We start from the raw sequence: 72089 nt of genomic DNA, 5'->3' as shown, positions 1-72089 counted from the left end.
TCCTTTTAAAAACACTTCCCTCCTGAACCTTATTTAACCCTTTAGCATATTTAAATGTTTCGATCATGTCCCGCCTTTCCCTTCTGTCCTCCAGGCTATACAGATTGAGTTCATGAAGTCTTTCCTGATAAGTTTTATGCTTAAGGCCTTCCACCATTTTTGTAGCCCGTCTTTGGACCCGTTCAATTTTATCAATAACTTTTTGTAGGTGAGGTCTCCAGAACTGAACACAGTATTCCAAATGTGGTCTCACTTTCACAAGAATTTTGTGTCAAGTCCCCTTCTTGCAGAATCCTTTTTCTTAGGGTAATTGCCCAGAACTGGACACAGTACTGAACTAGAGTCAACAAGAACTTTTCCTGCAGCTGGATTTAACAGATTTGGAAGGGACCTTGCAGATCATCTAGTCCAATTCCCTGCCCAAGCAGGAGACCCTACATCTGCCTTTACCTAGGATTGAACTCACAACCTCCTGATTGTGAGGCAAGAGTTCCACCTCTAGGCCACAGGAGATGATTATTTAAGTGCAACCCATCCAGAAAGTTAATAACTGGCGTGCATTATGAAGAATATTTTTGGACTCCAACATGGACCTGAGGGATTCTTAGGAAAAGCAGATGTTAGGCACTGCAGCTCAATGTTTTCTTTGGCAATCTTCCTGTTGGATAAACAAACATTTATTAGGTATTTCTTGGGACGTTTCTCCACCTGATAATAAGCATTTTCTGAGCACCGATAACATGGTCTTAAAATTCCATCTAGGCCTGGGTGACCTCCAAGCTTGGAAACCTGCTGTATTTAATAAAAATGGTATAATTGATTGAGGCAAAACTCAAACCTTAAAACAGTGTTTCCCAACCTTGGCAACTTGAAGAGATCTGGACTTCAACTCCCAGAATTCCCCAGCCAGCATTCGCTGGCTGGGGAATTCTGGGAGTTGAAGTCCAGATCTCTTCAAGTTGCCAAGGTTGAGAAACACTGCCTTAAAACATCCCGCTCAATAATATCTGACTTCATTTTGATGAAGCACTAATGATAAGACACTGACTATAATTTCCAAGGGTGCTAATTGCGATCCCATCCAACCCATAACTGGCTAATTAGAATGATAGAGAACGAGCTGTTGATTTACGGCTGTTAACCTTGAACATTGAGAGAGAGAGAGAGAGAAGAGAGTTCCTGATAGATATAACACCCCTTTCTGTTAGTTACCGCATCAAGTTTCACTTGTCTGTCTTGTGGTTCTTGTAATCATATGGTTGCTGCAATTGCTTTTAACTCTCACAGTACCCAGCTGCAAGGTCTTCGGCTGAGGTTTCGAGCAGTGAAATTCAATGCATCTTGAAAACACCAGACTAGGAGGGCTGCTGAATGCACACATACTTCAGAAGAAACTCAGTAAAGCTTACTAGCAAAAGATTGGGCTGTAAAACGGAAATTAACATTACAATAGCAATAGCACTTAGACTTGTATACAGCTTCATAGCACTTATAAAGCCCACTCTAAGCTCTTTATAAAGTCAGCATATTGCCCTCAACAACCTGAGTCCTCCTTTTACTGATGATAATAATAATAATAATAATAATAATAATAATAATAATAATAATAATTTATTAGATTTGTATGCCGCCCCTCTCCGGAGACTCGGGGCGGCTCACAACAACAATAAAACAATATAAGTACAATAATAATAATAATAATAATAATAATAATAATAATAATAATAATTTATTATATTTGTATGCTGCCCCTCTCCGGAGACTTGGAGCCATTAAAACTATGGCTAAAACCCATTATCTTAAAAAATAAGCAATAGTACACAATCAACAATCAATATTACAATCATAACCACGCATAACTTTTAATGGTCAGAAGAGGGGGGCATGTGTTAGTTTCCCCATGCCTGGCGACATAGATAGGTCTTAAGGCTCTTGTGAAAGGTGGGGAGGATGGGGGCAGTCTGAATCTCCAGAGGGAGCTGGTTCCAGAGGGCCGGGGCCGCCACAGAGAAGGCTCTTCCCCTAGGCCCCACCAGACGACATTGTCTGGTCGATGGGACCTGGAGAAGGCCAACTCTGTGGGACCTGATCGGCCGCTGGGATTTATGCGGCAGATGGCAGTCCCGTAAGTAGTCTGGTCCGATGCCATGTAGGGCTTTATAGGTCATCACCAACACTTTGAATTGTGGCTGGAAACCAATCGGCAACCAATGCAGGCCGCAGAGTGTTGACCTGGAAGGCTCGTTCAATCTTGGGCAAGTCAGGACCGAACTACGGGCAGTTGGCAGAATTAGCGTGCAATATCACATTCTAACTTCTCTGCCATCATGGCTCTTTGCAAAGGATATGTACTCTTGAAGAGGTGGGATTTATTCCTCTTACAAAGTAACGGAGCTTCAATGCATTGAGCAAGCTGCTTTTTTGGTTCAGCAGCAGAGTATTAAGCAGCATTTTTCCTGTAAGGAAGACACAAATCCCTGATTTTTAAGGCAAGCGCTGTTTTTTTTTAAAGGGGGGGGTAATTCCCAATCCACAATAAATATTGTAGCATATCCTGAAAGTATTGCAGCAGCATTTGAATTTTGAGAATTTCAAAAGTGTTGAGAGTTGGGGCACTCACTCAATCTGCTGTCCTTCATAGCCTTGCTTGATGATGCTTGACACACAAACGTTAGCAGGTGTTGTTAGTGCTCTAAAAAAAACCTTTTCCCACCAGCTGGTTTTTGTTTATTTATTTATTTTTATTTTATTTATTACTTAGATTTGTATGCCGCCCCTCTCCGAAGAGTTACTCAGTTCCTGGTCTGAACCCTTTTTTTTTAAACCAGCTAGGAATAAATATAAATATAAGTATATAATATAAATATAAATATTGACCCCAGAAAAGCTTTACTGCTCTGAAAGCCACCTGTTTATGGAACTTCTTACTTGAAGATTTGCATAAAAGAACAAAGTTGTCAGATGAAATTTGTTTGTATGTAGACCACATCCAGTGAAGGGCTCCAAACATTTTTACTGTGGGCGTGGCTTATTTTGTGGGTGTGGGTTGCTGACCATGTGACCAGGTGGGAGTGGCTTGATGATCATGTGACCGGGGGTAGCTTAAAGGTCATGTGACTGGCTTAAAGGTGGCCAACTTGACGTCACTCACATCAAGTGTTTGGGTTAGGGTGCCAGGCCTCTCCTCGCCTCAGAGAGATACCATTTCCATTTACCATATCTATTTACTATTCCTGAACATCCGAAATATACTATTTAATTCTATGTATATATGCCATATGTGTACATAGATATTACAGTGGAACCCCGACATAAGAGCTGCTCTACTTAAGAGCAACTCGAGATAAGAGCTGGGAGGGGAGAGATATTTTTGTTCTACTTACAAGCCCAAATTCGAGATACAAGCGCCAAGGAGCTGTCTCCTGAAGCCAAACGCTAACTTCCGCGTTCGGCTTCAGGAGACAGCTGTGAAGCGGCGCGCGTGTTTTAAAAGGTTGCAGCCGGCCTGGGGGGCTCGGGGGGGTGCTTGCAGCTTTCTTTCTTGCTCTTTTTCTTTCTCTCTTTTACCTTCCCTCCCTCTATTTCTTCTTTTCTTTCTCCTTCCCACCTTCTTCCCTCCCTCCCTCCCTTCACTCATTCCTCTCTTACTCTCCCCTTTCATAAGTTTCCTTGCTTCCTTCCTCTGTTCCTGTCCCTTCCCCCTTTCTTTCTTTCTTTCTTTCTTTCTTTCTTTCTTTCTTTCTTTCTTTCTTGCTCTTTTTCTTTCTCTCTTTTACCTTCCCTTCCTCTATTTCTTCTTTTCTTTCTCCTTCCCACCTTCTTCCCTCCCTCCCTCCCTCCACTCATTCCTCTCTTACTCTCCCCTTTCATAAGTTTCCTTGCTTCCTTCCTCTGTTCCTGTCCCTTCCCTCTTTCCTTCCTTCCTTCCCACCCTCCGTCCATTCATTCACCCATTCCTCTCTTGATCGCTTAAAGCCGGTCCCTGGTGCAAAAAGGGTTGGGGACCTCTGTCCTACAGGATTGGGTGGCAGAGAAGTTGAACATATGTAAATTTAAAAATTTAAGAAAGTTTACAAGTTAAGTGAAAGAAACTTCATTATTCATTTATATGTACATGTACATTTCTTCATTAAAAACATGTCTTTCTGCATAATTTAGACTAACTTTGTGAGTTTTTTGAGGGCTGGAACCAATTAAAATTATTTACATTAATTCCTATGGGGAAAAGTCGTTCGAGATAAGAGCTGCTCGACTTAAGAGCCCAGGTCCGGAACGAATTAAACTCGTATCTCGAGGTACCACTGTACACACAAAAATGCACACAAAAATGTACATTATCTATACTATACAAAGTGTATGTACACACACGCACGCAAACCTCTTCTAAAATTATACACGTTTAACCTCATTTACTGCAATAAAAAAAAACATACCCAGAAATCAGAAGGAAAGAAAAGGGGGGGAAAAAAATCATTTTTTTTCCCTACTGGTTCTACCCTGTTTCCCCGAAAATAAGACGTACCCCAAAAGTAAGGCATGTCAGAGGTTTTGCAGAATTTGCTAATATAAGGCACCCCCCCCCCAAAAAATAAGGCGTAGTCAAGTTTACATACGGTACGGTGGAAAAACATACGGTACCATTCAAAGCTGTTCATAGCGGTACCGTAATAATGTGGCGTCCCCTGCTGGCCCCTTCCAATGCTTTGTACCGTCCAGTAGAGCAGACACAGTCTGCTGCTGTCTCACCGCCATTATAGTCTCCACTACAGTGCGTAGACTGTAGTTCGTAGTTCCTCTGGTGGCCGGAAGCTGCAATAGCGGGAGTGTACTGTTGTACCATATAAGTGCCGTCGTTTGTGTGTGTGGGTGCCATACTGACAGGTACCGTACCGTAATCAGTGTACCATACGGTATACTTCCTTTGGGGGTGTCAGCTTTTCTGCCTGTGAATTTGTCTTATTTGAGAAATATAAGGCACCCCCCGAAAATAAGACGTAGCACAACTTTTGGAGCAAAAATTAATATAAGACAGTGTCTTATTTTCAGGGAAACACGGTACGTACCTGACCAAAATTTTTCTACCGGTTCTGCGTACCTGACCGTACCCGTAAGAGCCCATCACTGACCACATCCATCTAATGGTATTTTCTTGAACTGTGCATGTTGTAGAACAGAGATGTTCAACCTTAGCATTTTTAAAGACTTGTGGATTTTCGCTGCCAGAATTCCCCAGTCAGTCTTAAAAGTTGCCAAGGTTGGACTCCCTGGCTGCAGAACTATTAGCATTCTTTCCAACTATTGATTATGCTGCACTTTTTATTTGGAAAAATGTCAGCCCTGTCCTACACCAAGTACTTACTCAGATTACCTGTCAGAATATATTGAAAGGGTGGAAGAAAGCATCCTGCTCCTGCTTATTAAATTATGCTCTGCTTGTTAAAACAATAAGATGGGTTGAAAGGTATTATGAAGTAATTAGCCCGCTCTAATTAAATGACTTTGAATATATATTGCAAGGCTGGATTAGCTACATCGTAGCTGGGATTACCTTAGGTGACCTCCTGGTGTGCTTGTGTGGCTTTGACTTTTGAATAACAAGCACCTCTAAGCTTGTTTTACTTTATTTATTTATTATTTATTTATTTGTTGGATTTCTATTAAAATACAAACACAAAACATGAAAATACAATGGCAAATCCAATTAATTAATTAGATATTTATTTATTTGTTTGTTTGTTTGTTTGTTTATTTATTAGATTTGTATGCCGCCCCTCTCTGAAGACTCGGGGCGGCTAACTAGCCTAAAATCCCTAATATTTTAAAAATCAATCGTACACATCCAGACCTCAGCCATACATAACATTAATCAGCCAGGGGGCCTAAGATCTAATGGCCCCAAGCCTGGTGACATAAATGAGTCTTAAGACTCTTACAAGGCGAGGAGGGTGGGGGCAGTGCGAATCTCTGGGGGGGAAGCTGATTCCAAAGGGCCGGTGCCCACACAGAGAAGGCTCTTCCCCTTGACCCCACCAAGCAACATTGTCTGGTTGACAGGACCTGGAGAAGGCCAACTCTATGGGACCTAACCGGTCGCTGAGAGTCCTATGGGAGAACTACACAGATGTAAGGCTTCATTAATTAATCTGAATAACAAGATTTAGGTAAGACTTTGTATTATGCAGAGATAATTTTTTTACAATGGCTTTGCAAGCAGCCAATCTACAATTTCTGCATTTCTCCCAACAACAACAACATGCAGAAGATATTACCATGGAATAAATTTAGGCTTGCTCATGAAAATAGAGGCATTTTCAAAGGTCATCTCTGTCTGTAAACTACCATAGGTACTATACAGTAGTTTTCAAAAAAGGATCATCAGTGGAGTTTGCTAGACATATGTAGGAAAGCAAAGCTTGTTGAAACCCCTGGCATAATTGCAAAGTTGGGTGTGTGTGTGGCCTTTAATGATTCTCAGAGACTGCCTGGATTAATCCCTGCAGTTTTATTAACAAGGTTTTGCCGAAGTGGTGTGCCCTTGTCTCCTTCCTAGGGCTGAGAGACAATGACTGGCCTAAAGCCCTCCAGCTGGCTTTGTGCTTAATTAAGGTGAGATTAGAATTCACAGTCTCCAGGCTTCTAACCCAGCACCTTAATTACTAGACCAAACTGAACAGTTGACTACCCTTAGACTACATAGACTATCAATTAGATTAGCTGTTCTGAGCAACTGGCATCAAATTAATGACAAGGATTTTCTCAAATTGTTAAATATTGCAGTAATGTTGCACTGATACAGGAGGCGTGTTTTGGTTTGGGATACTGGGTGAGCTTTTAGAAACATTAAAAAAACCAAAACCCTACCACGCAGTAAATAACCACTCTTTATGCATGTACAAACTCCAATCAATTCTGCAACTTCTACATATAATACAATTGTTTTCTCCTTCGGCGCTACAGGATTTCTGCCCATCATTCAGGAATCCTGGGTTCAACACAAATGCTATTTAATGGTTGTTTACTAGCACAACAGGAAGAGAGCAGGAATTATGATTCCCTCCACAGCAGGGGTACACAACCTTTGAAATTTTAAGACTTGGCTGCAGAATTCTGGGAGTAGAAGTCTGCAAGCCTTAAAGTTGCCAAGGTTGGTCATCCCTCCTCTATAGCTTTGCAAGCATCTCCAAGGAGTTTCTGGAAGGTTGGAGAACCTTTCTGAGGAGAATGAGGTGTGTGTGTGTGTGTGTGTGAGAGAGAGAGAGAGAGAGAGAGGTGGGGAGGGAGGGATGGAGATAATGAGGCATATGTGTGTGAGAGAGAATTAAGGTTTGTGTGTGTGTGTGTGTGAGAGAGAGAGAGAGAGAATTAGGCTTGTGTGTATGTGTGTGCAAGAGAGAGAAAGAGAGAATTAGGCTTGTGTATGTGGGAGAGAGGCGTTTGTGTGTGTGTGTGTGTGAGTGTCAGTGAGAGAGAGAGAGAGAGAATTAGGCTTGTGTATGTGTGAGAGAGGTGTTTGTGTGTATGTGTGTGTGAGAGAGAATTAGGCTTGTGTGTGTGCAAGAGAGGTGTTTGTGTGTGTGTGTGAGTGAGTGTGTGTGTGAGAGAATTAGGCTTGTGTGTGTGTAATAGAGGTGTTTGTGTGTGTGTGTGAGTATGAGTGTGTGTGAGAGAATTAGGCTTGTGTGTGTGAGAGAGAGGTGTTTGTGTGTGTGTGTGTGTGAGTGTGAGTGTGTGTGAGAGAGAATTAGGCTTGTGTGTGAGAGAGAGAGGCATTGTGTGTGTGTGTGTGTGAGAGAGAGAGAGAGAGAGAATTAGGCTTGTGTGTGTGAGAGAGGGGCATTTGTGTGTGTGTGTGTATGTGTGAGAGAGAGAGAGAGAGAATTAGGTTTGTGTGAGAGAGAGGCGTTTGTGTGTGTGTGTGAGAGAGAGAGAGAGAAAGAGAGAGAATTAGGCGTGTGTGTGTGAGAGAGAGGCGTTTGTGTGTGTGAGAGAGAGAGAGAAAGAGAGAGAATTAGGGGTGTGTGTGTGAGAGAGAGGCGTTTGTGTGTGTGTGTGTGTGTGAGAGAGAGAGAGAGAGAGAATTAGGCTTGTGTGTGTGAGAGAGAGGCGTTTGTGTGTGTGTGTGTGTGAGAGAGAGAGAATTAGGCTTGTGTGTGAGAGAGAGAGGCGTTTGTGTGTGTGTGTGTGAGAGAGAGAGAATTAGGCTTGTGTGAGAGAGAGAGAGGCGTTTGTGTGTGTGTGAAAGAGAGAGAAAGAGAGAGAATTAGGCGTGTGTGAGAGAGAGAGGCGTTTGTGTGTGTGTGAGAGAGAGAGAAAGAGAGAGAATTAGGCGTGTGTGTGTGTGAGAGAGAGGTGTTTGTGTGTGTGTGTGTGTGTGTGTGAGAGAGAGAGAGAGAGAATTAGGCTTGTGTGTGTGAGAGAGAGGCGTTTGTGTGTGTGTGTGTGTGAGAGAGAGAGAGAGAGAGAATTAGGCTTGTGTGTGAGAGAGAGAGGCGTTTGTGTGTGTGTGTGAGAGAGAGAGAGAGAATTAGGCTTGTGTGTGAGAGAGAGAGGCGTTTGTGTGTGTGTGAGAGAGAGAGAAAGAGAGAGAATTAGGCGTGTGTGTGAGAGAGAGAGGCGTTTGTGTGTGTGTGAGAGAGAGAGAAAGAGAGAGAATTAGGCGTGTGTGTGTGTGTGTGAGAGAGAGGTGTTCGTGTGTGTGTGTGTGTGTGTGTGTGTGTGTGAGAGAGAGAGAGAGAATTAGGCTTGTGTGTGTGAGAGAGAGGCGTTTGTGTGTGTGTGTGAGAGAGAGAGAGAGAGAGAGAATTAGGCTTGTGTGTGAGAGAGAGAGGCGTTTGTGTGTGTGTGTGTGAGAGAGAGAGAGAGAGAGAGAGAGAGAATTAGGCGTGTGTGTGCGCAAGAGAGGCGTTTGTGTGTGTGTGTGTGTGTGAGAGAGAGAGAGAAAGAGAGATGAAGCAAAAGGTAAAATTGCCAGAAAATCAGCTCCTACTCTTCCACCAGCAGGTTTTCATCTCATCACTAATGGACTGACCTTCACCGGATGTCCCATGATCATATAGTGCCAAATTTATCCACCTTCTGACATTACTGATGCAAATGAAACTTTCACATCATCTTCCTGGTAAAAGGACGCAGGGGCATAATATTTGTGCTGAGGAAATAAAATGAGAGTCCACCTTAGGTCGTGCCCTAATGGCTGGCCGCTTAATAGCCAACGCCACACGGCAAGTCTCTAATGCAACACTCGAGCGGAATTAGGTAAAATTAATGGGGCAGAATTTAAAGAAAAAAGCACAGGAGGATCAATTTCCTCAGGCGTAGCCAGATGTAGATGTCACTTAGTTATAGTGAGTTTTGTGTGTGTGTGTGTAGGTGTGTGTGTGTGTGTGTGTGTGTGCCTATGAAACAGTTTTTGAGCCCTGGAGATTGCCTAGATTAGTCCTTTCAGTTTTCATGATAAAGTTTTTCAGAAGTGACTTGCCATTTATTTATTATTTTATTTTATTTTATTTTATTTTATTTTATTTTATTTTATTTTATTTTATTTTATTTTATTTTATTTTATTTTATTTTATTTTATTTTATTTTATTTTATTTTATTTTATTTTATTTTATTTTATTTTATTTTATTTTATTTTATTTTATTTTATTTTATTTATTTTATTTTATTTTATTTTATTTTATTTTATTTTATTTTATTTTATTTTATTTTATTTTATTTTATTTTATTTTATTTTATTTTATTTTATTTTATTTTATTATTTTATTTGTATGCCGCCCCTCTCCGTAGACTCGGGGCGGCTAACAACAGTAATAAAAACAGCATGTAACAATCCAATACTAAAACAACTAAAAAACCCCTCATTATAAAACCAAACATACATACAAACAAACATACCATGCATAAAATTGTAAAGGCCTAGGGGGAAAAGAATATCTCAGTTTCCCCATGCCTGATGACAGAGGTGGGTTTTAAGAAGCTTACGAAAGGCAAGGAGGGTGGGGGCAATTCTAATCTCTGGGGTGAGTTGGTTCCAGAGGGCCGGGGCCGCCACAGAGAAGGCTCTTTCCCTGGGTCCCACCAAACGACATTGTTTAGTTGACGGAATCCGAAGAAGACCCACTATGTGGGACCTAACTGGTCACTGGGATTTGTGAAGCAGAAGGCGGTCCCTGAGATAATCTGGTCTGGTACCATGAAGGGCTTTATAGGTCATAACCAACACTTTGAATTGTGACCGGAAACTGATCGGCAACCTAGGGCTGAGAGAAAGTGACTGGCCCAAGGTCAACCATCTGGCTTTGTGCTTAAGGTGCAGAGATGGGTTCCTGCCAGTTTGGGCTGATTCTATAGAACAGTGTTTCCCAACCTTGGCAACTTGAAGATATTTGGACTTCAACTCCAAGAATTCCCCAGCCAGCGAAGTCCAGATATCTTCAAGTTGCCAAGGTTGGGAAACACTGCTATAGAACAGATAGTAGGAATCCCCCCCTCCCGCTCACCAAAACCAGCAGTGGTGGCTGGCAGGACACAACTCCCTCAGCGGCATCTACGGTGCCGCCATCTTGTTTTTTTGTTCTGCATTTGCACAGAAGCTGGGTTTTTATTTATATTTATTTATTTGGTTAGGTTTATAAGCCGCCCAACTCCAAAATGGTGGGTGCACTGCGCATGCACATGAAGCGCTCGCACCTTTGTGCAACAGGCTAGGAAGTGAACCGTCAGTGAGGTAAATCAGAAGCGACTCCTGCTAAAGTGGAACTAGAACTCATCGTCTTCTGGTTTGTGGCCTGCCTTAACCTGTGCACCAGACTGACTCTGCTATACTACATTATCACAGGTAGTCCTCAATTTACTGCCATAATTGATCCCAAAAATCAATTGTGTAGTTGTTAAATGAGTAACATGGTTGTTAAGTGAATCTCTCTTCCCCATTGACTTTGCTTGTCAGAAGGTCACAAAAGGGGATCCCATAAATCTGGGATACTACAAAGGTCATTAATAGAAACATAGAAATATAGAAGACTGAGGGCAGAAAAAGACCTCATGGTCCATCTAGTCTGCCCTTATACTATTTCCTGTATTTTATCTTAGGATGGATATATGTTTATCCCAGGCATGTTTAAATTCAGTTAACTGTGGATTTACCAACCACGTCTGCTGGAAGTTTGTTCCAAGGATCTACTACTCTTTCAGTAAAACAATATTTTCTCATGTTGTTTTTCATCTTTTCCCCAACTAACTTCAGATTGTGTCCCCTTGTTCTTGTGTTCACTTTCCTATTAAAAACACTTTCCTCCTGAACCTTATTTAACCCTTTAACATATTTAAATGTCTTGATCATGTCCCCCCTTTTCCTTCTGTTCTCCAGACTATACAGATTTATTTATTTATTTATTTATTTTATTTATTTTGTCCAACACACAATGAGAGTTTTAGTGGGCATATATATATACACATAGTAAAATACATGATGAAGGTTATAGAGGATATTCTCATAGTAAAATATATCTATGAAAGAATAGAAAAGAAGATATAGTAATAGAACATATCAATGAAAGAATAGAAGAAGAGATATAGGAATAGAAGAAAGGTATAGGAGATATAGGAGAGCAATAGGACAGGGGACGGAAGGCACTCTAGTGCACTTGTACTCGCCCCTTACTGACCTCTTAGGAATCTGGATAGGTCCACTGTAGATAATCTAAGGGTAAAGTGTTGGGGGTTTGGGGATGAGTTCATTAAGTCTTTCCTGATAAGTTTTATGCTTATTATGACCTTCCACCATTTTCGTAGCCCATCTTTGGACCCGTTCAATTTTGTCAATGTCATTTTGTAGGTGAGGTCTCCAGAACTGAACCCAGTATTCCAAATGTGCTCTATGGAGCGGGATCACAATCTCCCTCTTCCTGCTTGTTATACCTCTAGCTACGTGAGTAAGTTGCCAGGCAACTGAGTCACGTGACCATGGGGATGCTGCAATGGTCATAAGCAGCATCGGGTTCCTAACAGTACATTTGAGGACGGCGCACTGGTAGTAAAAATAGAGCTGCAGCTCTGGGTGTCCGGCAGGTGCATGCATGCGTCCCAGCGAGATTTTGCTTCTGTGCATGCACAGAAACAAAACATTGTCCAAATCTCGGCCACACCTGCATCTCCTTGCAAGCTTTTGCTTCCTGAGCATGCGCAGAAGCAAAATCTCCCTGGGACACATGTGCCAGTAGCAGCGGCAGCTCCTGCCTGGTCATAAGTGTGAAAAATAAAGGGAACAGTTAAAAAACAGAATATAACTCCAAGTGAATCAAACTTCTGTGAAATCAAACTGTCCACTTAGGAAGCAACACTGATTGACAGTCAATTTCACATGCTGTTGTGCAAATGGGATAGTTGTGCAAATGAAATATTCAATGAGAATGTTTCCTTCATTCAGATCTAGGATGTGTTATTTAAGTGTTCCCTTTATTTTATTTTTTTAGCAGTGTATATATACTGTAGTAACTAGTTTTATCACCCATCTCCTCCCACTTATGACTGTACGACTGTAACTCGTTGCTTGTATCCTTACGATTTATATTAATATTGATTGTTTCCTGATTGCTTATTTGTACCCTATGACAATCATTAGGTGTTGTACCTCGTGATTCTTGACAAATGTTTATTTTTCTTTATGTACACTGAGAGCACATGCACCAAAGACAAATTCCTTGTGTGTTCAATCACATTTGGCCAATAAAGTATTCTATTCTATTCTATTCTATTCATCTCTGCAGTTTCTCCAAAAATCAAGGTGATCAAAATGTTACAGAACTGTTAAAGAGCCCTTCATGGCATCGGATCAGAATATCTCCGGGACCGCCTTCAGCTGCACAAATCCCAGCGACCAGTTAGGTCCCACAGAGTTGGCCTTCTCCAGGTCTCGTCGACTAAACAATGTCGTCTGGTGGGACCCAGGGGAAGAGCCTTCTCTGTGGTGGCCCTGACCCTCTGGAACCAGCTCCCCCCAGAGATTAGAACTGCCCCCACCCTCCTTGCCTTTCATAAACTCCTTAAAACCCACCTCTGCCGTCAGGCATGGGGGAATTGAAACATCTCCCCTGGGCCTATACAGTTTATGTATGGTATGTTTGTGTGTATGTTTGCTTTTAATAATGGGGTTTTAGTGTTTTTAAATTATTAGATTTGTTGTACATTGTTTTATTGTTGCTGTGAGCCGCCCCGAGTCTACGGTGAGGGGCGGCATACAAATCTAATAAATAATAATAATAATAATAATAATAATAATAATAATAATAATAATAATAATAGTGGTACTTGGCACGCTGGGCACAGTACCAAAGGATCTCAGCGGACATTTGAAAACCATCGGAATTGACAAAATCTCCATCTGTCAATTGCAAAAGGCCACGTTACTGGATCGGCAAACATAATACGCCGCTACATCATGCAGTCCTAAGTGCTTGGGAAGCGCCCGACTGGTGATGAAATACGAAATCCAGCATAGTGATCTCGTTTGCTGTGTTGTACTGACATAATAATAATAATAATAATAATAATAATAATAATAATAATAATAATAATAATAATAATAAAAGCACTAAGTCATTGACTCCTTTTAAAAGGAAGCCATGGTGTTAATCAAAATTACATTCATGCTGCCTGAATGATGTGGAAGGGAATCCTTACTCAAAAAGCGGAGGAGGGAAAGAATTCCCGGTGAAATGAAAAATTGGCATTCTTGAAGTGGTGGTAGTGGTGAATCTGACTTGGATTCACTACTACTCTAGTGCCATCTGGTGGACAATGTTTTGAACATTCAATTTTTTTTAAAAAAAAATGTCATACAAATATAGTATTGTATTGTAGTACTGTATGTTTAACTCCAAACTTGGCAACTTTAAGACTTGTGGACTTCAACTCCCAGAATTCTGGCTGGCTGGAGAATTCTGGGAGTTGAAGTCCACAAGTCTTAAAGTTGCCAAGTTTGAGGACCGCTGCTTTTAACATACTTTTATATCTTTTCTTTATATATAATACTTCATGTCTATCCTCTTCAATATGTATTGTGTATTGGACAAAATAAATAAATAAATAAATAAATAAAATAAATAATCTAAGTATAAAGTAGAGATAGAAAAGATAAAAAGACATTAGGAAACTCCCCCTTGGTTTTTAAGTGAGTTTCTTTTGGTTGTTAAACAAAAGACATGATTGTCATTTGTGATTTGATTTCTGCATTCTCCATTAACTCTGCTTGCTGCAAGCTGTGTGGGAAGCACGCAACAGCAACCACAAGTCATAAGCCACTTTTTTCAGTGCAGTTGTAATATCGAACCGTCACTAAATGAACTGTTGTAAGTCAAGGACTACCTGGGTGGGGTGCAGAAAAAAAGCCCTCCTCTGCATTATATTAAGAATTACTGTTGTTGGGGCACCCTTTGTTTTGTAAAATTTAAAAGGCTACCAAGAGTTTACTGAGAAATCGTGAAAGAGCAAATTATATATACTGTATATTTAGAATGGAACTCTCAGTCCTAGTACAATGAATAGTCACGCTTATAAAAGTTATCAACATGGAGCCTGTTAATAGTTATTTTCATGGTTTCTTGCATGGAAAGGAGACAAGACTTTCCCAGGGCGGAGTTTGGTCATAAAAGGAAAAGCCAAAGGCTCTCAATAAAGTAAAGGAAATGATGCCTGGTCTTCTTCAGCCTAGTTTCTGAGGAGCATCTGAGGTTTCTGCTATTCTCTTTTATTGCAGTTCATCACCTGAAGGCAGACGTGAACTAGATAGTCAAAGAAGTGATGCCTTCATATAGGATAATGGTGGTGGTGGTGGGTGCCTCAGCTAAGTAGGGCACATCACAACCACATGCCGCACTGAAAGCTATAGGATTTGCTTACATTCTTCATTTTTTACTAGTTGCATTTATTTGAATATTATTATTTCTAATACAGTGGTACCTCTACTTAAGAATGCCTCTACTTAAGAACTTTTCTAGATAAATAACCAAGAAGAATCAGAATTTTATGACATTTGGCAGAGGGTATATATTTGGTGGGAAACAAAGAAAAAGAAATAAATGGGATGTTGTATTATTTTGAATGTTTGAATTTAGTAGTTAAATCGCATTAGTTGGTGATTATCTATAATATAAATGTAATCTCTTCTTCTCTTAAAAATTTTTATATAGATTTTTATAAACTTTTATATACGTTGATAACTGGGTGTTTCAAGATTTTTTGTCTCTACTTAAGAACCATTTTCTTCTTAAGAACCCAAGCCTGGGAAAATTTCCCAGGAAATTTGAGAGCAGCACGAAGGCCCAGCCAGTTTCCTGCCATTCCCCTTTAATCCGGGCCATCTGGGCTGCCAGAGGAGCCTTTTGGTGGCGTTTAAGGAGGCTTTGGCAGTCCAGAGCGAACAAAAGCATTTTCCTTTCTTTGGGTGCTTGGACAGGGAATAAACCTCTGCCAGTGCCCAGAGAAAAGAAATGCTCCCTTCGCTCTGGGCAGCCAAGGAGTCACCACAGCGAAGGAAAGGCGCCGGCTACAAAGTGAGCAAGCGAGAGGAGAGGGGAACCCTTCAGCATGAAAGGAAGAGGCAGCAGGTAACAGCAGTAGCAGCCAGTGTATGGGAGGCAGTGTATGGGAGGCAGCCTCGCGCCGGGTGTATTGAAAACGCGTGCTCCTCCTCTCCCCCTCAGAGTGCCTCTTTTTTTTTAAGCCTTAAAGTTTTGGATTTTTTTTATTCCCCTCACCTCACCTTCCTTCGGCAGCAACTGTCCTTCTCCTCTTCTTCCTCCTCCTCCTCTCACCCAAAATCTGAGCTTTTATTTCTTTCCTAATGGATTTGCACACATTATTTGCTTTTACATTGATTCCTATGGGAAAAATTGCTTCTACTTAAGAACTTTTCTACTTAAGAACCTGGTCACGGAACGAATTAAGTTCTTAAGTAGAGGTACCACTGTACTCTTTTTCAAATTTTTGACTTTTACTAGTATCATATATCTTAATATTATCATATTTTCACTCGACAAAACAAACAAACAAACAAACAAATAAATAAACATGCGCAAAAGCAAAATATCGCTGAAATCTCTCTCATGCGCAACTCCTCGTGAGATTTTGCTTTTGTGCACGCACGTTGGGACGTGTGTGCACACACAAGATAACTGAAGCTGCTTGCGTGGTGTAGCGGAAGTGATGTACCAGTGAGTGGAGGCTGTTGGGGTCTGAATGGGTGTCAACAAGCTCAAACTCAACCCAGACAAGATGGAGTGGCTGTGGGTTTTGCCTCGCAAGGACAATTCCATCTGTCTGTCCATTACCCTGGGGGGGGAATTATTGACCCCCCTCAGAGAGAGTTCGCAACTTGGGCGTCCTCCTCGATCCACAGCTAACATTGGAACACCATCTTTCGGCTGTGGCGAGGAGGGCGTTTGCCCAGGTTCGCCTGGTGCACCAGTTGCGGCCCTATTTGGACAGGGAGTCATTGCTCACAGTCACTCATGCCCTTATCACCTTGAGGTTCGATTACTGCAATGCTCTCTACATGGGGCTACCTTTGAAAAGTGTTCAGAAACTTCAGATCGTGAAGAATGCGGCCACAAGAGCTATCGTGGGGCTTCCTAGATTTGCCCACATTTCTACAACACTCTGTGGCCTGCATTGGCTGCCGATCAGTTTCCGGTCATAATTCAAAGTGTTGGTAATGACCTTTAAAGCCCTTCATGGCATTGGACCAGAATACCTCCAGAACCGCCTTTTACCGCACAAATCCCAGCGGCCGATAAGGTCCCACAGAGTTGGCCTTCTCCGGGTCCCGTCGACCAAAACAATGTCAGTTGGCGGGCCCCAGGGGAAGAGCCTTCTCTGTGGCGGCACTGGCCCTCTGGAATCAACTCCCCCCAAAGATTAGAACGGCCCCCACCGGAGAGGGGTGGCATACAAATCTAATAAATTGAATTGAATTGATTGCTACTGGTGAGGTGTCCTTTACCATACCCGTAGCAACCCGCTACTATCCCAGGATCACGTGATCACCTTTTTGTAACTTTCTGACAAGCAAAGTCAACGAGGTTCACTTAAACAACCATGTTACTAGCTTAAACAACTGCAGTGATTCACTTAAAAATTGCAGCAAGAAAGGTCGTAAAACAGGGCAAGACTTACTTAACAAGCGTCTCACCTAGCAACGGAAAAGTTGGGCTCAACTGTGGTCGTAATTTGAGAACTATCTGCATTTTTCTCTTCCTCAATCTTTCTCAGTCCCAACATGGCAATAGGAACAGTTTGACGAAGTTCCTTTTATATACCTGCCTTTGCTAATCTCATGTTAATGTTTCTAGATTTCTTTCTTGAGAAAATAACAAGTAAATGAATCTTTTGGCTATTGGAAGGAAAATACTCTGCGCATGCACAAGAGCCCTAAGTTCTTTCCGGAGAAATGAGATTCCTATAAATGAGAGCGATCAACCTGCAGATGTTGTGAAAGCTCCAACACTTGAGACTTAGTGGAGGTGGGGTTGAGCATAGTGGAGGTGGGGTTGGACTAGATCAGTGTTTCCCAACCTTGGCAACTTGAAGATATTTGGACTTCAACTCCCAGAATTCCCCAGCCAGCGAATGCTGGCTGGGGAATTCTGGGAGTTGAAGTCCAGATATCTTCAAGTTGCCAAGGTTGGGAAACACTGGACTAGATGACCCACAAGGTCCCTTCCAACTCTATCTAATCTAATTCCTTTCCCACCCCCTGCCTCTCATGTTTACAGTATCCGAATGAGAAAGCAGTTAGCAATACTACTTCCTAAAGCCTGCCCATCAGTTTCTAGAGGTCAGTGTTTTGGCAACGGCCTGCCCTTTCAGTAAAGGCAACCTATTTTTACCTGCTAGTGGCTACCCAGCATGCCTTGCTAAATACATAATTTCCACTGCCAAGAACTTGAGCCAACATGAAATCAGCAGAGTGGAATGTTCTGGACAGTTGTCAAGGAAACAACTCTGAAGCCTGCCGCAAAGAATTCTAGCATGCTCGCCTTCCCAAAGCCATTTCTCTGCAGTTCCCCTGCTTATAAGCTGGCTTCTTATATGATTGCATTTCATCACCATCCCAAACTGAGCAGAATTGCAACAGATAGGATATTAGATGAACTATGACCTGCATTTGAAAATTGAAGTGGGGTGGGGGGTGGGGATCTGTATTGATAGATAGATAGATAGATAGATAGATAGATAGATAGATAGATGATAGATAGATAGATGATAGATAGATAGATAGATAGATAGATAGATGATAGATAGATAGATAGATGATAGATAGATAATAATAATAATAATAATTTATTAGATTTGTATGCCGCCCCTCTCCGAAGACTCGGGGCGGCTCACAACAGACGATAAAACAATATATATAGGCACAAATCTAATATTTAAAAAAACCTAAAAAACCTATCATAATTTAAAAACCAAACAGCACATACATAGCAAACATAAATTATAATAAGCCTGGGGGAAAGGTGTCTCAAATCCCCCATGCCTGGCGGTATAAGTGGGTCTTAGGTAGTTTACGAAAGACAAGGAGGGTGGGAGCAGTTCTAATCTCCGGGGGGAATTGATTCCAGAGGGCCGGGGCCGCCACAGAGAAGGCTCTTCCCCTGGGGCCCGCCAGACGACATTGTTTAGTCGACGGGACCCGGAGAAGGCCAACTCTGTGGGACCTTATCGGCCGCTGGGATTCGTGCGGTAGCAGGCGGTTCCGGAGGTATTCTGGTCCAATGCCATGTAGGGCTTTAAAGGTCATGACCAACACTTTGAATTGTGACCGGAAACTGATCGGCAGCCAATGCAGGCCATGGAGTGTTGTAGATACGTGGGCGAATCTGGGAAGCCCCACAATGGCTCTCGCGGCTGCGTTCTGCACGATCTGAAGTTTCCGAACAGTTTTCAAAGGTAGCCCCATGTAGAGAGCGTTGCAGTAATCGAACCTCGAGGTGATAAGGGCATGAGTGACTGTGAGCAATGACTCCCTGTCCAAATAGGGCCGCAACTGGTGCACCAGGCGAACCTGGGCAAACGCCCTCCTTGCCACAGCCGAAAGATGATGTTCCAATGTCAGCTGTGGATCGAGGAGGACGCCCCAAGTTGCGCACCCTCTCTGAGGGGGTCAATAGTTCCCCCCCCAGGGTAATGGACGGACAGATGGAATTGTCCTTGGGAGGCAATACCCACAGCCACTCCGTCTTGTCTGGATTGAGTTTGAGTTTGTTGACACCCATCCAGTCCCCAACAGCCTCCAGGCACCAGCACATCACTTCCACTGCTTCGTTGACTGGACATGGACATGGGGTGGAGATGTACAACTGGGTATCATAGATAGATAGATAGATAGATAGATAGATAGATAGATAGATAGATAGATAGATAGATAGATAGATAGATAGATGATAGATAGATAGATAGATAGATGATAGATAGATAGATGATAGATAGATAGATAGATAGATAGATAGATAGATAGATGATAGATAGAGAGATAGATAGATAGATAGATAGATAGATAGATAGATAGATAGATATAGATATAGATATATATAGAGAGATAGATGATAGATAGATAGATAGATAGATAGATAGATAGATGATAGATAGATGATAGATAGATAGATAGATTATATATATATATATATATATATATATATATATATATATATATATATATATTATTAGATAGATAGATAGATAGATAGATATAGAGATAGAGAGAGAGATAGATGATAGAGAGAGAGAGAGAGAGATGATTGATTGATGGATGGATGGATAGATGATAGATAGATAGATAGATAGATAGATAGATATAGATATAGATATAGAGAGATATATATAGAGAGAGATGATAGATAGATAGATAGATAGATAAATAGATAGATAGATATAGATATAGATATAGATATAGATATAGAGAGAGATGATAGATAGATAGATAGATAGATAGATAGAGATAGAGATAGAGATAGAGAGAGATATAGATATAGATATAGAGAGAGATATAGAGAGAGATATAGACAGAGATATAGACAGAGATAATAGATAGATAGATAGATAGATAGATAGATAGAGATAGAGATAGAGATAGAGATAGATGATGATAGATAGATAGATAGATAGATAGATAGAGATAGAGATAGAGATAGAGACAGAGACAGAGACAGAGACAGAGACAGAGACAGAGACAGAGATAGATAGATAGATAGATAGATAGATAGATAGATAGATAGATAGATAGATAGATAGATAGACAGACAGACAGATAGATAGATATAGATAGATAGGGAGGGAGGGAGGGAGGAAGGGGGAGAGAGAGAGAGAGTCTGAAGAACACAAATGCTCGGGAAGCAAAATCTTGCGAGGGGACCTGTGCAAGGTTGAGATTTTGGCAATGTGCGGAAGCAGAAATTTTTCAAAATCTCATTTGGGCCCATGTCCCCTCACAAGTTTATGGCACTTTTTTCCTTCCTGCACATGCACGAAAATATAATGCCATGAGGGTCTGCATGCATACACACGAGCATAGCAAGCCTCCATGTACCAGATTCATCAAGATGTGCACCCACAGTATTGTGCACAGTATTCAGGCAAGAGCAACCCGCCCCGTCCCAATCCCATTTTTTCGGGATCAAGACAAGCTTTGTATTATGACTTTCTCTATCAGTCTCTATCAGTCTGGGTTCTAAGTTCTGAAATAATAATGCTATTGTAGACTCAGCTGATCGCAGTCCATAAAAGAGAGCAAGTCTTAACCGAGGAAAGAGACGCCTTGGGCATCTAAGCAGGGAAATGGATGACAAGGCCTCCTGGCTTTGTTCGTGCGCTATATTTTACACTGGGAACTTAAAAGCTGCAATTGTGTTGCCTGATCTTGAGCAAATTGCTTTGCCTCGTTCCCTTTTTCTAAAAACCAGAATAATAGAGAGTGATTTAACAGAGCGCTGAATGCAATCCAACAAAGAAGGAATGGCCTTATCTGAAAATGAATGTATGATCTGAAAATGAATGTATGAAAGAATTTTAGTTGTGCTTGATAGGGAAAATGAATTACTCTAATTACTACAAGTTAAACTTACATTGTTTTTGATTCACTTTTGAGTTTAGGTTTGTGATTGCTTATTGTATGGCTTCATTGATTTGAACATTGATGGATACTGGTGTAATCACATGACAAATCTGCATGTTACTTAGACGATCAAGAGAACGCTTTCAAATAAAAATTCAACTACTATTAAAGGAAAAAATGACTGCAATGTAGTAAAAGAGCAAGTAGTAAACATTTGACTACCATCTACACTGTGGGAGGGAATAATAATAATAATAATAATAATTATTATTATTATTATTATTATTATTATTATTATTTATTAGATTTGTATGCCGCCACTCTCCATGGACTCGGAGCGGCTCTCCGAGTCCACAGTAAAGAAACAGGGAAGGTGTCTTCATGTCCAGCAATGCAATTTTTAAAATTTGGTTTAATTTTCATTTATTATTCTGTTTTTTTTAAATAAAATCTTGATTGTTGTAAACCGCCCAGAGTCCTATTGGAGTTGGCCGGCAGATAAATCCAATGACTCAATGACTCAATGACTCAATGACTCAATGACTCAATGACTCAATGACTCAATGACTCAATGACTCAATGACTCAATCACTCAATCACTCAATCACTCAATCACTCAATCACTCAATCACTCAATCACTCAATCACTCAATCACTCAATCACTCACTCAATCACTCAATCAATCAACCTTGGGTGCTGAAATAAGCAGAAAGGCCAAATTAAAATTGAACAGTAAAGAAACAGGTAAATCAGGACAGGTGTTGGAAGGACCCAGGGCCCTGGATACCTCAGTCCAATTTCATCATTCAAGGATAAATGTTCCTAGTATGCTGCTTAAATATGATGCTTAAACCAGCCCTGTATCCAGGGGTGGGCTACTGCCCGGATGGGAGGCAAATGCAGTGAGTAGCGAAAATGGAGCTCCACCCCAGAGCACCCAATTTGCACTGAAAGATGTTGAAAGAAAATGCAGGGCATCCTACACAAGCCACGCCCACAGTGTGATAGTAAAAATTTTGGTAGCCCTTCACTGCCTGTATCTCCTTAATTATCTCAGTAGTGGAGTCTAAAACCCATCGCTACCAGTTCTGCGCATGTATAGAAGCATCCCGGGAAGATGGGTGGAGCCTCCCACTACCATTGCTATTGGTTCATAGAACCAGGAGGAACCCACTGCTGCCCCATCCCATATATACATAAGAAGATGGTTAATCAACCAAAATATTCTGGGTCTTAAGCTTGGCTAAAATCAAGATGTCCGCAGCATTTTTACCATCTTTTTAGGAAGTTAACCTAAGTCCGGGCTCACTGTTTTAATTTTTTCAACATCTGCCAAAATGGGTTAAATGCTTCCACCCTCTGGGGAATGCTTAGGAATTGTTAAGAAAGTACCAATGCAAATAAATGCAATGGATAATCTGGTAAGACTTGTTCTCAACACATCCATGTTCACTTCTGTAATTGCTGCTTTGTTTTCAGGATGCTACAGTTGGATCGCTTTCTGAGCCGTTCTAGAACCCTGCACTATCTGGACAGTCATTTCTAGATGTTCCTTTTCCTCGTTTCTGCTGCCTTCTCGGCTCTTCCCCACTTTTCCATAATTTCTCAAAGATAATAGCTAAAAGCATCAAACATGCAGTCCATTTGGCCCCACTGATTTAGATTCATTCAAGGTAAATATACCTTTCATGTACATGAATCTTTTAGTCTTGAGCCTCAATCCTGCCCTTTCATTAGTTTTGGCTGGAATGTACATCCTCTTGCTGGGAGGTAACAGAGTCAAAATAAAAATTGGGTAGGTCTTTTTGCTTTTATTCATAACAACCTTTGCCAACTCAAGCTTATACTGGATTTAAACACTCCACCAATGCTGAAGAAGCCATGATGAATATATACAGCCATTAACCATGATTTACAAATTGCAATAAGTGGAATTTACAGCATACATTCATTCATGCTCTCCTATGTGCATCTTGCTCTCTTCCTCCCCATCTTCATCAGCTTTAATTAGTTTAAAGTCAATAGAGGTAGTTCTCCACTTACAACAGTCTGTTTAGTGAACGTTCAAAGTTACAACTGCACTGAAAAAAGGGATTTACGACCATTTTCACATTTAGAACCATAGCAGAATAGAATAGAATAGAATTACAATGTTCCCTCGATTTTCACGGGTTCGAACTTTGCGGAAAGTCTATACCACGGTTTTTCAAAAATATTAATTAAAAAATACTTTGCGGGTTTTTTCCCTATATCACGGTTTTTCCCACCCGATGACGTCATATGTCATTGCCAAACTTTCGTCTGCCTTTAATAAATATTTTTTTAATAAACTTTAATAAATAAACATGGTGAGTAATAATCTGAATGGTTGCTAAGGGAATGGAAAATTGCAATTTAGGGATTTAAAGTGTTAAGGGAAGGCGTGTGATACTGTTCATAGCCAAAACTAGTGTATTTACTTCTGCATCTGTATTTCGTGGAAATTCGACTTTCGCGGGCGATCTCGGAACGCATCCCCCGCGAAAAGCGAGGGAACACTGTATTTATTGGACGCACAAGGAATTTGTCTTTGGTGCACATGCTCTCAGCGTACATAAAAGAAAAGATACATTTGTCAAGAATCATGAGGTACAACACTTAATGATTGTCATAGGGTACAAATAAGCAATCAGGAAACAAATAGTATAATATGTTGAGCAATATTTTTTGCATATCCTGGGCCTTCTTGTAGTAGAGTTTGGTCTTTCACCTTTTTCCTAATAAGGCAACTTGTGTTTCATTCTTCCGTTGTGGATAAACTAGTCCATAGTAATGGTTTTTGTGAATGAGATGATTCATTATTTTCTCACCCAAGAGGAGGAGATCTACCTCCTCATGATTAGTAAGACCAAGTACGATCCTAAATGGTAACGCAGAGATCAGAGTAGATCTACTAGGGCGAGACTTTAAAACACCTGGCAACTATAAAATAGGAGCAAAGAGAATTTTCTTTCTATCAGAAGGAGAAAGTTAACATAGAAAAGAGATGTAAATTTAAACAAATAAATGAAATATTACACAACTGAGTCAGCCATATTTTCTGCTTAGAACACAACACCTTAGTACCAGAAACATGGCTCTAGGGAAATTACAGTTATAACTACTTTCATTTCTTGCCATGAGTCTTAATTTAATGAGGTAGTTCAGCAGGTACATTTTAAATTAACATGAAAGCATGAGATGTAGTGATCAGTCCAACTCTCACAGTCTGACTGTCTCAAACTCAACAGGCCTGTTTGAGCCTATTTTCTAAGTTTCTTTTTCTCAGACCGGAAATTGTTGTTTAATTTCATTGACATTAGGAAGTTCAACCACAATCTTTTTTTTCTTCTTTCAAGACTGAACTTTCTTTCTCAGTTGTGGAAGATTACATAACAATATTTATTTGTGTGGTTTGAAGGCTTAAGCATTTAGAAAAAGGCTTAATTGAGAAAATAGGTTAATATTTAAACTCTTTGAGAGTTGACCTTCTGATGGAACTTAAAAGCAACTTATTTATTTTATTTTTCCTTCTCTTTAGGAAGCTGTGTATGCACGCAAGGTAAGCAACGTAATGGAGGCGAAGTTGAAAAATATGCTTTTTTGTGTCCTGCAAATATACCATATACCATAATCCTATGGGTATGGTCAGGTACGCAGAACCGGTAGAAAAATTTTGGTCAGGTACGCAGAACCGGTATTTTGAATTTTTTTTCTTTTTTTCCCTTCTGGGCTCTGGGTATGATTTTCCTATCACAGTAAACAAGGTTGAATACATATAATTTTAGAAGAGCTGTGTGTGTGTGTGTGTGTGTGTGTGTGTACATACACATACAGTTTATATAGTAGATAATGTATATTTTTCTGTCCCTGTGTATGTATGTACAGATATGGCATATATACATAGAATTAAATGGCATATTTTTGATGTTGAGTAATAGTAAATAGATAGGGAAATTGTATCTCTTTGAGGCTAGGAGAGGCCAGGCACCGTAACGTGAGTGACATCAAGTTGGCCACCTTTAAGTAAGCCAGTCACATGATCTTTAAACCACCCCAGTCACATGATGGTCAAGCCACTCCCACCTGGTCACATGGTTGGCAAGCCACACCCACAAAATAAGCCACACCCACAGTGTGGTAGTGCACTGGTGAGGATATCTAGTCAGGAAATGAAATGTCTGAGAGCAAACAAGCACCCAGGGCTCCAAAGTTCAACTCTGAATGGCGTATGTCAATGATGGTGAACCTATGGCACGGGTGCCAGAGGTGGCATGCAGAGCCACATTTGCTGGCACACGAGCCGTTGCCCTGCCTCAGCTCCAGCATTTCAGTTTACGGAGGGCCTCCAAGGGGATGGGAGAGGGTGTTTTTGCCCTTCCCAGGCTCCAGGGAGGTCTCTAGAGCAGGGGTGGGGAATTAATTTTGCCATGGGGCCGCATGAGAAATTGTGATGGTTTTAGAGTGCCAGATTAATATAATTAATTCAGTTCTACCCAATACTGTATAATATTGGGTAGAACTGAGTTGATTATATTATAATTATATCTTATCTTATCTTATCTTATATTATATTATATTATACTGTATTACATTACATTACATTATATTATTATAATTATAAATTAATTGTCCACCCCTTCCTTCCTTCCTTCCTTGTTCTCTCCATTTCTCCTTCCTTCCTTCCTTGTTCTCTCCATTTCTCCTTCCTTCCTTCCTTCCTTCCTTCCTTCCTTCCTTCCTTCCTTCCTTCCTTCCTTCCTTCTCCGGATGGACAGAAGCATCTGTTTCTCTGATTTTCTCTGCCTTTTATTTCTGCTTTTGGGGAATTCTTTACTTCTCTTTCAAAATATTCCTTTCAGGTGCCTCTCTTCAACTGTCATTTGAGAAAACATAGTGGAGGCTTTGGCTGAAAATAGCTTTGGATTCCTTTTCTTCCTCCTCCCCCCCTTTCCCCCCCTGAGAGATGGGGTGGGGGGTTTGCTTTTAATTTCTTGGAAAGGCCAATGAAACCAATGAACAATTAAAAATGAGCATTTATTGGACTTTTGCAAAAGGGCACGGAAAGAGAATTTCATTCCTTCCTCCCTCCATTTCTCTTTCCTTCCTTCCTTCCTTCCTTCCTTCCTTCCCTCCCTCCCTCCCTCCCTCCCTCCCTCCTTCCTTCCTTCCTTCCTTCCTTCCTTCCTTCCTTCCTACCTCCACAGGCCAGTCACAGACAGCGGGCGGGCCACATCCGGCTCCCGGGCCGCACTTTGCCCAGGTCTGCTCTAGAGCCTGGGGAGGGTGAAAAATGGGCCTACCGGGGCCCCCAGAAGTTGGGAAACAGGCGGTTTTTGGCCTCCAGAGGGCCTCCGGGAGCACAGGGGAGGCAATTTTTGCCCTCCCCAGGCACTGACTTTCAACCCCCAAGGGGGAAAAATGGTTCATCATCACTGGAATATCTTCTCTTTGAGCAGCTTTTTCTGAGAGCTTGGTGACTCTCCCTGTGCTGGTAGCATTCCTGATCATGCTCTGCACCAGTGAAACTCAAAAACATTCAAATCACGCAGCGAGTCCTCTTCTCCCCAAAACACGCCCAAGCTCATTTCAAGCCTCTAGGCATATCCATTCCTTCAGCTCTCCATTCTCCTATCCCTAATACCCCATACCTCTGATGCAGGCAAGGGTTCCTACTTACCAGTGCGATGTATGCGCAGCTCTGGCAGGAAGTGCGTGCGTCCCGGTGGCAGGACCTAGGGGAAGAGCCTTCTCTGTGAAGGGCCCGGCTCTCTGGAATCAGCTCCCCCTGGAGATTTGCACTGCCCCCATCCTCCTTGCCTTCCGAAAGAGTTTAAAAACTCATCTTTGCCGCCAGGCCTGGAGTTTTTAGATCTCCCCCCTCCCCCCCCACCCCTGACCAATGAATGTTTAGTATTATTGTCGGATGAATTGTAAATGATAGTCTTTTTAAATCAGAATTTTAAGGATGGTTTTTAATGTATTATTAATTGGATTGTTTATTACTGTGAGAAAATATTATTTGACTGAAAGAGTAGTAGATGCTTGGAACAAACTTCCAGCAGACGTGGTTGGTAAATCCACTGTAACTGAATTTAAACATGCCTGGGATGAACATATATCCATCCTAAGATAAAATACAGGAAATAGTATAAGGGCAGACTAGATGGACCATGAGGTCTTTTTCTGCCACCAATCTTCTCTGTTTCTCTGTATATGCTGTGAGTTCTCGGAGAGGGGCGGCATACAAATCCAATGAAAATCTAAATCTATATTTTGCTTCTACGCATGCGCAAGAAGCAAAATCTCGTGAGAGGACGTGCACGCATGTCAGATTTCAGTGATTTTTTTTTGCTTCTGCACATGTGCAAAAGCAAAAAATCACCGAAATCTTGCGTGTGCACAAGCCCTCTCACGAGATTTTGTTTCCTGTGCATGCGCAGAAGCAAAACCTCACTGGGACGTACACACCCACCCGTATCTGGAGCTGTGCGCACATTGCCATTTTTACTACCGGTGGTAGTAAAATGGTAAGGTGGTAGCAGTGTGGCACGTACCGGTGAGACCCAAAACTGCTCTGACGCCATCTGAAAAAAAAAGACAAGCATGAATGTGAACCACAGTTGAAGTGCCCATGAAAAAGATAGAAACATAGAAGACTGATGGCAGAAAAAGACCTCATGGTCCATCTAGTCTGCCCTTATACTATTTCCTGTATTTTATCTTAGGATGGATATATGTTTATCCCAGGCATGTTTAAATTCAGTTACTGTGGATTTACCAACCACGTCTGCTGGAAGTTTGTTCCAAGGATCTACTACTCATTCAGTAAAATAATATTTTCTCATGTTGCTTTTGATCTTTCCCCCAACTAACTTGAGATTGTGTCCCCTTGTTCTTGTGTTCACTTTCCTATTAAAAACACTTCCCTCCTGGACCTTATTTAACCCTTTAACATATTTAAATGTTTCCATCATGTCCCCCCTTTTCCTTCTGTCATCCAGACTATACAGATTGAGTTCATTGAGTCTTTCCTGATACACTTTATGCTTAAGACCTTCCACCATTCTTGTAGCCCATCTTTGGACCCGTTCAATTTTATCAATATCTTTTTGTAGGTGAGGTCCCCAGAACTGAACACAGTATTCCAAATGTGGTCTCAGCAGCACTCTATATAGCGGGATCATTATCTCCCTCTTCCTGCTTGTTATACCTCTAGCTATGCAGCCAAGCATCCTACTTGCTTTCTCTACCACCTGACTGCACTGCTCACCCATTTTGAGACTGTCAGAAATCACTACCCCTAAATCCTTCTCTTCTGAAGTTTTTGCTAACACAGAACTGCCAATACAATACTCAGATTGAGGATTCCTTTTCCCAAAGTGCATTATTTTACATTTGGAAACATTAAACCGCAGTTTCTATTGCTTTGATCACTTATCTAGTAAAGCTAAATCATTTACCATATTACAGACGCCTCCAGGAATATCAATCCTGTTGAAGATGTTGATGTTTATTGGGGGTGATTTAATATTTTAGACAGTATTATTTGACCAGCATCAGAGCTGAAGGGTGGAGGATAATTTGTAACAATCAGCAGAAAAAGCTAGTTTGGGGGAGGCGGGCAATTATATCCTTGGGTGTGGCAAGACAGAGAAGAAATGGGTGTGAACTCAGAAGCACTCCAAAAAAAATGAACCGTATGAATATTGTCTGTGGCCATCTCAAAAGCAAAAATCATGCTGCAAGTCAAGACTTGAGCGCAATGCTCTTTTAGACTCAATTCCCATAAAAAGGCTGCATGAGAATGAGGACCCTTGTAAAAGCAAATAGCGAATCATGGAACAGATTAAATTAAACCAGATTGATCCCTGGAAGTGCTAATAATGAAATTTAAGCTTAGACATTTCAAATCTATAATGTGGAGGCAAGTGTAAATTGGAGACCAGTGGTGAAATCTACTTACCTTCCCTACTGGTTCGGAAGCATGCATGCGCAGAGAGAAAGCACGCCACCACCATGCATGCCTTTTCACCCTCTGCGCATGCACAGAGGGTTTTTTAAAAAAGGCGACATCCGGATGGGTGGGCGGAGTTTTACAATGCTGCTGCTAACAGGTTTCTGAACTATCGGCTGCCGGCGCTAACGGTATGCTCGAGCCGGTAGCATCTCACCCCTGGAGAATAACTTGACACTTGGAAAAATCAATGACAATTGAAAGCAGCAAACAGAAGACAAGATAACTAAAAGTAGTGCTCAATCTATGACTATGACTGCGATGTTATAGGGCGCTGCACACCAGAATAACTAAACACAAGAACAGTTTTTTCCCTAGATGCCATTCCTCTGCTAAATCAATAATTCTCTCATCACTGTAAAACTGTTTACCACTTCTGCACTACTATTAATCTTCTCATCGTTCCCATCACTCATCTCCTCCCACAAATGACTGTATGACTGTAACTTTGTGTCCTGTATCCTTACAATTTATATTGACTTGTTCCTAATATGATTTGATTGCTTATTAGTACCCTGAACCTTGATGAATTTATCTTTTCTTTTATGTACACTGAGAGCATATGCACCAAGATAAATTCTGTATGTGTCCAATCACACTTGGTCAATAAAATTCAATTCTATTCTATTCTTCTATTTAATTATTCCATTCCATTCCATTCCATTCTATTTGTTCAGTGGCCATTTGGAGTTACATTGGTGCTGAACGAATATCCTTGGAGCTCCAGCTGTCACAGGACTCTGCATTCTTCGGGGCTTGGCAACTGGCGGTATAGATGGGTCTTGAGTAGTTTACGAAAGACAAGGAGGGTGGGGACAGTTCTAATATCTGGGGGGAGTTGATTCCAGAGGACTAGGGCCGCCACAGAGAAGGCTCTTCCCCTGGGGCCCGCCAAACGACATTGTTTAGTCGACGGGACCCGGAGAAGGCCAACTCTGTGGGACCTTATCGATCGCTGGGATTCATGCGGTAGAAGGCGGTTCCGGAGGTACTCTGGTCCAATGCCATGTAGGGCTTTAAAGGTCATAACCAACACTTTGAATTGTGACCGGAAACTGATCGACAGCCAATGCAGGCCACGGAGTGTTGTAGAAACATGGGCGAATCTGGGAAGCCCCACAATGGCTCTCGCGGCCGCACGATCTGAAGTTTCTGAACACTTTTCAAAGATAGCCCCATGTAGAGAGCATTGCAGTAATCGAACCTCAAGGTGATGAGGGCATGAGCAACTGTGAGCAATGACTCCCTGTTCAAATAGGGCCGCAAGTGGTGCACCAGGTGAACCTGGGCAAACGCCCTCCTTGCCACAGCTGAAAGATGATGTTCCAATGTCAGCTGTAGATTGAGGAGGATGCCCAAGTTGTGAACCCTCTCTGAGGGGGTCAGTAGTTCCCCCCCCAGGGTGATGGACGGACAGATGGAATTGTCCTTGGGAGGCAAGACCCACAGCCACTCCATCTTGTCTGGGTTGAGTTTGATCTTTGCAGTGCCTCTTCTTTAGAGATGTGGTCACGATACTTGACACGAAGGATTCTTTTCAAGCAGCGTTTTTGGAAAACGTTGGTCCACTGAATCATATGAGTTGTACCCCTCCTTGTTTCACAAGCATATATTTCAGTTGGTATAACAACATTCTTGAAGACTTTTATTTTTGTGGCAGTACTTATGGCTGCCGTAGACCAAATAGGGCGCATGTATTGAAACACCGCTGCTGCCGTTCCAAATTGTTAGTTAAGGTCCTTATCTGTACCTCGATCAATAGACATAATGCTACCAAGATATAGCCTGTTGTGTTGTAGGCATGTTATCCTGAGCACTTCTGACTTAGCCTTGTAAAAATTTATACATAAGCTAATTTTGTAATGGACACCTTTTGCCCTTTGGAATCAGCTATCAACAGTAAAGGAAAAGCAATCATGGACAATACCATATATTAGGACTTGGTATAACACAGGGGTGGGTTCTAATTTACCTCATTGCGAATTTGCTTCCTCCTGTGCCACATGGGTGAGCCTCATGGGTGCACACATTCACAGTGCCAACCCCCCCCCCAAATTTCTCCAAACTTAAGCCCTAAACAAGATAGCAACCCATGCACAGTGCCAGAAAGTCGGATTCTGTGCATGCGCAGAAGAAAAAACCCCAGAAGTTACCCCAAAAAATGTTTTTAAAAAATCCAAAAAAAAAATCCCAAAAAAAGATGGTGGCACTGACAGAACTGTTTTTGTGATGTCATTGTGATGTCACTGTGATGTCACCAGCAGCTTGCCACTGGTTTGGATGAACCGGTCTGAACCGGGAGGAATTCACCTCTTGTATAGCAGCACTAAAAGGCGAAAACTAACTTTTTCTCATATATCATGGATTTTGATTTACAGTCTTTCATATGACATTGGACAATACAGTCCAGATGTGGGGGATATGGGAAGGAAGCATTTTATGAATATCTTAATAAACTTACTGTAATTCTGGCTAGAAGGAACAGACTTTTCATGTGGTGCGGCTGCTTTGGAATATGGGAAATTTTGCAAAAAAAAATTAAAAAGATGGAGGTGTTCTGGAGGGGGTGCACGAATATTTCTGAGTTCAAAAATACGATCTGAAGAGTGATTAGTGAAGCAAACTTTGTTTGTTTGATTGATTGATTTTTTTTATGCCACCCTTCTCCTTAGACTCAGGGTGGCTTAGAACATGTTAGCAATAGTACTTTTAAAAACAGAGCCAGCATATTGCCCCCACAATCCAGGTCCTCATTTTACCCACCTCGGGAGGAAGGAAGGCTGAGTCAACCTTGAGCCGGTGCTGAGATTTGAACTGCTGACCTGCAGATTTAGCAGAAGTGTGGTGTTTCAATTCCCAGAATTCCCCAGCCAGCATGAGGAATGTGGAAGTGACTCCACAACATCAGTCTTTTAGGAAAAGAGTAGATAAGATGTCGTCAGAGAGGGGATAAAACATGCAATATAGTCACAACACTATCCTGTTGCCCTCTTGTGGTTAATAAATTATGGGGTGCTGAAGAGGCAGTGCTGTTGAATTTGAAACTCCCAAAATAAAATTTAAAAATCCAGGGTGTAAAATTATAGATCCTCTGTTTTCAAAACTTGCTTCTTGTTCCTATTTTCTGCCGCTTAGTCTATTACTAAGCAGTTTGCCAGCTGTTGACTCTGTTTGAAAATAGCTTGTAGCATGTCACAAAGAATTTGGCTCCTCTTTCGGTAAGGCAGCTCCTTAGGTTAAGTTATGACCCAGTCAGTGTACAAGTAGCAAGTAAATGCTATTTTCATTCTGTGGCCATAAATAGATCCAGCAATCTTGTTTTTGTAGCGGTTGGAAATGCTGGCTTCACCCAAACGCTAAATAGTGATTAATGCAATAACTTTATTATAGGGAGCCTCAGTGCTTTGGAAATTGACTGAAGGTTCTGAAGTTTTTAGCTCCAGCTTGTAAAAAAAATTACTTAAGATTTGTTCTCTCTTCATGGTGCATAACTAATTTACTAACTGTAGAATAACATTGAGTAGCAAGTTCATTATTGTTGATTGTATAAGACTTGGCTCTGGTACCCATAACAGAAGCAAGGACATGTGAAGCTATCACATGGGATTTAAAAAAAATTGGTTGTGTTTATGCAGATTGTTTATTGTGTTAAACATTCTTTAAAGTTTTCCAGATACAGTGTACAGTACTTAATTTGCGATGAGCAACAATTACCCTGTATTTGCAACTGAAGAACTATGCCAAAGCAATAAAAGATGTATTCCATAGTAAGTGAATGTGTAAAGGAATGTAGATATAAAAATACACACTGCTAATATTAAAATAATAATAATACTGTAACTATTCAATTGTGGCCACTTCAAAATGTATACAAGGGTTTAAATCCCTGTTTCCTAACGTGGGGCCACACCCCACAGGGGGGCAATTTCATTTTTAATGGGGGTAATTGGAACCTTGTTTAAACCTAGTTAATGGCCTTTTAGGCTTCCTCTGCGTGAGTAGTTCACTTTTGAATAATAATAATTATATGTCCAGGGGCTGGGAATCTTCAGGATTTTAGAGATGCTTAGGAGGGGCATGGCCAAAAAAAGATTGGGAACCACTGGTTTAAACCTAATAGTACTCCCAAAATAGTCTCACACCTGAACTCTTGGCTAGTCAGGGGAAACAGAATGTTTTTGTAATTGTTGAAAATTTGGTACTTAAATGTTTAAAAGAAACACACACTTGACTAATGCATGACGTTCTCATATTTACCGTAGTAGAGGTGGATACATATGGAACCACCAGTGACAGATAAATGATGTTTTGATGAAGCTTGATTTCTCTCTTTCCAACTGTGGCACAAACACTTTAAAAATATTTATTTGTTTGTTTGTTTGTTTGTTTGATTGATTGATTGATTTGTATGCCGCCCCTCTCCGTAGACTCAGGGTGGCTAACAACAATAATAAAACAGCATATAACAAATCTATTGTTTAAAATAACTAAAAATCCCTTATTAAAAACCAAACATACACACAAATATACCATGCATAAATTGTATAGGCCTGGGGGGAAAGGAATATCTCAATTCCCCCCATGCCTGATGACAGAGGTGGGTTTTAAAGAGCTTACGAAAGGCGAGGAGGGTGGGGGCAATTCTGATTTCTGGGGGGAGCTGGTTCCAGAGGGTCGGGGCCGCCACAGAGAAGGCTCTTCCCCTGGGTCCCGCCAGACGACATTGTTTAGTTGACGGGACCTGGAGAAGGCCCACTCTGTGGGACCTAACTGGTCACTGGGATTCGTGCGGCAGAAGGCGGTCCCATATATACGCTGTGTGATGCCACATTTGTTAAGTGAATTGCTGCAGTTCTTAAATTAATAAAGTAGCTGTTAAGTGACTCTGGTTTCCCCATAGACTTTATTTGTCAGGTGGTCTCACATGATTCTGGGGTACCACAACCGTCATAAATGTGAGTCAGTTGTCAGTTGGGTTGCCACACTGTGGGCATGGCTAATTTTGTGGGTGTGGTTTGGTGGTCCTGTGACTGGGTTGGAGTGGCTTGCAGCCTTGTGTTCAGGTGGGAGTGATTTTGGTAGCCCTTCACTGGTCCTAAGTCACTTTTTTCAGGGCCGTTGTACCTTCAAATGGTCACTAAAGGAACTGTTGTAAATTGAGGACTTACAATAACAATAACAACAGAGTTCGAAGGGACTTTGGAGGTCTTCTAGTCCAACCCCCTGCTTAGGCAGGAAACCCTACACCACTTCAGTCAGATGGTTGTCTAACCTCTTCTTAAAAACTTCTGGTGTTGGAGCATCCACAATTTCTGGAGGCAAGCTGTTCCACTGATTAATTGTTCTGTCAGGAAATTTCTCCTTAGTTCAAAGTTGCTTCTCTCCTTGTTCAGCTTCCACCCATTGCTTCTTGTTCTACCCTCAGGTGCTTTGGAGAATAGGTTGAGTCCAGTGAAGGGCTACCAATTTTTTTACTGCCACACTGTGGGCGTGGCTTATGCAGGACGCCCTGTATTTTCTTTCAACATCTTTCAGTGCAAATTGGGTGCTCTGGGGTTGTTCTGTCTGGGTTCCCCCAGACCTCAACACCAACTGGAAAAAACAGCCAGACACTCTGGTAAAAGCCAAAAGTATTTTATAACTGGAAAAAATAAGCACAGAGGAAAACCTGTTCTTCCCAACAGACAGGATATAATACGGTACAGCAGGGTCCTGATGTCCAGACAATACAGCAAGCTTCTTGCTGGCACCCCCCCCCCCCCAAGGTTTCAATAGTCAAAGGCACAAACCAGGATTACAAGACGCCAAAGTTCACAGTCAGGTCCCACGACTCTCAAAGATAAAACTCCACAAGCCAGGAAGGGTGGGTCTGCCTTTTAGCCTTTCCCAAGAGCACCACACCCAAACCCAGCTGTTGCCACTTTAATGCTGAAAGTATTTAGCCAATTGATTCCGTCTCTGAGTAGCTCTTCGTTGTCGCAGATCAATTATGGCTTGTGCACTTTCCTCTAAGGAATCCAGGCTGCTTGCTGGGGAGAGCTCCCCCTGGTGGGACTCTGGCTGTCCTCCCTCTTCTTCAGCCTGGGATTCCTCCTCCTCGTCTGTCTGCACCTCCTGTTCCTCAGCCTCTCCCTCTGAGCTGGAAACCGACAGAAGGTCAGCCGTTCCCGGAGGGGCCTCAGACGGAACCACAACAGGGGTGGAGATCCATTTTCCCGTCAGTAGTTGAGTTGAGTCCTTCTTCTTTGTGGCAAACCCTCTGAGATATTGGAACACTGCTATCATGTCTCCCTGAGTCCTTATTTTCATTAAACTAGCCATGCCCAGTTCTTGCAACCTTTCTTCATATGTTTTAGCCTCCAGTCCCCTAATATCTTTGTTGCTCTTCTCTGCACTTTTTCTAGATCTCTAGACTTCCTGTACTTGTCATTTCTTCAAGACTTTGATCCACCAACATTCCTTGAAGAAAAACAAAGGGGGGGGGAGTGCTTCCACTGAAGACAGGCTTCAACAATGTGGAAATTGAAGGAATTGCTCTAAAAGGAGTTCAGAATTCACCACTGGCAGAAATGATGTAATTTCTTGCCCACCTTATGAGCAGTGACTTGCTCCCAACAAGCAAGACTTTCAACAAATAAAGACTGGCAGTTAATGGCAGGCTTGGTAATGTACCATACGGAAGACTGCATTGTGTTTTGCAGCAAGAATGTTCCTGGAAATTCTGCAGAATTGAACAACTTCCTCTATTGAACTGTTTTGCCTTATTGATTAGATAAAAAGGTGGAGACTCTTCAGCCAAGGGGAAACGATTGCAAAAGACATGTGACAAATATGTAAACACACACACCAACATTTTGTACTCCTGCTCCGTAAAGTCACAAATATCTGAATTTAATAATATACATTGCCATGAGTTGCAGGTGGTTTTGATTGAGTGTTTTCCCTGAGTAAAATTCCCATCCCTTCCCAAATGAGAATGTCAGGCAATCCTAGATGAAAAAAGCAAGTAGAGAGAAAGGATAGAGATTTATTTGCCAATGTGTTGCAATCTTAATCACCATTGCCATTTTCGGTGGGAAGTGCCCATGTTCCCAAATCAAAATATTTCACGGGTCTCCCCGTTTTCTCTGGAAAGAGAAAACTGAGTTCCTCAAATGGTCCAGAAATATGGGAGCATCATGAATGTAATTAATCCAAGCGGGCAAGTAATCAGATTCCATTTTGGTACTGACGATTGTTTACTTAGGGAACTGTTTGTTTTAAACCTGCTGTTTTCTACTGATCGTTAAACTCAAGGGCTGAGTGGTTTTGGCAATAAACAAGCTTCGCCCTCTGATTGGATTTTGGGAGTCTGTTTTTGTTTCTTACACAAGCAGTCCTCCACTTACAACCAGTCGTTTAGCAACCATTTGATATTATGACAGACATCCCCCAAAGTACTTTCAGTCTAGTTCCAAAGTTTCCACAAATAGAAACATAGAAACATAGAAGACTGACGGCAGAAAAAGACCGCATGGTCCATCTAGTCTGCCCTTATACTATTTTCTGTATTTTATCTTAGGATGGATATATGTTTATCCCAGCCATGTTTAAATTCAGTTACTGTGGATTTACCAACCACGTCTGCTGGTAGTTTGTTCCAAGGATCTACTTCTTCAGTAAAATAATATTTTCTCATGTTGCTTTTGATATTTCCCCAACTAACTTCAGATTGTGTCCCCTTGTTCTTGTGTTCACTTTCCTATTAAAAACACTACCCTCCTGGACCTTATTTAACCCTTTAACATATTTAAATGTTTCGATCATGTCCCCCATCTTGCGATAAATGTCCCCCATCTTGCGATAAATGATGTGATTTACCATATTTTTCAGAGTACAAGATGCACTAGAGCATAAGACACACCTTAGTTTTTGGGGAGGAAAATATGGAAAAGAATCTGCTTACCAGGTATTCATCTCGCTAGCATCCTTAATCTGTCAACTTCAGCACATTATTTTATCCTCTGGTTAGGGCTTTAAAAAAAACTTTATTCGGTGAGAATAACAATGAAAGAGCTTGCAAACCAGTAAGAACTGGGAACATCATTAGCAACAGAAACATTCAGAGCAAGTAGAGCAATAAAAAAAAAACCCTGGAAAGATTTGGGGCTTGGAAAACATTCTTGGCAGAGAGTAACAATGAAAGAGCTTGCAAGCCGGTAAGAGCTGGCAACATTGTTAGCACCTGGTTAGGGCTTTTGGGAAACATTCTTCACAGAGAATAACAACAAAAGAGCTTGCAAGCCGGTAAGAGCTGGGCACATAGTTACCACCTGGTTAGGGCTGGAAAGAAACTTATTCAGAGCAAGTTACAACAATGGGGGGAAAAACCTGCAAAGACTTATGGCATGAAAACATTCTTTGTGGAGAGTAACAATGAAAGAGCTTGCAAGGTAAGAGCTGGGAAGATTGTTAGCAGCTAGTTAGGGCTGAAAAAAACCCTACATTCAGAGTATAAGATGCACCCAAATTATCAGCATTTTTAGGGAGGAGAAAGATGTGTCTTATACTCTGAAAAATATGGTATATTGTTTGCCCTCCCCCCCCAAATTTGTCCATAATAATCAGCTAACAACTGTAGTGTTTACTTAATGACTGCTGCACAAAGGTCATAAAATTGAGTCAGTGGGCAATTGCTTTAGGACCCTCATAATTTACAATTGTAATGCCAGGTTACATTAGAACTGTAAGTCAAATGCTGCCTGTGATTGAAGAACAGGGCAAGAACAGCTATGCTAAAGCATAGCAGTGAAAGAAAACAAAGATGATCACAAACAATGTAAATCACTGATAGATTATCTGTCATTTTGTACTATGAAGGCGAAAGATGGTTCTATGCTTTCAGGCAACCTAATCATTCCATTTCTCTTTCTCAGTGGATTTTATTTATTTTTGCTAATATTATCTTCACCAGGTTTTATTGATTACTTATTAACTAGCATTATAGAAAGTTTGCTCTTCTTCTCATCCCACTTAAAAATACAATTGACAATAGAATCTTACAACACAATCGGAACAGCAACATAAAAGCAGACGGGTGTCTGCTGTTAGACATTCTTTTTAATTGACATTTATTGGTGACTGGAAGCCTCTAGCAGACTTTTTGCATAATTTTTTAAAAAAGAACTTGTGGGTTTGTTCTGTCGGGCTCTCTGGTAGAATCCTCCCAAAAATTCACAGGTACAAATTTCAGACACACACACACACACACACACACACACACACATTTGAAAATTCAAAACAATGTTTTTTATAATGAAAATTCACTTAAACCAAGCCCTCTTTTGGTATAGTAAAGAGCACTCGTCTCCAAACAAACTGGTAATTTGTGCAAGTCCCTTATCAGTTCTGTGATACTTAGCTTGCAGCTGTGAGGCAATTCACAGTCCTTCTTCTTTCACAAAGTGAAACACACTTTGCTCTGGTTTAGTTTCAAAGCGGGAAAAATCAGCACACAAAAAGTCAAAGTCAGTAAAGCAGTCACGAAACACAACAATCAGATAATCCTCCACAATGGCCAAACCCACAGGCTGCTATTTATAGCAGCCTCACTAATTACCACAGCCCCACCCAACCACAGGTGGCCTCATTTTCTTTGATAATCTCTCAGTTGTTGTTGCCTATGCATCGCTCTCCGCATGCCTGGCTGTATCGTTAACTCTTGTTCTGAATCCAAGGAGGAGCTAGATAATTGATCTCCTTCTGAGCTGTCTGCCCCACTCTCCTACTCCCTGTCACTCATGTCTTCTTGGTCAGAGGAGCCTTCATCAGCAGATTCCAACCGGGGGGCAAAACAGGCCTGCAGCATGTGAATGTCTCCCCCACATCCACAGTCCTTGGGGCAGGAGCAGGGCCAGAGCGAACCACAACAGGGTTACAGTTTTGATGATTAGACAATATGGATTATAGAACGAAAAGTAATGCGATGTAACTTTAGATAGAGAGGTTTGAAGTATTCCTTGTGTAGGTCACATTTTCTTTGTGAAAAATAAAGATGCTTTCATTCTTTCACTCCTATGTGGTCTCGGTCTATTTCTGAACCCTTCTCCACTCTTCAGAGATTAAAATGGATTTATGTAAAAGAATATTGGAAGCCAATTGCTTATATCTTTTTTCCTTTTTTCCAACTTTTATTCTTTTCTTATCCTTTTTCTTTTGTTTCTTGTTTTTTCTTTGCTTTATATTAGTTTGTATTGGTTTTTTCTTTTTTTCTTTCTTTTGCTGCAAATAAAGAGGCAAGTTCAACTTTAATTCAGAGTTAACTTGTTCTCCAGACAAACACATTGTGAATGGTGGTATTAATCTATTACAGGTAGTCCTTGACTTACAACAGTTCCTTTAGTAACTGTTCAAAGTTACAACGGTAATGAAAAAAGTCATTTTTCACAGTTATGACCTTTGAAGTATCCCCATGATATAAACCCATCAGAGGGTGTTCTTGATGCTTGTGCTATGATTTTCAGATCATCATGCTGTAGTTATTTGCTGGTGTGTCTTATGTGCAGACTAACCCTAGGATATTCTCCTCTCTGATATTGGGAGAGATCTACTTATTATGTCTTTTTTGACGCTCATGAAAACCAGATCCTCCTTACATCAATGTCACCTACAAATGGGTTCAACTTTACTCCTTCATTCACATTTTGCATATTCATACTGTGAATATGATTTACATCATATGGCTTAATTTGGTATTATGATGTATGTTAATACAGGAAAGCAATACAAAAGCGTATTAAATTAAAATGTGGATGCAAACTTTTGAAAAGCCGGAGGAGAAAAGGGGAAGTCGACAGAGAAGATTGACTCATAGGTTGATGACTACCTGGATATGCACTGATTCTGTGCAAAGGAGTGGGGCTTAGGGAGCAAGATGCATTTGGCTCTGAGTCTCTTCATGAATTGAGTGAATACATGGGGTTATATCAGCAGCATCTGATCTCATTCACAAGTAACATCTTGCTCTCCAAGTCACATTGAAAATATGGAACATTTTTAGACTAACGAGGGGATGGATCAGGAAAATCTAGAAAACACAGGTCTAAATAGCAGCTGGCTTTTCTCCCCCTATTGCAGCCAATTCCAATAGTCAGGGTTGCATTATAAAACTGACAATTCTCCCATTTCTTTTTCTGATTTCTTCCTAGCCCTGGGAAGGCTTGAATTTAAAAAATAAGGCCCTTCTTTGTTTCTTTCATTTTCCCCGCAAATTTCAGATCACATTGCTTGTGGTTGCAAGGCTGGAATGTTTGAGTCCTCTGTTTTCTTTTCATCCAGAAAGTGGATGATGCTTCCCAGTAAATTAAATATAATTAGCAGAACTATGTGATGGCAAAGCAAGGGCTGGCATTCACTGTGAACTTGCTGAAATGCTAGCTGTGCCCAACTTTTTTTTATTTACCGGTATTTATTATTATTATTATTATTATTATTATTATTATTATTATTATTATTATTACTGTTATTGTTATTGTTATTATTATTATTAATTATTTATCAGATTTGTAGGCCACCCCTCTCTGAAGACTCGTAGTGGCATACATATTTATTTGTTTGTTTTATCAAGTACATATTGGATGTATGTAAAGATATAATGATATTTATATACATGATACCAGTAAAAAGAAAAATAAGAAAAACATTAGATATAATAATATTCATATATATGATACTAGTAAAAAAATATAAAGAAACATTAGGACAGAGGACATCACTAAATAAGGTTCAGGAGGGAAGTGTTTTTAATAGGAAAGTGAACACAAGAACAAGGAGACACAATCTGAAGTTAGTTGGGGGAAAGATCAAAAGCAACGTGAGAAAATATTATTTTACTGAAAGAGTAGTAAATCCTTGGAACAAACTTCCAGCAGACGTGGCTGGTAAATCCACAGTAACTGAATTTAAACATGCCTGGGATAAACATATATCCATCCTAAGATAAAATACAAAAAATAGTATAAGGGCAGACTAGATGGACCATGAGGTCTTTTTCTGCCGTCAGTCTTCTATGTTTCTATGCTTTTAACTGAGGTGGGGGCAGGGAGAATAATCACAATTGTAATACCAGATTGATATGGTAGAGAGGAAGAAACCTGAAGTCCTCATTCAGCTACCAGCTTCACAATCTTGATCTTTCCCCCAAACAAGAGGCAAGGCTTACACGTGTAGTCCTTCACTTACAACAGTACATTTAGTGACTGTTCACTGCACTTAAAAAGGGACAATTTTTCACCCTTACAACCGCTGAGCATCTCCAGGATCACTTGATCAAAATTCAGACACTCGGCAACTGACTCATATTTATGACGATTGCGGTGATCCTGGTGTCAAGCAAAGCAAAGTTAGTGGGGAAGCCGGAGTCACTTACGGTAACAATCGTGTTACTAACTTACTAATGGCAGTGGTTCACCTGAAAATGAGGGCTAGAAACATTTAAATATGTCAAAGGGTTAAATAAGGTTCAGGCGGGAAGTGTTTTTAATAGGAAAGTGAACACAAGAACAAGGGGACACAATCTGAAGTTAGTTGGGGGAAAGATCAAAAGCAACATGAGAAAATATTATTTTACTGAAAGAGTAGTAGATCCTTGGAACAAACTTCCAGCAGATGTGGTTGGTAAATCCACAGTAACTGAATTTAAACATGCCTGGGATAAACATATATCCATCCTAAGATAAAATACAGAAAATAGTATAAGGGCACACTAGATGGATCATGAGGTCTTTTTCTGCCGTCAGATTTCTATGTTTCCATGTTTCTATAAAATGGGGCAAAACCCGCTTAGCAACACAAATTCTGGGCTTGATTGTGGTCGTAATTCAAGGACTATCTGCACTGCAGAAAAGAGTGGGATAGTTAGTAAGTGCAATTCGAGCCACCTTTAGTATTGGTGGTTGAAAATTTCAGTCATTCTTCCAACTCTCCAGCAACAACAACAACAACAACAACAACAATAATAATAGTTGTTATTGTTGTTGTTATTGTTGTTGTTGCTGGAGGTTTACTAATCATCCCCCCTGAATGGCCATAGTTTGGTGAGAGGGTAAGAGGTGTTTGTTCTAGTGCAGGGGTCGGCAACCTTAAATACTCAAAGAGCCACAAAAGTCCTAGCTGGAAGCCCCCCATTCAATTATGGAGCTGACTGGAAGTCCATTTTCCCCACCATAGTCTCCTCCTAGCGCGTCATCCTTTGTGCTCTACCTGTCCTAACCAAAAGCCCTATTAATTGTGAAGCTGACCGGAAAACCTGACCCTTGCCATAGAGTCTCCTCTTAGTACATCCTGCTTCCTCTCCACCCCTGACCCTTACCGGAAGTTCCTCACAAAGTTGTGGTGCTGACTGGTGACAGGGAGCCACAGCAGAGCGATGAAAGGGCCGCATGCAGCTCCAGAGCTAAGGATTGCTGACCCTGGTCTAGTGGTTGAGGCACTAAACTAAATATCAGGAGAACATGAATTCTAGTCCCACCTTAGCCTTGAAAGCCAGCTGGTGACCTTGGGGCAGTCCTCTCTTTCAGCCCAATCCCCCTAATAAGGTGGTTGCTGTGGGGAAAATAGGAGGAGGATACGTGTTTGGATATGTTTGCCACCTGGAGTTATTTGTGGGAATAATAAAACTGGATTATGATTAAAAAAATAAAATAAATTGTGAGGTTCTCTTGGGTTTTTCAGGTCTCGTTCTTAGGCAGTAACCCCTCTATAGCTCAGTAGGTTAACTTTGATTGAAAATGAAGTTCTTTTCTTCTCTTTCGTATAGCTATATTCTGGAAAATGGAAAGAATTTACCCTACAGGATATACATTTGCTCAGTGCTAGATAAGGTCAGGGCATTCACATGGGGCTTCTAAGACATACATATGCATACACTAATGATTTTGGGTTTTTTATGTTGCCAGAAATGCCTTCATTTTTTGCGCTATAGTAGAGTAACATAACTACCTTGAGACATTTCTCCAGAAATAATTCCTTTCATAGTGACTCAGTCTCACATTTCCTTTACCCACATGCTTAAATAATTATATTGTTCTGCTTTTTTATTATTATTATGATATGTTTAACAGATAGAAAAAGATAGAAATGTAGTGATACGTGTAGACTAGTTACAAATAAATCATAGTGTCTTTGGTAACATTCTTAAAGGACTCCATGAACAAAGCATTGTGACTCTACAATAAAAACCTTGTCTGGAAGCATCCCAAAACAGATAAACAGCATGCAAAGCTGGAAAAAGAGGTAATTAATGAGAAGAAGGTTAATATGACAGAAAGAGTAGCAAAATTTTATGCAGCTTGTAAATTTGATGGTCCATGCTACAAATAAACTGTAATGTAAATAGCTAGTTGTTATAAAATAAAATTGGCTAAACATCTGCATAAAAGTGGAGAAAATCAGTATTTGAAATAAAACAGAGAAATAAAATGCAGAAGTGACAGATTTTTGCCTTTTATTTTTCTACAGAATTACTAAAGAGCAAAGTCTAAATTCCAATTAATGTTACTATATAAAGTAGCATAAGGCAATAAGACAATAAACCACCAGTTGTAAAGATAACAATACTAATACATAGATTGCATAGTAGAAAAACAGAAACATTATCTCATATAAACTGTATTATCAGTGCCACAAAAAACTATAATGAAATCATATTATTTTGTAAGACTTAACAGATGAATCTAAGTATTCAAATAGTGAATTGTCTACATTTAGTTTTGGTGACAGCTATGTAGCAACAAAAGATGTAAGCCTACTTGTGAACTAAATTACAATTAAGAAGCAAAATTCATAGTTTTAAGTTTTTAAAATTTAAAAAAATATTTTTAAAGATACTTGTTCAAAGAGATAGATTAAACCCAATTAAAATTATACAATAAAAATGTAATTCCTCAATACTGTAGTCCTGTTTAGCAACCATAATTGGGACCATCAAGTTGGTCATTAACTGAAATGGTTCTTAAGTGAAACTGTGTGCTTTTGACCTTTCCTTTCCTTTATTGAACTGTAAAGTTTATAATTGTAAGGATTATTCCAAATGTATTTTTTAATCACTGCCATGAACTAAATGGGACAGTTGCTAAATGAAAACCACCTGTTATTTAAGCAAGAGGAAATATTTTGATTACAGTTGATATCCAATAGCTGGGCCATGTTATAAATATTATTCTTTTAGTAAAATTTAGTAAAATTTATTTTCACTTTTCATCATGCATATCTAGAGAATGTCCTAATTTGAGAACAAATTTGTTGGTAAGCTAATGGAAAAATAATACAGTATATTATATTGGTAAATCATTTTGAGCAGTAGTAGCTGCATTAAAGGTCTGTATTAACGGGAAAATACTTTGATTCACTTGCATGTCCTTCCAACTGCACCAGTAATCATTTTAATGGGACATGTGCTCACAACATTGTTGTCATCTCATCTCCAATCCAAAACCAAAGCAACTTAAAGTTGTCTTTAGCTCCTCCGAACTACACTTGTGTTTTCCTTCTTCCTTCGAGACAGTTTTTGCCAGGGAGAGAAACTTGTTCTCTTTGCAGATGCTGTAGTTGAGGATGCATCCAAGGACTTGAATTCGCCCTTTTTCAATGCTTTTCTTTAGGTTGCTCTACATCAGTAGACAGCAATTGGCGGTTGTTTTTCCTCATTCATAAATGGGGAAAGGAACTAACCCTGGGAATTCATTAATCACGGTCTTTCTTTCGTCCCAAATGAAAACAGGATACCAACCTCTGGCCCTAACCTTGCTACTATGGCAGAATACGACTCAATAGTGATGGAACCACAATTTATGCTAGCAAACTCTTATTCCAGCTCACAGACTAAGTGAGAGCATTTTAGCACCACTGTTCAGCTGTGCTTTTTGTTCACCAACAGTGTATCTAAAGCAAGATCAGGTAACTGATATCCTCTACACATTTTGGATTATCATTTCCAAAATACCCTGATTTATGTGTTGCTTGGACAGATGGAGGTTATAATAAAAAAAACATCTGAAAGCCAAGATTATCCACCTTTGGGGCACATTATGTCCATTTTTACATATTGTTTCCAGTTTTGTTTGAGATCATATCTCTGTTAGACTCTTTACACAGTTTCTCATCCCTCATTCCTTAGAGTGCATTTAGATTAATGTTTTGGCATGCATTTTAAACAAAGCTTATGCAGAACCCAACTTTTAAGAATTAATCAATTAGTTATAGTTGTTTGACAAAATGCACAAATGACCTGCTGTAACCTATTTGATATTGTCCCAGACATTTTTGCACATTATGGGCACATCTACAATCTCCTGATTTTTGGTTTGAGGATACTGTAGTTGGCTAGCTGTTCTTACAAGATGTAGCCTTGTTCTCATCTACAACATGTAACTAAGGACAGCTGACTGGATTTTTCTAAACTCAGAGTTCAGTGGAGTATTCAAAGTCTTCCCAACACAAACATTTTTACAATTACGGTATGTGGTGGTTTTGGCAGGATTATAACTCATGATGTCCCAGTTTCTAATCAGATCAGATGGTTTAACCATTGCACCAAACTGGCTCTCTAACTAGTCTGAGGTGAATACAAAATACAATACAGCCTGGCAGTTTAAGCAGAACAAATGTATGCTTGCATAGTTTAAGCTGCCTTTGCAAAATCAGTGGCCCTGAATTTCTGTGGGAGCCATTTATCTTATAGAAGGCAACATAGTTGAAAACTGGTGAAACATATAAATGATTCTTTGTTAATCTCCAGTGGTAGTTTAAATGAGATAAAATAAACAATGTTGTTCTATGTTGACAGGTCCTGTGTGTTTTTTAACCCACGTCACCAAATATATTGTAGAACTTCAAAATGGTTGCAGGTCTAAGATATTCTGGAGACAAGAATGTAGTGAAAGAATATGTGAGACACTACAACTCTCCTGTTTGTCAGCACACGGCATAATTTAATAATATTAAATTAGTTACAGTGGAATTCTACATGTATGTATGTATGCATGTATGTCAAACTTGCTGTTTCATCATGCTACTTTTACACATCAAAAAACAAGAAAAGACAACATACAGAGCTAAAGAAGACATTTTCCTTCTCTACTAGTTCTGTATAAAGTACATTCTGAAAAAATGGTAATAGGTGTATTTGCAGCTGAGTAGAGATGATGTCTTGTATACCCATAGCAAAATCATGTGTAATTGTGCTTTAAGTTATATTGTTTAACGAACTGAGCAGAATTCACACCTTAAACTAAAATGTAAGAGTCTCGTTTGTGACTGAGGGTTATAATTTAGATATACAGTAGCCGTTATGGTTCCTTTTAGGTTCAGAGAATAGAGGGTTGCTCAAATGCATATACCGGTAATTGGGTTAATTCAATCAGTCGTGCACTAGTGTATTGTATAAAGCCCAAGCTTTGTATTGTTGACCTTTCAGGTTTTCAAGCAAACCGCATCTTTTACTTTGTTTCAGTTTAACACAATGCACTTTAAGGAGGAAAGGAGAGAAATGAACGCCGTATCTTCTCAAGCGGGGTGGGGGGAACTGTTTCGCTGAACCAATTCTGAGGGAAGAGATTGCCTCGAAGAGACTTCACCGCCTTATTTCTCCGCCTCGCGATGCCTGCTGGGAATTGTGGTCTCGCTTTTCGCCAAGGACTGGTTTTTCCTACATGCGAGGAGCCCAGCCTTCAGTTCCCAAGGTCCTCCGCGAGGAGCTGGCGGCGTCTAGTTCTGTTTCCCGGATGTCGCTTTCGCCGGAAGAGAAGCGAGTTTCTGTGGGGGCCGGCCATCTTGTGTGGGCAGCAAAGAAGCACGTAGGGGGTGGGCCGGGGCCTGGGCAGCATCGGAGGAGGATCCCACCCAAAAGGGGTCCATCATGCCCGGACACCTGCAGGAAGGCTTCGGTTGCGTCGTCACCAACCGCTTTGACCAGCTCTTGGACGACGAATCCGACCCCTTCGAGGTGATCCAGGCGGCCGAGAGCCGCAAGAAAGAGAGCACCGGTGGGGGCGGCGGCGGCGGAGGCCACCAAGGCGGCCGCGGTGGCGGGCAGGCGGCCCAGGCGAATTCATCCTCAGGAGGCGGCGGCGGCGGTTCGGGCCAGGTCGGGTCCGGCGGAGGGAGCGGCAGCGCGGCCAAGCAGCTGCGCAGGGAATCGCAGAAAGAGCGCAAGAACCCGTTGCCGCCCTTCGCCTCCTCGACTGGGCCCGGAGGCGCCGGGGATCGGAGAGAGGATGGAGGCGGGCAGCCCGGCTCCGCGCCTCTCAGGAAGGAAGGTGAGTGAGTGGCGGGGACGCTCCCTCTCTCTTCTGCGGGAGGCGAGTAGGGTTCCCCACAAGGTCAGCGTTTCTCTACCGGGGCTGGCTGAGAGAGAGAAAGCAGCCCCCCCCCCGTGTCAGTAGCGGGTCCCCCCCCCCAATTCCACTTAGCACGTGGTGCCGGAGTGGGACCCCCTCCCCTCTTTTTTTTCCCGCCTGTCTGGCCCGAAGGAGGAAAGAGCCTTGCCCGTCTCTCTCTCCCTCACGTGGAGAGGGCATGGCGGGGCTGCTTTGCCTTGCCATGCCTCGCCTTGGCTCCACCCTGTCCGGAACGCGGGCCCCTCTTCTCGTGTTTTGACCGGGCCCCATGCTTGGTGCAGTCGAGCCGAGCTCGTGAAGGGGGGGCTCGCGCGAACCCCTCCTCCACGTTCTGTGCTGGCGCGCGCGCGCGGTGTGTATGTGGTGGGTGTTGTATGAAGGGATTGGGGCGCGCGGTGGGGGGGGGAGGGGAAAGAAGGCGAATGGATGCCGAAATGTTTCCGAAAGGCGGGCGCGCGGGCGCGCGCCGACCTGAGGGGATTTTTTTTCCCCTCGCGGGGTGGTGGTGGGTGGCCCCGGCAAAGGCCTGCAAAAGGCAGACATGGTTGAGGGCATGTGGGGGTGGAGCTCGGGAAAAGGGAAGAAGGAAACTTCCCAATCTTTGGAATGCTGTGAGGGCGATTCTGGCTTTCTTTTTCTCTCCCCCCCCCCCACAAAAAAAGTCTTGGCCAAATCCTGCTGGTTTTGCCCGCGCACGGAAGGGACGGCGGGGGATTTGGGGGAGGGACGAAGTTTTGAGGCCGTTTGTACCTTGGGCCACCACGTGCATATCACCATCCCGCGTGTTGCTGCTGGGGCTGGTCGGGTTGGTTTTTTTTTTTGCTTCGCTTTTGCCTGCTTTGCCCGCCTACTTTAAGGGCTGAACGAAATAGACAAAATGGCACTTTTGGAGCCGAAAGGATTGACTGACTGCCTTGGATTCTGGATTGCAACTTGTTTTTAAAATAAAAAATAAAAAAAATATCCCACGTTGGTGGGGGTTTTTCTTTCTCCCCCACTTCTCCGTGAAAGCTGATCCAAATAAGACTTGAACCTGTTGCCTTGCTGTATTGATTTGAGTTGTGTCCCTAGCCTTATTTTTAAGGTGAAAGGCAGGATCCATGGACCATTGTTTATTATCATTAAATTAAATTTATTAAATTTATATGCCGCCCAACTCCCTAAAGACTCTGGGTTTAAACATTTTGCAACAGTACAAAAATAACATGAGCTAAAAGCCTTAAATTTACTGTGCTTTTAATAGAATAAAATACATTTTAAAGGAAATAGATGCTCTTTGAGGATATTGATTAATTAAATAGTGCTAGTTATATGATTTTTAGCCTTATTTTCTATTAATTCAAGCAGGAGACTTGAAAGCATGGTAATACAGTATATTTTAATGGCGCCATGCTACACCATGTAATAGTGGGAAGAAAATGTATGATGTCTAGCTTGATTGCTTTAAATCTACCTTAATTATGAATTTTTTTTTTGCTTATAATATATGTTAAATCTTAAAAGATTATTTAATACCGGTAGTTATCAGTCAGGTGTCCTGAGTATTGGAGCACAGTTCTCATTACCAGCACTGATATTTGAAGAAGAGAAAGTAAAATTAGTACAGGCAATAGTAGAAGGTGATATGGGATTAGTAATTGAAATTTATTTATTTATTTATTAGATTTGAAATACTGTGTAGATTGTTCTGAAATTTATTTAAATATTATATACTCCAGAGAAATATTGAAATATTCAAATAGTAAAAATGCTCTTGAATAAGATAGTTATTAAAATAATTGAACCAAGATTTGTGATGTTTTAAACTTTAATCTGGGTATTGATGTTTTAAAATGATATGTTTCCAGCATACTTTTATTGCCACCTACTGACTGTCAGGAGTTTTGCAGCTTATCTACTGCTTGAAAATTTTCATGAGTAAGACATTTAATGTAGAAAAATTAAGTTGATAACTTTTTGCAGCAATATGGCCCTTCATTATTAGTATTTCTGTGTTTGCCTTGATTCAACCTTGCTTGGAGTTTCTGCTTTGTAATGTGAAGAAATAAAATTACATTTGTAATTTTATCTAGATTTTTATACAAACACCATATACTTGTGGAGATGTCTATTTTTGGAGAATTTCAGGTCAGTCTACATAAACTTCTAGAGGAATTATTTTTTATATACCAGTGACCTGCTTGAATCCCACTTGTTTTTAAAGTTTGGATTATGATACTTTTTTCAAAGCATTTCCTATTTTCACATATGAGAGCCTGACAGAAACCCATTTTATGGCAATCCATTTTTTACTTTGACCTGAACTATAGTAAAAGGATTAGGTTACAAAAGCTGTCTTTATTAGATAAAAGTACATAACGGGGACAATCCTTGTGCATTTCAGTGAAATATAAGTAGCACCTAAATAATTTCACAATTTGTTTGAAAGAAATAGGGTTTTTTCTTTATAAATCTGATAGAGGTCTCTTTAAATGGTAGAGTAAATGAGAGGCTTAAATGTTGAATTCTATGGTAACTTTAAAGATGGTAGAATAGTGGCAATGGAGGAAAATAAATCTTTTATAATAAGTTGTACATTCCCTTTGATGAATATTGTTGTATTTAGGGTTATATACAGATATTTTGTGTATATTTCTGTAGAATGAAAAACAACATAATTTCTAGGCATTGTGGAAAAGAGTATAATACTAATGGTAATAGATTCTCTTAGAAACATCAAATTTAGCTAATTTAATATAGGTTCAGTAACCTTACATGGCTCGCTAAAAATTCAGTAATGATTGTTCATCAGACAAGCTATTATAATTAAATCCATGGGTGAAATGCTCCTGTTCGTGCATGCCTGCTGGGGACACTTTGCACTTGTGCAGAGGATAAAAGAACCCAAATGGTGCGCGAGTGGGCGAAGCCTCACATTTCCATTGCTACCAGCTCTCTGACCACCAGTAAGCATGCCTGAACCAGGAACATTTCACCCCTGGTTGAATCACAATGCAACTATAATCTAAAGGCACTTGAAAGAGAAATATTCATTTACATAAAGTTTATTTCACCTGTGTATTTTTATTCAGTGACACGTCTGTTCTGAACATTATTGAAAAAGAAGGGTGTATATTACAGATTTTGAGGTATTACAAATTATTGGGTGTGCATTATGCAGTTATGAATGTCTAATAGCTGTTCTTCATTAAATGTAAAATGTGCTCAGTTGAGCTGCATGAAAATGGTTGCATTTATACCAGCCAATTGAATTTCTTTATATTACTGGCAAATATACAATATATGTCACACCATAATAGCAAAGTCAAAAAATACTTTTGCTTTTATTTTGAACAATAGTTGCAGCAGTGAAAGTTATTGGCTTGGTAGATCCAGACAAGTTAGTTGCATTTTAATCCATCTGAAATAAGACATAAGTTATGTCTAAAACATGGTCAGTAAGTAAGCAAAAAGGCACCATGGTTCTTCAGAAAGTAGTATGCCTTCGCAAAGGCAACTAAGAAATGTTTTCCAATTTCTCTGGATTCAAGGTGACAAGAGAAAAGTAAACTTGACCTGATTAAAAGTGAGAGGAAAGCCAAGGAATATGTCCCCACATAATGGTGCCTAGATAGGTGTGAAGTTCAGTGTCAAGTATTTACTGGCACCCTTTAATCAGATGTAATAGTATGTAGTAGCTTCAGGACTTAGTTTGATCTGAAATGTACTCACCAAATCAAAAGATTGATGATAGCCTCTTGTGGGATTCTGGAACTCTTGGACATTTCTCTTTCAACACATTCTGTTCAGGCTATAATTTTTATTAGGTATGCATGACTAATAGTTTTCATAAGCAATATTTTACTTATTTTCCTTGTTCTCTTTCCAGCAACTTAGAATTGTTTTGTATTGTGATATATATGACAGTTTTAGAACTCATTGGTTTAACGTTCAGCAGAACTTTTAAATCCAATTCATAATATATGAGTAGATTTATAGCCCATATTTTTTTTACCAATGGTAATACGTATTCTTTGAAGCCACCATTGTTCTCAGAATGAGGAAAAGCCAACTTTTAATATAAAAATCATTTCTGTTTCTTTGTTTGAATGAAACTTTGGCACTGTTAGCCAGTTGGTTTCAAGCAGTGTGGTGGAATTATTGGCATTGTGACAGCTTCCAGACAGAGAGAATAAAGCATATTGCAAGTTGAGACCTAGTGCTTTCAGTTGCAGAAGTGTTGCATATGGGGAGGGGATTATTATAGCACATTAGTGCATCACTGCAGAGATAATTATTTCTATAAAGTCATATTTCCAGCTTCCTTATCACTCTATAGGCGAAAATCTACTTTTTGTTATAATGAACTTGATATTCAGGTATATTAAAAAAAATGGTGGCTCTCCTATTTCCTAATTGCAACTGATTCACCACATTCTCTAAAGGTTTCTGAAATAGAAATTATTGATCAGAGTAACAATTAAATTTCACTTTTTTCTTAAATAAAGAGAAAATATTCTGGAACAGCTCAGCTATTACTGATCTATCCCAAAATAAATCTTTTGCAATCTATTCCAATATGCAAGACTGCACTTAGGGAAGCAAGTAACTTGATTGTTTCACAAAATAATATTAGTTGTGATTTTTATTTAATGGAGAGAGGAGAATGAATATTTAATTATTGCTTCAGATGTGTATGAACTTAATTTTAGCTTTTCCAGTTTGTAGCTTGGAGGATTATAAATACCTGTAGAGCTAGTTTGACCACAATTCCTATAAGACAATAACTGTAAAAACTGCTAGCAAAGGCAGCCATATAATACAGTTGTCTATCAGTAGAAAACTATTGTTTATTACATATTGGTAATACCTATGTGTTAAAGAATACCAGTTGCTGGGTGGAGATCAGTAAATAATTTACTGATGCAGATTCCCTTCTATTTTAGGAATAAGACGAATTGGCAGAAGGCCTGATCAGCAACAGCCTCAGGGAGAGGGCAAACCTATTGAGAGGAGGCAGGAGAGACGGCCTCCCCGTGAACGACGATTTGACAAACCTGTTGAAGAAAAGGGTGAAGGAGGAGAATTTTCTGTTGATAAGTAAGGATTGTACATTTTAATATTGTCTGGATGATTGTGTGCTATGATAATCAACAAATTGATCTGTTGATGAATGTAATCCAAAGCAAGTTAATTAGGAAACACTGAATATTTGCTTTTAGAAAAACAGGTTTCTTCATATATTTTAATTAAAATATTGTGTGTCACTTAATTTCAAGTAAACTGTGGCAATACTTTTTAAAGCATATTGACAGTTTTATTGAACTAAATATAGACCCTATTTTACTTCTGCTTACAATAGACCCATTATTGATCGTCCTATGCGTGGCCGTGGTGGACTTGGAAGAGGTGGTCGTGGTGGAAGAGGACGTGGGATGGGCAGAGGAGATGGCTTTGACTCTAGAGGCAAACGTGAATTTGATAGGCATAGTGGAAGCGACAGATCGTAAGTCTTAAAAACTCAGTAGCTCCTCTTTCAAAACATTACATTCTATTATAATATTTTATAAATTTGCCTTTGAATTTCTGTATCCCAGCACTATTGTGTTAACTCAGTTTTGTTAGTTCTCTTTCACATTCGCATTTCAGTGGTCTAAAACACGAAGACAAGCGTGGCGGGAGTGGATCACACAACTGGGGAACTGTCAAAGATGAACTGACGTTAGTATTTTATTTTAAGCTTATATTTAGAATAAATATGAATTGTAAACAAAATTTTAAATGGCTTATGATGACATGATGAAAATGCAGAAATTATATTTAATGTTCAGCATCCTCAGCTAGAAAGCAGTAATCATGATGAAAGGAGTGTAAAGCTTTTTGAAAACAGAATATTATGCAATAGAATAAAAAAGTTAGCATTTTGAGTCTGGTGCCAAATGTTAAACTTCATCATATCACTTATATTTTATTAGAGTGTATTTGCAAGAACAGGAATACATTCATTTGGGGCAAGTTGAAACTTTGAGGAAGGACCTTACAATTTTTCATAAATTTAAACTTTGTGTTGGCAAGTAAGTTAGTAGTACTAATTAAACCTTTTTTTAATTTTAAACTCTACAGCGACTTGGATCAATCACATGCAACAGAGGAAACACCAGAAGGAGAGGAACACCCCCCTGCTGACTCGGAAAATAAGTAAATATTGTTATGTTTTTTAAAATCACCTATACAAAGTTAAGTTGGCGATGATTTCTTTGTGCTGATATAATGCATTGGAATGCATGAATGACCTTGGGGAAAGAGATGCTGACTAAGAAATAATCAGACAAGAGAAGGGGGACACCGCCCACCCACCCACCCCGCAAAATAGCTTAATAGTCAGGAAGGAACTTTTGAACTTGTTTGACCTAATTAATCAGATGGTGGCTAAAAGTTAAATATGGCAGTGGGAAGTTTGTACCTTTCAGACTTGTAAGATTGTGTTGATGTAGCTTTGACTTCGATTGCTGCAAGCCAGGGTTGAAGATTGCAAATGGTGATCATGTCTGTAGGATGCTGTGCAGACCAGTTTCGAGAGCCATAACTGAAAATCACTTTAAAGTCCCCCTCATTCAGCACCATTGTAACTCCAAAAGGTTATTGAAATAGGTAATTGTAAAATGTGGACTACCTGCCTTATAAAGGTTCATCATATATCAGCGATGGCGAAGCTATGGCATGCTTGCCACAAATGACACGTGGTGCCATATCGGTGGGCACACAAGCTCAAGTCCAGCATGTATTAGCTGATTTTTTGGGCCTTCTGGGCCTACTAGGAGTCAGGAAATGGCCTGTTCTCAGCCTCCGGAGGAAGTAGGGAAGGCCCATTTTCTGTCCCCAAGCTCCAGAGCCTTTCTAGGAGTCTGGTGTGTGTGTGAAAATGGTCTTTGCTACCACCCTCTGGATTTCAAGTTGGGAAACGGGCCATTTCTGGCCTCCGTAGGGCCTCCAGGGGATGAGGCCATTTTCACCTTCCCCAGGCTCCTAGAAAGGCTCTGAAGCCTAGGGAGCGCGAAAATCAGGCGTGCCATCATGTGCCATGAACATGCACCAGGGCCCCCACATGGAACTGTGGGTGTGGGAATGCACACGCAGAATCCCCCCCCCTACACACACACACACACACTCTTCCCTCTTTTGGCACGTGAACCAAAAAAGATTCCCCATCACTGTCCTATATAGTGCTTTTGACATTTATGTTGAAATCTTTTTAAAAAATAGAATCTTCAGGGTATGGATCTATTTCAGGAATGATCATCCCATGTAGCAGCAAACAACCAAAAGACAACTCTCAATTTCTAAGTAAACAGTAAAAAGGTTAATTAATCTTCTCGTATTAAAGCATGAATATTACTGTTTTAATACATGAAGAATTAAGGAGAAAGAGGTTGAAAATGTATTTCGAAGTGGCTGAAGAGGGGAAAAATAGCAATAGCACTTATATACCACTCCACAGTGCTTTACAGCCCTCTAAGCAGTTTACAGTCAGCGTATTTCCCCCAACAATCTGGGTCCTTTTGCTAAATGTCCTAAATAGACTATTCGTGCGTACACAGACACACGCACACACTTCATGTGTGCTATAACAAGTTCCCAATGTATCCTCTGACTAACATTTTAATTGATGAATAGATAATCTTGACCTATGAGCATTTGTTCTGTGACTGTTCAAAGCTCCTTGGTATTCCAGCCATCCTGACACCCTCACGGTCACATGATCATGATTGGTTGGCAACCAGTTTACACTTAGCAACCAATTGCAGGCCCTGTGACCATGTGATCACCATTTACAACCTTCCCAGCTGGCTTATCCAGGAAGAAAAGTGGGAAACCAGCAGGGAAGCTGTTAGGTTGCTGGAGCAGATCTTCCCACCTTGGACCTTTCCCTATCCTTTGCACTCGTGCTGTACCTCCCTGGCAGCCTCTCCCCAGTCTAAATCAGGCCTCCGGCACCCCCTCCTCTCATCCCTTGCCCAGAAACAGCCACTTATCCCCTTTCTAGACTGAGATTTGGCTGCTGGTTAATAATAAGAGGGACCGTAGGGTGATTGCTGTTGCTAAATAATGAGTTGTGTTTTACTATCTCATTTATTGACAGAAATTCTGATCCTAATTGCTATAAGTCAATAATACCTGTAGTTTTGAATGAAGTCTTCTGACAAATTAGAAATTAGTATTTTTGAAAAGACTTATAAGATTGTAACTAAAATGTAAAGGCATTTAAAACTTAGCCCTGCTACTATTGTGTATAGTCTCGCTGTTTAGAGTATGTATTATTAATGTTGATGTAAGTGCAGATCGCAAAATGCTCTATCAAAAGCAGTTTTAGTTTCAAGTTTCAAGTTTTATTGGATTTATATGCCGCCCCTCTCCGAAAACTCGGGGCGGCTAACAGCAATCATAAACAGTATACAATAATAATCCAATACTAAAAACGAATTAAAAACCCCTTAGTATACAAAACCAAACATACGTACAAACATACCATGCATACAATTGTAAGGGCCTAGGGGGAGAAGAAATCTTAATTCCCCCATGCCTGGCGACAGAGGTGGGTTTTAAGTAGCTTACGAAAGGCAAGGAGGGTGGGGCCAATCCTAATCTCGGGGGGAGTTGGTTCCAGAGGGCCGGGGCCGCCACAGAGAAGGTTCTTCCCCTGGGTCCCGCCAAGCGGCATTGTTTCGTTGACGGGACCCGGAGAAGACCCACTCTGTGGGACCTAACTGGTCGCTGGGATTCGTGCGGCAGAAGGCGGTCCCAGAGGTAATCTGGTCTGGTGCCATGAAGGGCTTTTTATTGTTTTAATAAATAGGAAAAAACCAGAAAAAAAGATACACGACATTTACATATACATGAAATCATCTGATATTTACATATATCATGAATAAAAATTGAATAATGAACCTTTACAACATATTAGTATGGAGCCAGTATAACAGCAAAAACTTAATGTATATGGTTCAATACTATAATTACACTGCTTTTCCAATATTAAAATAATTCTCTTGTTTCTCCCCCTCCCTTCTTGATAAGTCATGGTGATTGAATCCCAATTTTTGGTATATAGTTCAAAATTACATTTTCTCTTTAAATTTGTAACGGATTAATAAGATGTACAGATACTGAATTAGAATGAAAGTTAAGGTGATTTCCTTTGAATGTCACCTGTTTTAAACACAGGTTTATGCCCAACCTTCTAAAACACTATACAGTGATCCCTCGGTTAGCGCGGGGGTTACGTTCCAAGACCTCCCGCGCTAACCGATTTCCGCGTTATACTGGATGCGGAAGTAAAAACACCATCTGCGCATGCGCGCCCTTTGTTCCATGGCCGCACATGCGCAGAAGGTGGAGCGACGCAAGTTCGGAGGCTGGCAATGCAATGGTGATTTTTCCGGGCTCCTCGCCGCTACCCACAGGGCAGCGCTGGCGGCAATGGCAATGGCAACCCTCCCTCCTTCCCTCCTTCCCTTCTCTCCCTCCCTCCTTCCCTCCTTCCTTCCTCTCACTGGCTTTCTTGGGGCAGCGCTGGCGGCAATGGCAATGGCAACCCTCCCTCCTTCCCTTCTCTCCCTCCCTCCTTCCTTCCCTCCTTCCCTTCTCTCCCTCAGTATGACGTCATCGGGCGGGAAAAACCGTGGTGTAGGGAAAAAAACGCGGACTTATTTTTTAATTAATATTTTTTGAAAAACCGCGTTGCAGCGTTTCGCGCTAATCGAGAACGCGCAAATCGAGGGATCACTGTAGTTTTGTTGTATAAGAAACATACATAATATGCAAAATGCTGCCTTGAATATTATAGGTGTGATAACTTAAGTATTCCCCGATCTTTATTTCATAATTTCATAAGTCTTCGGAGAGGGGCGGCATACAAATCCAAATAATAAATAATAATAAATAAAATAATCCTTACAAATAATTAGGGTTTTCGTTCTGATACTTTATTTTTAAAAATAGCGTAATTTCATGTCACCCACAGTCTAATTCAGTTTGATAATACAGAAACATATGCTGCAAAATTGTGAAATAGGATGTTTTAATTAATTTTCTTGCCATTTAGCAGTTTTAAGTATTCCAAATTGCAATTACTTAAAATAGTAATATAGTATTAAATGCTTAACAACTTTTACAAAAAGCAGGTTGTGTGGGATAGGCAGTTGAAGATAGTATTGTCTGCAATCCCTATGTCAATTTCACTGTTGATAATTTATGTGTGGGGGTGTTTATATACAGTGATACCTTGTCTTACGAACCCCTCATCATGGGAACTTTTCGAGATCGGAACCTGGGGTTTAAGATTTTTTTGCCTCTTCTTCCAAACTATTTTCATCTTACGAACCCAAGCCGCCGCCGTTGGGATGCACCGCCTCCGGACTTCCGTTGCCAGCCGAAGGCTCCCCTCGCTGGGAAGCCCCACCTCTGGACTTCCGTTGCCAATGAAGTGCCCGTTTTTGCGCTGCTGGGATTCCCCTGAGGCTCCCCTCCGTGGGAAACCTCACCTCCAGACTTCCGTGTTTTTGCGATGCTGCAGGGGAAATTGAGCAGAGGAATCCCAACAGCGCAAAAACGGGTGCTTTTCTGGTAACGGAAGTCCGGAGGTGGGGTTTCGAGGACTTCGGTGTTTTTGCGATGCTGCGATTTCGCCGAGGCTCCCCTCGCTGGGAAACCCCACCTCGATGTTGGTATTCCCCTGCAGCATCGCAGAAACACGGAAGTCTAGACTTGGGGTTTCCCATGGAGGGGAGCCTCAGGAGAATCCCAGCAGCGCAAAACAGGCACTTCGACTGGCAAAAGGGGTGAGTTTTGGGATTGCACATATTAATCGCTTTTCCATTGATTCCTATGGGAAACATTGTTTCGTCTTACAAACTTTTCACCTTACAAACCTCATCCCGGAACCAATTAAGTTTGTAAGACAAAGTATCACTGTATTAAGAAATTGAATAACTTTCATACTCTGCAAGTTTTTGTTAACTTGGTAGCTTTTGATCTCATAAGTCATGGGGTAGGTACTCTTGTCAGAATTGTATTTTAGCTTTGGCTTCTGTGAATTCTAGTAAGTGTGCAGGTGTGTTGTGTGATATTAATTAGCCCTTTTCTGTTGCCTTTGTTAAAGTACTTTCCCCCCCCCCAAATATTGGGGTCCTCCAGTGAATTTTGTCTTCTGATCAAGTGTTTAAAGTATTAAAGCTTCAGCTTCTTCATTAGGTTGAGCAATCTATAATCTATATGTTGACCTATAAAGCCCTACATGTCTTTGGACCAGATTATCTACTGGACTGTCTTCTGCCTCATGTATCTCAGCGACCAGTCAGGTCCCACAGAGTTGGCCTTCTCCTGGTCCTGTGAGGCAGGCATTGTTGTCTGGCGGGGCCTAGAGGCAGAGCCTTCTCAGTGATGGCTCTGGCCCTTTGGAACCAACTCCCTTAGTAGAATTGTACCGCCCCCACTCTCCTGGCCTTCCAGAAGGCTTTAAAAACTTATCTGTGCCGGCAGGCCTGGGGATGCTGAATTTTTAACATCTGGACCCAACCCTTAGTAGTTTATCACCACCATACGTTTGAACTGTCACTGAACAAATAGTTGTTAACTGAGGATCACCTGTATAATATGATAAATACTTGGACTGGAGCCTTTTACTGTTTCATCAGTTTAATTATTTCAGTAATTTTTGTGGGAAATAAAATTGCAGCTAAAAAGGCATTGTATAAAAGCAGTTTTAATTCAGTGGGCTAAGTATTGCAATTCAGAATATTTTTTCAAAAAGTCAGAATCATGATATATCTATCCTGAGTATCAGTTATAGCAGATACAGTGTAACAACTCATTCAGCCAAAAGGCTTAGTAATGTACCACATTTTTGCTGCATGATTTAGCGAATACTCTGTTTCAAGGGCATAGAGCACAAATTAGCACACATAAAATGGGAAGAACTTGGGAAAAGTGGATAAAATATACCTCTACTTCAAAAGAAAATAATAATTTCTGGGCTTGTAACTAGGAAGGATGTAAATTGAAATTAAGAATGGCTTTGGGCAATTCTTCAATTTTTATTTTAATATGGAACTTTTCCTAATTTGTAGCTAATGGCCAACACTACGTTTACCTTTAACGAGTAAATCAGGGTAATACATACCAAGCATTCCAGTAGACGGGTGTCCAGCAGACCTGGAAAACGGAAATCAGGGAATTGTCATGGAATTCGGCAGTTAGGGAAATATCAGGGAATTCATGAAAAAAATGGAATAAATGGGGGGGGGGGAAACAAACTATTAAAAAGTCAGAGAAAAATCATGTAAAAAAAAACCCATTGCGCTGCCTGGCAGTCAAGCAAAAATGAGCACAACTCTGGCAACAACTTGGTTCCTCAGCTACAGATATTTCTCCATGGCTTAGCCGTTTGGTATGACTTCATCTACAACTGCTCCATAACTAGATCTCAAATTGCAGGGAAATGTTAGGGAAATATCAGGGAATTTCAAAATGCTTCCCCCCTGGACACCCTGAGTAGAAGTGAATATCTGCAGCTCGGGATTGAATTGCGGAGTCCTTGATGTTCTCTAAGATTGGTGATTTGATTGCAGACATTTCATCACCTGGCTAAACTCAGTGCACTAGTTGGATAATGAAATGTTTGCAAGAAAACAAACAAACTTCGACAATACAAAGTTTCCATTGTATCAACCATTGTTTTTGAACTTGAAAAGGTACAATTGATAATAAAATTGAAAGTTGTGTTTACATTTCATCCCTTGGAGTGAGTGAGTATGTGTGTGTGTTTGTGTTTATTAAGTGCTTGACATTCATATTTGTCATAGGGAAAATGAAGTAGAAGAAGTTAAGGAAGAAGGTCCTAAAGAAATGACTCTTGATGAATGGAAAGCTATTCAGAATAAGGATCGTGCAAAAGTCGAATTCAATATCCGTAAACCAAATGAAGGTGCTGATGGACAATGGAAAAAAGGCTTTGTTCTGCACAAGTCAAAGAGTGAGGAGGTTGGTACACCTTATTTTTATTGTTTATACATACAAGAGTAATTGGCTTATGGCAGTGGAAATTTTAAAAACACAATGAGGAAAATCTTGGATTGTGATATTCCAGTGTTTAGCCTTGTGTATGGTTCTAATATTAGCTTATAATATGGCAGGAAGAAAAAATGATTTAATACATGATTAGAAAATGTATCATATTAAATGCAAATGAAATCAGTGTTAACTTTTGTGTAGCTTTTACAGTTTTGTTTGTCAATACTGTGTTTCCTCCAAAATAAGACTGTCTTATATTTTTTGACCCCCAATATATGGCCTTGGCTGTATTATAAGGGGTGAGTCTTATTTTCAGGGTGCAGGAGGCTGGTCAGGCTGCAAGACAAGTGTCTTTCTGGAATATGGCAGCTCCATGGCGTCTCTCGGCCAGTCTGTTTAGTTCTAGTTCCAGCCGTCAGAGCGGGAAGCGCACTGTCAGAGAGGCTGCTGCCATGGCTGGGATTTGTAGGCTGCAGAGCTGGAGTTTGGGGGAGAGAAAGAAAGACTTCTGCTACTTCTGCTTTTGGCTGCATGCAAGGAAAGCAGCAGAAGTCTTTCTTTCTGTCCCCCAAACTCCGGCTCTGCATCTTCCAAACCTCAGCCAGCGCAGAGGCTGCTCTGTGAGTGCGTTTCCTGCTCTGGTGACAGTCATTGGAGGCTTCCCCTTGCTCCTCTCTGCTCCAATCTCCTTGCGGTCCCTCAACCTGAGCTGACTGACCAGAGTGCTCGCCGGCATGCCCAGGAGGCTCCTCTGCCTTGGGAGTCTGGCGACTGAGCTGGACTCTTCCTGGGGAGGGGAGCCTCGCAGGACCTCGCTCTCTCTTCCTCCTGCAGGGTCCACTTATTCTTCCCAGGCACCCGGCCGTAAGACACTAGGAAGCCGTGCTGAAGGCCATCCCAACAGACCCGCCCTAGCCACGGCCAGTGCTCCCTGTTGCAGGGGGCCAGTTTTGGCCTCTAGGTGGTGGCAACGACGAGAGCAGCAGCAACACCCGTAGCGCCTCAGCCATTCCCGCCAGACAGAAGCAGCTGGCGAGCAAACCTTTTGGCTGCATGCAAGAAACATTCTCTCCTCTCGCTCCAAGAGGCTGTGCAGGCATGACGAGTCTCACGAAGACTCATTTCTGACAGAGTTTGGAAGAGAGATTTCTTGCGTGTAGCATGCAGCCAAGAGGTTCCTTATTCTGGTGCTGGGTCTTACGTGCACTCTTCCCCTCCCCTTGCCGAGAGAGAGCATGGGGAGGAAAGGCAGGTGCTTTGCCAAGAAAGAAGCAGCCTCTGAATTCTGCTACAGATTTGGTATCTCAAAGTCCAATCCTTTGACACACGATTGCCAGGGAGCAAAACTCCCTCCTGCCTCTGATAGGAACTTGCCTTCGCCAGGTGCTTTCTGGAGTCTCTGGGCTTGATTGCAACCATTCCTGACCTGGAGGTGATTTCTCTGCGCCCTCCCTTAGTGGGTGACTCCTCGCCGCCCCCCCCCCCCCTTGGCCATCCCATTCCATCTTGTAGAGTACCTGCCTGTGTGTGCAATGCATGTTTGGAAGAGACAAGGAAGTGTGTGGCTGGCTCTTCTGCTGAGCCCGGCTAGAACTTTGGCTGTCAGCTCAGGTTCCTCAAATAGCCTGGAAGAGTTTTCCCCGTCCCGTTTTGCTCCACAGCTGGAGGCGGCCGATGGTCAGTGGACACAACACCAAGGAAGGCAACGGAGCTACAAATCCCTGGTAGGACGTGCATCTCACGGGGCACGATTTTGGGGTGGCAGGTGGGGTGGAATGGCTGCGAGACGCACGTCCTATCTGGGACTTGTAGCTCCATCACATTCCCTGGAGAGAAGAGAGCAAGCGAGAGGTGGGGGTACGCATACCCTGTGGGACTGGCTCGGCTCCTCTGGGCTCTGCCTCCGGCAGCATTTTGAAACATGCTTCTGGAAGACGAGCCTCGATTCCTGCCTTGTCTCTTCGCAGGCAGGTGCACTTTTCAAAATGCCACCAGAGGCAGAGCCTAGAGGAACCCATCCAGTCCCACGGAGTCTGCCTCTCCCTCCCCCCCGTCTCTCCCAGCCAAAAGAGTACCTGCCTCCCCCCCCCCTTCCCTAGAAAGTATTCCAGTGCATGTGCTATAAAGTCTGATTGGTATTATTTTTGGGAAAACACCGTACCTGCAAGTTATAAGTGGGACTTTCAGCACTAAAAATTATATTTGCCTGGTAGATGTGGAGAATACATTCCAGTTTTTAAAATTCAATTGGCTAGTGGGATGTGAGTTATGCGTGTAAATCTGAACAATTGTAAATGTAGAACAATTTGTAGAAATAGTGCTTACTGAATAATTATTTAGGCATATAATATTGCATTGTATTAAAATTTCCATGAAAAGTAAACTTCAAAATTTAAGACCATTTAATTGCATCTTACTTAACTATGATAGCTTTCGTAACATTTTGAATCTGCTTTTCCTGTGTTTTTTATGAAGAGTTACAAGTAGTGCTTGACTTACAGCCACTGGTTTAATGACCATTCAAAGTTATAACAGCATGGAAAAAAGGCACTTAAGATTTTGTTCCATACCTAGGATCACTGCAGCATCCCCGTGTTCACATGATCAAAATATGTGCTAGCATGTATTTTTGATAGTTAACGTGTCCCAGATCATGTGATTCTCTTTTACGACCTGACAACCAAAGTAAACAACCACATTGCTAATTAACTGCAGTGATTCACTTAACAATGGGGCAAGAAATTTCAAATGGGGCAAAATTCACATAAGAACTACCTTGGAGATGTTGTTAAAAATGAAAATATCAAGCTATTTATTGCTCCTTTGTTTCTCAGTAGCTGTATCCTTTTTTTTAAAGGCTTGAGCTCCATTCTTTTCACTAGGGATAATTTATGGATGAGAGCGATGTAAATTGTGATTTAAAGCTGTACTTTAGTTCAGCACTTCCTTTTAACACACTTACCTTGAAGTGACTTTTTCTCCTAAAAGTGATCTTGATGCTTATACATATGTGTATTAATTTTATTAGACACACTGGATTCAATCCTAATCCAATAACATCCTCTTTTTTGTGCAGGTTTTGGATTTTTCTCGTTGCATGTTTAAAAATAGATAGTCCTCGACTTACAACCATTCGTTTAGTGATCATTTGAAGTTACACTGACAAAAAAAGACTGTGTTTGTGACCGATTTTCACAGTTATGACTGGTTGCAGGATCACAATGGTCATGTGATCAAAATTCAGGCACTTGGCAACTGACATGTGTTTATAGAAGTTCAATGTCCTGGGGTCATATGGTCCCCTTACAAACAGTCTATTGGGAAGCCAGATTCACTAAACTAGCTTAATAACTGCAGTGATTCACTTGACTGTGGCAGGAAAGGTAAAATGGGAAAACTCATTTAACTCTCTTGCTTAATAACAGAAAATTTGGGCTCAATTTTGGTTGTAAGTTGAGAACTGCCTGTATCTTGCATCCTACAGTTTTGCCTGCTTAATTGTAGAGTTAGTTACTCATGTATACTCATCTATTGTCTTTCTTTTGTTTTTATTCCTTGCCATACAACTTACTTCAGACAAAGGGGATGTCAGAAATGCAGGGGACTCAGCTGGAACCCAATGAGGTACTTTCTGGTTTATATTTACCTAATGAAGAATAAGAAGCTCTGCAAGTTCAAATTTGAAGATATTTTATAAAGAAAACCATTGAAAGTGTCAATAAAGCTGTTGATGAATTCATTAATACCTTTTCTTGTAACCAGTTTGGTTGTTGTCCAATCAGCATTTGTTCCTTTTTGTGCCAGCCTGCTTTCCCATGAGTCCAAGTAATTTTAGTTTCTCAAACCCATATTTTAACTATGACTGTAAACATCCATGGCAATACTCCCACTTAATTGTCTGATTTTTTTTCCTAAACAAAAAAAGTTTTTGAAGGGATTTCAGTATTTGATTCCATTTATTACTAGATTGATCTGTGTTCCTTTTTTATTATTAGAGATATTCATTGTCAGCTATTAAAGGATAATACTGTAACATTGTCACACCAGCTGCTACTCCTGTTCAAGTAGTTTGTTGTGGCTTATGTAGCTGAAACCATTTCAACCAAGTGCATATTGGCAGACTTTGTGGAATTCTCCCATTCATGAAATGAAGGCTTCAAGTTCATTTTCTGTGGACTTTAACTGGCTGTATAATTTTCTTGGTTATGGGTTGCTTGCATATTATGTATCTTTCAGTTGATCTTACTGATTATTCAGTTGCAAGTAATGAAGAGGGAGTGAGGCTTTGTGAAGAGCTTTAGGGTAACCTGTGCAATAGTGATTGAGGATGGCAGTCTCTTACAATTCTTACAAGAATATAATACAAACCCAATTTAGAAATGTGCTCTGGGTCAGTTTCATCTCAGTGAGCTTGAGTAGGATTTTGTCCAGAAGTATAGACAGGATGGTTTCTTTAAAGTCAGCTATTTAAAATATGATGTATACTTGCTATCAATTGATACTGAGATCCGGCATTTTCTGTTAACTATGTTTGATCTATAGAAGATAGGGCAATTTTTAATCAAGTGTTGAGTTTTGTGTGTTCTGATTTATTTTCTTTGTATCTAGGTAATTGAATCTTTGCAAATTTAGAGCTTTTAGCTAAAGTTGTGGCATAATATTTCAGAGAGTTTAATAATTATAGGGTTCCATAATGTCACTTGTTAAAAATGCAGTTTTGACACACATTTGGCAATATTCAAATGTGTTCCTCATTCCATTCTAATATTGATTTGCCTGGTTAGAAAACTGATAGTTTAAATAATATGGATAAAGTGCTATATAATTTTCTATTTTTGAATGAAAATAGATTTTAAGGTTAATCCTGTATTTCTTGATTTCTTATAGGCTCATGCTGAGGACTCTGTAATGGATCATCATTTCCGTAAGCCAGCAAACGATATCACGTCCCAACTGGAGATCAATTTTGGGGATCTTGGTCGTCCTGGACGTGGTGGTAGAGGTGGAAGAGGCGGTCGTGGGCGTGGGGGAAGGGCTAACCGTGGAAGCAGAACTGACAAGGTAATTACTGATTTTATGCAAATGAAATGTCGACTGAGGCAAATGTTTTATGGAACCGAGCTGCTTCTAGAAATGGTGCACAACACTGTAAGCCTAGCTTGCCCAACTTTGTAAAAATAAAGTTATTATCTGAAAGAGTAAGAAGTTACTTTAGGGAAGATAGTTATGTAATAGTTTTATGGTTGAAATGTCAAATACATTAGCTTTTCCTCAGTTTCGCTTAAATTATTGGAATAGAGAATAAGAACTAGATAACTTCTTAAGTGCTAGAGGAGTTAATTATTTCTATTCCACTTAAGTTTCAGCTCAAATTGTACCAAGGGTGGGAAGTTAAGCCCTTTTGAGCTACTTCACTCAATTTTTGATACTTCCATGATATCTATTACATAATCTCAGAGTTACAGATAACCAGTACTTTCAAATACAAATTTTCCCATTCATGAAATTAAATTCTTGGTTCCATTTTGTTTTGCGTACTTTGAAATTTTTTAAAAAAGTCATCCCAGTTAACAATAAAGTCCTTAATTCCAGATTTGTACATCCCAAGAAAGAATGGATTTATGTTATATTTGATGCCTTTTTCTATTTGTTTCTTCTTGGGTTTGGGTTCTGATCTGCACCAGAATTTTCACTAGCTAGTCAAACGAATTTGAGAATTGGGGGATCGAAGATGGATGGGTACTGTATGAAAAAGTGACAACTGCCCTGATTTCATCAACAATTGTTTAATATTCTCGCTTTAGCAACATATACTAACAGAAGAATGCTCAATTAATATTTTTCCTTATTCTCTTTTAGTTGGTTAAAGAATTTGATGTGATCCACACACCCAACCAGGTTAGTGGCTTGATAACTTTATAACATGAGTACAGTAATGCTAAGGCTAGTGCTCTTCCTATATTTTCTTCCCTCATTTGTGTGACACCTTCATTGTATTCTTTTCAGCAGTAAATCGCTTTGAGGTCTCTGTTCCTCTAACTTTGGAAATATTTTTCCTAGGATTCTTTTATTAGCCTTTATGACTTATCTCTACTCAGAGTTGAAATATGTGTCACTCCACCTTGCAATGTTAAGTGTCAAGGTTTTAGTTAAGTTCTTTCTGTCTCCTGTTCTTCACGTTCATTAACCACGATCCCTATTTTGAGGGTCAAGAAAACCTTTTCTTTATGTGTGTCATTCACACTGTGATAACTTCATACACATCTATAATTTATTTGTTAACCCTTGCAACTTTTTGTGATACCAATATGGATACCGAATGATTTCTCCCATAAAAAGTATATTTTATAGAGCAGACACTATTACTAAAAAAGGGACTATATTAATAAGTACTGTGTTTTCCCCAAAATAAGACCCTGTGTTATATTTTTTGAACCCTGCAATATGCACTTGGCCTTATTTTCATGCACTCAATAGCCCGATTGGGCTTATTATCAAGGGATGTCTTATTTTGGGGGGAAACATAGCAAATATGTGCATGACTAGTACTCATGTATATTTACTGCTTTAGGTATGTGTATTTTTTGTATACAACTGCCTTAAATAATACAGCTAATGGAAGTACTGTACTGTTTTGACTATCAGAATGACGGACCTCCTCTTTCGTTTCAGTCAAGTGCTTCTGCTCCTGATGTTGACGATCCAGAAGCTTTCCCGGCTTTATCCTAAACTGGATGCCCTAAGCCAACCCTGCCTCTTGTTGGGCCCTTCTCTACAAGGCTTGCATGCTTAAGGATCCTAAAAACAACTTAAGATATTAAAACGGGGACTCTCATTCATGCCATTCACACCTGAAGACTGAATTTTACCTGTTTTGAAATGAACTTCTCTTGCTACACAGAAGCAACAATATGGTAGTCAGTTTTGTATTTAGAAATGTAATGGTAGCAGGGATGTTTTCATAATTTTTTTCAGAAATTATGCATTCTTCATGGATACTTTTTTGTATTGCTGCTTGAAAATATGCGTTTCCAAACTTGAAATATAGGTGTGAACAGTGTGTACCAGTTAAAGCTTTCACTTCATTTTTTTAAAATTAGGGTTAGATGTGCTTTCCCTAAACTACAAACAATTTTAACTCTTGCACACTATTTCTTTTAATACTGCTTAGCAGATGGTTTTCAGTCCACGGTCAGTTGGGATATGTATAAAAATAATATGGAAAATTGTTAGTACTGTGTGGAATACTAACTTCTGGAGTATTTGAGTTTTAATACTTAAGTCAAACTTGGAAAGTCCATTTTCTTCTATCTTTGGTAGTTTGTGTATTCAAAATCTTTATACAAAATTGATATCAGATACTTGAAAAATAGTCAAAGCACATTGGTTTATATTCTCAATACCTGCTTCTGAATCCAGCAGCTCTGGCTGGATAATTGGCCTAAGCCATTTTTAAAAAAAACAATCCATGTTGCGCCTCTCATTCACCCTTTTTCTTCAAGAAAGCTAGTTGTCTGTTGGTAAACTTTGTTTAAACTTGTTAATATTGTTGCTACCAAAAATATTCTGTAGAGTGGAGCAACTTTTTTCAAGACATGGAAGATTGGGAACACAGTGGTATCTTATTTCTTAATATAGTTGGTTTTAACTATAGTTGATACTGAGTGGCAGTGCTGTAAATCTACATTAAAATGCACCCCCTCCCCCTTGGGTGCATTTAAACACTGTTCCACTAGCATGCAACCCTGATTCTGAAGAAGAAACCAAAGGGCACTGTATACTTCTTGGGAAAAGGATTATTTGACTTGCTTAAATTGGAAAACCAAGACCATGAAAGTGGAACAACAGTGGTCTGCGTGGGACATAAGCCAAACCTCACCACCCAATTGAAATGTGGATCTTGCTCTATTGCTTCAGCTTTCGGCCTTGCCTAGCTGAGAAGTGAATGTTTTATTTTTGGTGTGGGAGGTGATTGTAAGCTCTCCTTTCCACTGTAGAATTTTCTTAATATTTTAACTTAAATCCCTGTGAAAGAGAATGTTACCACTTTCAAAACATGAAAGGACTTGAGCAAATAATAAAAGAAGGACTACTTTGCCTTTCTGTCTACAACACTTGTTAGGAGATTAGAACTGAAATATCCATTTATTTCAAGGTTTTGCTGAGTAATACAATTGGTGGGTTTCTTAAGAAATTGGAAACATTACCCCATTTAAAAAAAATATGGAAGGAGGGCAAAAAGTATTGAACTAAAGCATAAACAGTATTGAGATGATGCATTATCGGAATGATTTTTGTGAGCATATGTTTGCGTATGCAAAGGTTACCAAATTGAATCTGATTCTTGATGCATTTCAATTTCAGCATTGTGACCAGGATGTAGGGATGGAGAAGCAGATTTTTAAACTAGTCCAGTATTTGCCTTCAAGGAAGATTTCTAAGCACATGCATACCGTTCACCCTTCTTCCTGCCCCAATTTATTGGTTCTTAGTTTCCAGATTATGATTTTGGAGGTAGTCGCGTTCCTTAAATCAACAGCTACATATGTTATCAGGTCCCATGTTCGTTTCCCATCCAAACACATCTCATAGCACAGATTTGTTTGGAAGTTATTGCGTGTTGTCTATATCCTAAAAAAAACCCCAATTCCTATTTCCTGCACAAGTGTGCTAATGCACAAATAACACATTTATTAAATAGTATGTTACTGTTTGTGAATACTCCCAATCTAATTCTTTTTTGACTTTCAGACTATAATGTTGAACAGCCATATATCCCATGCAATGCCAGTTTGGTACTTGACATGACATCTTCATCTTCTAGTATACTTGTAATATAGAGCAGATTTAGAAATGCTGTTTAAAGATGGCAAATTTGCTGGCGTTTAATAGCTGCATACTTAATTTGTGTTGAGCTGTGAAAATGCTTTCATTAATATTGATACATATTAGCAAAGTAAAGTTTTATTTTCATGCTCTTACAAAAATGCCATTAAATTGGCATTGTAAATGTTTTCAGTGCCAGGCATCTTGCCTAATTTCTAGCTGAAACCATCTACATGTCTTTCCCAGGGAATGGTCCCCTTGTGGTGGATCCATTAGCAATTGTGAGCATAGCTTTAGCAAATAACTACTCGCATAGTTAATTTTAATATTAGCTATTAAATGAGTTGGGCTTTGTATCTCTTATTCTCTTGCTTGTTTGTGTTGCTATTGCACCATTTTTTAGAGCAAGCCTCCTTTAAAATGTGATACTAATTATGATTGATTTATTAAATGTTTGAGCATGAAAGTTGATCTTGTACCAGACTACCGGCAGAAAAATTAAAATGAGTAAAATGAGAGAGCACAAGCCCTTATAAGGTAACCCTAAACATTAAAAACTATATGTCTATCGTGAATATACATTTTGTTGGACAGATACTGCGTCTGATTGGATTATTACATTTTTGCCCTGAAATTTACATATCATCCTGTTGACTTAATAAAAGCAGGACTGAGGCTTTTGGCTGTCTTTAGTGCTCAAAGTTTAGATACATGTTCACCTTCTATGAATAATACTAATTAAATTGCTAACTGTAAAATTACTGGTGAGAAAATTAGGGACTGATAGTGAATCTCCCACCTCTGACAACTTTGATTTGAAATGTAATGCTTTTTTTTTTTTAAAGGTGAGATCTTATATGGTAATCTTTTATATTTTAACAAATGTGAGCTAAAAGTCTTCATCCAGATCTGACTTAAAGGCAGATTAGTTGCTTAAAAAACAATTGATTAAATCTCAGAGAAGATTTAAAGAGTTATGAATAGTAGTGGGGAGATTGACTGTGTGTCAGGTGCATTGAATATGAGTGCTGATGTTATCAGCTCTGGGTTTACTTAGTTAACTTAATGTTTAAAGTACTTGCCTCAATTTTGCAATTTCTTAATAAGAAAAAGGATGCGTGGAATAAAAAGATAGAATTATGAGATGAAAACAGTAAAAGGTAAGAGGTTGAAGCTTAAGCTGTATTTATAAACATCTCTTATTTGAAAATTTAATGCTATGTGAGTGACAGATAAGAGCTTTTTAAAATTATCTTTTGGCTCTTTTCTGTACGTAACATGGAAAAATTAAATAGGTGGGCAGAGAGAGTGCAAGTAAACTTTTAAAATTATTTGGGAAAAATTGAATCAAGTCCCATTGGGTTGGTTGGGGAGGGGGGGAACAGGATAGTAGTGTCAACGGATTAATTTTTTCAGAACATATCAATCCCTGTAATAAGTTAACAATGTTTGCAAATATTTACAAGGATCATTCTTATCCCTATATTTTGGAAATCAGTTCTGGACATTCTGTGGCCTTAATCTTGAAAAGCAAATACTAGTGCATGTTTTCTTGTCAGTTGTACAGTGCTGTATATTATAATTGATTGTATGAAGTGCACTTAGTCTTATACAGATCTGTCCTTCAATAATGTCATATATGTTATCTTCCATATTTAAGAGAATGGAACAGCCTGCATTTTATGAGATTTGTAATCTGGTCCTATACATACTCACATTTTAATGAGATTTTAACTGATGCTTAAAATTGCAGCTTTTTTGAATGGGCAGGTTTGTTACATAGGTTTCAATCCCACGTAGAATAAGTCCCAATAAACACAATGCTTTGTCTGTTTCTGATAGATGTAGCAAAAATATAATGGGCTCTATTCTGTTCATGCAGAAGGTTATTTCAGATTTCTCTTTATTACAAGTTAGTTTAAAATACCACCATGCCTCCAACTGGTAGCATTAATTTTAATGAAGTTGTTTTGCAAGTTTCTGGTACATTTGTAGAATTGGATGTTATGGATCTGTAAGTAGTAGGTTAAGCACAGATTTATTCCTGTGAGTACCTCATAAAATACAAAAGATGGTTTCATCCAGCTTGCCTTGGATTCACAAGTTCACAAAGGTTTTTTTCCATAAAAACCACAATTTTGGTCACCCAAGAAAAATGGCTGATATTTCACATTTGTATAAATGATCGCCAGATACAGTTGCCTTCTATCCCATTCTGTTTTATTCCAGGTATGTATATGTTGTCCAAACCAGTAGAGTCTGGATCAATTTAGAATTTCATTTCAGCAAGATGTTCTGAAATCATGACTACAAATTTTGTTTTAACAGAATTTCAGTTACATTGACTAAATGTATCAGTAGAAGCCATATATTTTTTAAAAAATCATATATGCACATTGCACAAAATACAACTCAAAAAACTAGGCAACTTTCACCTGACCTTGATTAGCCATTCAAATTCTATCCTGTTCATTGGGGCGAAAGCTACATTCTACTTGTCCAGAATGTAGTTTATCTTAAAATAAATTGGCATTGGGTGTTTTTAAAAAAATCTAAAAACATCTGCAGTATCCACATTGCAAATATATGTTCTGTACTTAATATAGATGGGCAAGGAACTCAGAGTAAAATCACAATAAATTGAACATGAGTGACAAACACTTGTGTTTTGCAGGATTTAATATAAAAGTGGACTG

The 72089-nt window shown here is 40.2% G+C and overlaps 1 protein-coding gene across 4 annotated transcripts; it reads left to right on the top strand.

The window, feature by feature from the left end:
• Positions 1 to 46920: 46920 nt before the first annotated feature.
• SERBP1 (SERPINE1 mRNA binding protein 1) lies at positions 46921 to 68666 on the top strand. 4 transcript variants are annotated; one of them, XM_070746130.1, is made up of 10 exons: positions 46921 to 47439; positions 52446 to 52599; positions 52862 to 53005; positions 53149 to 53220; positions 53623 to 53697; positions 60360 to 60537; positions 64144 to 64191; positions 65455 to 65628; positions 66427 to 66465; positions 67240 to 68666. In XM_070746130.1, the coding sequence occupies exons 1-10, from the start codon at positions 47040 to 47042 to the stop codon at positions 67294 to 67296; spliced, it is 1341 nt and encodes a 446-aa protein (XP_070602231.1). In that variant the 5' UTR covers positions 46921 to 47039; the 3' UTR covers positions 67297 to 68666. The 4 variants fall into 4 exon arrangements, with proteins under 4 accessions (XP_070602231.1, XP_070602232.1, XP_070602230.1 ...); XM_070746131.1 differs by having other exon boundaries at positions 46922 to 47439; positions 52835 to 53005; positions 53125 to 53220; XM_070746129.1 differs by having other exon boundaries at positions 46923 to 47439; positions 53125 to 53220.
• Positions 68667 to 72089: the final 3423 nt, after the last annotated feature.

Source organism: Erythrolamprus reginae, chromosome 3 (genome assembly GCF_031021105.1).
Source record: "Erythrolamprus reginae isolate rEryReg1 chromosome 3, rEryReg1.hap1, whole genome shotgun sequence".
NCBI classification, from domain to species: Eukaryota; Metazoa; Chordata; class Lepidosauria; order Squamata; family Dipsadidae; genus Erythrolamprus; species Erythrolamprus reginae.
Note: the sequence above shows the minus strand (reverse complement) of the source record. Positions and strands in the feature narration are given on the sequence as shown.

Excerpts from the sequence above, each read along its gene's own strand:
- SERBP1 (XM_070746131.1), top strand. The coding sequence starts at position 47,040 with ATGCCCGGACACCTGCAGGAAGGCTTCGGTTGCGTCGTCACCAACCGC. Across the intron at positions 65,629-66,426 it reads GTGGAAGCAGAACTGACAAG|TTGGTTAAAGAATTTGATGT; the intron begins GTAATTACTGAT and ends ATTCTCTTTTAG. Across the intron at positions 66,466-67,239 it reads TGATCCACACACCCAACCAG|TCAAGTGCTTCTGCTCCTGA; the intron begins GTTAGTGGCTTG and ends CTTTCGTTTCAG.